The 72,089-nt window shown below is 38.5% G+C and overlaps 1 long non-coding RNA gene across 1 annotated transcript; it reads right to left on the bottom strand.

Moving 5' to 3' along the window:
* Window positions 1-43,933: 43,933 nt before the first annotated feature.
* LOC150007998 (uncharacterized) lies at window positions 43,934-63,427 on the bottom strand. The gene is made up of 4 exons (XR_016511865.1): window positions 63,319-63,427; window positions 55,862-55,906; window positions 48,746-48,850; window positions 43,934-44,046 (listed from the first exon to the last, which is right to left on the bottom strand). It is a non-coding gene; the product is annotated as an uncharacterized LOC150007998 (long non-coding RNA).
* Between the last annotated feature and the right edge of the window lie 8,662 nt (window positions 63,428-72,089).

Genomic DNA, 72,089 nt, shown 5'->3' with positions numbered 1-72,089 from the left:
CCACTGCTTACCTTTATAACTTTGCATTTTTCTCACACAGTTTCACATGATCCCAATCTATAACTAGGTCAGATATGTCAGTGACATTATTGTCATTTAGTATTTAAGAGAGCATTCACAACATTAAATGAAATGATAAAATGGAGAAATGTAATTATTGCCATATCCCTCTGAGATAATTTGCGATGTCCTCTGAGTGAGGAAACTAGAGTCATGCGGTTTGACCAGGCCAAAAAAAAGTATGCCACTCAATCTATCTTCTCATAGAAATTGTTACATGAAAAATAGTGGGTAAAGTTCTTTCCTAGGGATTATCAAACAAAATAAAACAACAACAATAAAAAACATATAAGCCATCAGGAAGCTAATGGTCTGGTCTCGAAGAGAATACTAGTGTAAATTAATCCCCTAAGCATCTTGTTCTTCCATATTTCAAGCTTCCATTTCCTTCCTGTTGCCTGTAGGGTCATGTCTGTGTTCCTCAGTATGACAGGCAGGCCCAGCAGATTTACTGCCTGTGTAGCTCCTCGGCGTGAACTTCCTCCCCGTGCTCTCCCACTGGTACTTACAGCAGTTCCAAGACACATTTGATTTTTAAATAACATCCAAAACTGAAACCCAGTTTTAGAGATCTTCCTCTCCAAACCCAGGTATTCCTCCCTAAAACATCCACCCCACCTCAGTTTATGTTTTCTAGTTTTATTGAGGTCTACTTGACAAATAAAAATTTTATAGATTTAGGTTATACGATGTCGTTTTTAAGGCATACGATGTGATGATTTAATATACATGTACACGGTGAAGGGATTCCTATAATCAAGTTAATTAATACATCCATCATCTCACATAATTAGTGTGTGTGTGTGTGTGTGTGTGTGTGTGTGTGTAGAACACTTCCATCTACTTTCCCCATCTCAGATTGCAACATTGTCCTTTTAGTTGCTGTAGTCAAAAAATGTGAAGTCATCCTTGACTACTTTTTTCCCCCTGCATCCCATATGCAGACTGCCTGAAAATCCAATTGAATGTGCTTTCCAAATAAACCTAGCTCCCAACCATTTGTCATCCCATTGACTCTACAGGTCTGAGCCACATGTCTGAGAGAAAACTATATTGTGAGGTTAGAAACAAAGAAACAAATGAACAAATTTCCCCTCTCCCCCAATCCCATGAGTGCACGGTTGGACCCTGTGCATTCAGAGCAAGAGAGGTTAAAAGTATTGAAGGGTATCTGTTGTAGTATAATGAACCCTCTCAGCCCTTCACATTTTTCTAAATTATTCAAGGCTTTTTTATTATAATCTCCTAAATTTAGTATTACAAACCTCTTTTGGGGGACACCTCTGAACGGACCCTGCAATTTTCTAGCCTCTGGCCTTCGCAGTTGTAGAGATGTTCATACATCATCCTCAACATCGTCATAATAACAACAGCCTCTACTTCCTGTGAGTGCCCGGTAAGCTGCTGGTCACAGTACTGGGTACTCAGAGACGTTGTCTCTAATTCCCACAATGACCATTACTGTTATTGATGGTCAACATTATTATTAGTTATTATTCTCTTCCACTGATGAGGATGCTAAGACTCAAGAATCTAAGCTGCCAGCCCCACACCCTCAAGCTTCTCAAGATGGAGCCGGAGTTCACTCACAAGTTGGTCTGACATCGGGGCCCACAGTCTTTCCACTAGATTTTGCTGCTCCCAGGCATTGAGAAGGGAGTTTGAAATGGATACTTTTAGATCCCTGATTATATGAATTTAGGTAGTTCCTGGTGCTTCCTGGTGAATTGTTCCGTGGACATTTGGTGAAAATAGAAATAACTTTTCATAATGAGCTTGGCTGGGCAGAACCTTGGGCTTTAGTAGGCTATAGATACCCTCGTTTCGGGGGTAATGTAACTGATGGTTTTCTGAAGGGTAATTGGTCACTCATCTAAATTTAAGGAAGTCTGAAACTTGGTGAAAAGATCAACTTGGTTGATCCTAGTGACCGCCCAGTGATGACTCTGTTCACCAGCCATAACACAATAACTCACACTGGATGACTTACAGAGCTCAGTGGCTCTATTTCCTCATATTTTGGAGGCTCAAAATCCAAGATGAAGGGTTGATTTCAAGTGAGACTCTCTTCCTGGCCCTCAGACAGCTGTCTTCACATAGCCTGTGTTCTGTGAGCACATGGAAAGAGATCTCTGGTATGTCTCCTCTTTTCATATAAGGACACCAGTCCCAGGGGTCAGAACCTTGCTCTTATGACCTCATTTAACCTTATTTACCTCTGTAAAATCCCCATGGGCTCCAAATACAGTCACATTGGGGGTTAAGGCTTCAATCTATGGATTTTGGGGAGACATCATTCAGTCTATAACATTCATCATCATTTTTTATTTGACTTTTATTAAACTGAAGAACTACACACCTAAACCATGCATGCATTTAGTATTCATTAAGAAGAATTATTTAGATGCCTACTGTTTGCTAATTTTTGCATACTTGCTGCCTAGTATACAGAATTAGCATTTTCAGGCATCAGGTGTAAACAAATCATGTAATGAATAAACCTGAAGTATTTAATTTTGAATGATATGGTACACCTTTTAACTCAAGTAAATTTTGTCTTACTCCTCTGTATTAACAAAAAAATTAAACTACTTTAAAATTTCAGTTAGGTTTTAGTGAAAATCATTTATTAAATATTGTATACTCTGTTTAAATCTAACTGAGTAACTAAACATTAAAGTAGAGGGTCTAATTTGAATTATATGTTCTTCTCAACAAGGATAATTGCTATTGACTGCCTAAAGCACCATTGTCTAAGTCATGAATAATCATAAAACATTACATTTGGCACAAGAAGAATGGAAAGAAACCCATCAAAAAAAAAAGCAAACACAAAATACCAACAAATGCCCCTCCCTTTTCCTCTGCCTAAAATAATAAAGCCATCTGAAAGACAATGACTTTATTACCTGAGAAAATGTGCTGCATAATAATCTTAAGGAGCCTCATTTGTTATAGATAATATTTCACTTTAGGTTTGACATTTTATTCTGGAATGAAGCTCCCTTGTTAGTGTGTATCGTAAAAATCCGAGGGCCCTTTAGTACCTTGCTCTCCTCTGTCATTAGCTGAGTCCTTAATTCAGAGCTAGTAATACAAGTTTTGTTTTAGTAGAATATTTATCCAGAATTGGCCAATTGTCATAAGTTTAACACTGTGAAGAGGAATTAAGGTTTAAAGTCAATAAGCCTCTTGCCAGAGGGGCACCTATAACAACTTCATAGTTTGCATTCACTGAAGTATCCTATAGTTTGGTCTTTAGAACCTTGAGAGTGTAGTTTCTAATCTTGGGTAATATTAGAGCAACATAAAACACGTGTCATTCCAGTACCTTGGTTATTAGTTGAAAAACACATAGATTAACTTGAAAGTCAATTTCCTTTAAATTACAGTGTTAGTTTTGTAAATAAATATCAATAAATACATATGCATATTAACAAATAATGCTGATATTCTGCTTCTATAGTAGTGCATAAACCTTAAGGAAGGATTTCTTAGACTCAGCTTTAGTAACATTTGGGGTGGTTAATTTTTTGCTGTGTGGAGCTGTCCGGTAGGCTGTATGATGTTTGGCAGCATCTCTGGCCTCTATCCACTAGATGCCACTAGATGCCAGTAGCAGTCCCCGAATTATGACAGTCAAAAATATGTCCAGACACTGCTGAGTGTCCCCTGAGGTGGGGGGGGGGGGGGAGCAAAATTTCTGCGCATACATGCCCCTTCCCCAGCTGGTGCCCACTTCCTTCTGGTTGAGAACAATGCTCTTTGAAGTTCTTTGCAAGATGGTAAAAAACTCAGAACAAAGCCCAAAACTGGTGAGATTCGTTTTGTCCCACTAAGTTTCCCAGCAGCTATTTGAAGTAACTGTAAGGGGTATCTTGATATTAAAGAGTGACTTTCCCTGGCCCCTTTGATGGTTCCCTTCCAGGACTCTCTGAAGTCCCTAGGAGACAGTTGGGACAGTTTTCCATGACCAATGCTAATGAGGACTCTGATTGACCAAGTTAACAGCAATCAAACACATGATTCAAAGAACAAAGAATTCTTGGGAAGTGTGCTGTAATGGCATTGTTTCTGAACATAAAGACCCTTCATTCCCAGGTAAGAAGTATATTGCCCACCTCTATATTCCACAGTCATTTTCTGATCCCCACAGCAGCTTAATTAAGTCACACATGGATTATTTGGTAAAGTATCTCACCCACTGGGCTATGTGCTCTTAATGAATGTAGTAGGTATTTTTTACTCTTTTGTTCTCCATATGCCCAGCATATGGAGATCACTAAATAATTATTGGTTAAATATGTATATGCTATACTTGATAATTTATTTAACAAACACTATTAGGTAGTTTGGCATGTCAGAAGTTATTCTAGACCCCGGGAATAGAAAGATGAATTAATATTGATGTTTCCTTTGAAAATTCAAGGCAAAACAAAGAAGAAGGGCCTAAAAGCAAGTATCTAAAATAGAACAGGTAAAGATAAAAGTGCTAAGGAGCAAAATAAGGCAAAGCGAAGAGTGGTCACTAGTAAATCCTATTTTTCAAAGTTAAGAAAGCAATGCCCAACTTAAGAGTCAAACTCTATTCTGCGAACCATACCCTTAATATTTTTTGTCAGCAGAAGGAAATCCTGTATAAAATTAATCATTAAAATCAATTTCAGTTAGAATCATTAAATAAGGATAAGCAGAAACTGATCATTCTTTTTCCTAACTACTACAAAAATCAGGAGTAGAATCACTAAGCAGAGTAAGACAGTCTGAGTTTGAGCTCAGGGAAATCACATAGGCTCCATATTTTTAATGAACAGCTCCTACTCTTTCTAAAGGATGGGTTCTATTGCTGCCAAAACAAGTTACCAAAAACTTAGTGATTTAAAAATGATAATCTAGTATCTTAGAGTTGTACAGGCCAGAAGTCTGACATGGGTGTCCCTGAGCTAAATCAAGAAGACCACGGGGCTACGTTCCTTCTGGAGGCCTCTCAGCTTCTAGCTGCTGCTCCTGTCCCTCGACTTCTGTCTCCTTCTTCCACGTTAAAGCCAGAAGCATCACATTTCTATAATCCTGCTTTGGTTGTTGCATCTCTTTTTCTGATAGAGCCAGGAGACATTCTCTAATTTTGAGGACTAATGTGATTAGAGGGGACCCATCTGAATAACGCAGGATAACATCTCGATTAAGGCTGTATCCTTAATCACATCTGCCAAGTCTGGTTTGCTATGTGTGGTAGCATTCACATGTTATAGGGATTAGGAAATGAATGTCTTTGAGGGGGGTGCATTATTTTCCCTACCATGTGAGAAAAATAAAATTGTCTTAGGTAACCTTAACAATAACTTCAGACCTGAGCAGAGAGTAGCAGAGAACCGCTTTTTTGTCTCATGCTATTCCCAGGTGACTATGTGCAGATCTGCTTGATGGGAACTCACTATTTAGAGCTCATCATTTTCAATGAGTATTGAAAAATACAAAATGTGTTCATCACCCCAATGTATTATAGAATTGTACCCCTGAAACCGAAATGATTTTATTAACCAATGTCACCCCCACTAAATCCAATTAACCAAAAGGAAAAATGGGTTTAAAGACAGATCATAGATTTTCCCAGTCCTTGAGTTTGAGGGAGCACCATTGAAGATCCATAACAATAGCTTCTTAGTGGTCTGGTATGTATAAGATGAAAGATAAAGACAGTATAGGCGATCTTTAGAGATCACTGTAGAACTAGAAATCTGACGTGATTATTACCTCTGTGAAAAGAGATATTGAACACAATCAGAGTTCCAGGTCCCATATTATCAGAAGCAATTCTCATATAATAAATACACAAAATATTTTTCAAGTTAAGAAAAAGATGTCATGTAGGAGTGGTCCTTTAAGTTTTTCTTTTCTTTTCCAGTTCTCAGCTTTTTGTGCATTTAAACTGTGGATAGCAACAGCTCTTTGGGTGGTGGGGTGTTGAAAATGTGCTTGCTTACAAAACACTCTTTGGATTTGGGGTTAGCTCTTTTTTGTTGTGACGAGAAGAAGGGAGAAAAGGTGAATGATATATTGCTTTTTCTATTTATGAAACGGCTTGAACACATAAAAGCTTCCTTCCTAGAAAATAAACAAACAAATAAATAGAGTCCTCCACAGTTAGCAATTTCATAACCAGCAAATCCTGAAACATTTATGTTGTTCTTATCCTGCTTTCTAGTTTGACAACTTTGTGGGCATTACTATGCTTTGAAAAATATTGTTTGGATGTTTTTCTCGCTATGTTTTCTTTTTGGAAAAACTTACTTGGTGGAAAGAAGACTGAAGAAAAACTATCAAATCAATGATTCCAAAGTCTTAGAATTTCAGAGTTCAATGGAATCATACAGGTCATTTCGTTCAACCCCTTATGAAGCATGGATCCACACACAGCTGGACCTTCATCTCTTCCTCACCTTGCCCGTTTCTAGAGTCTTCCTTTCTGATGATTCTCACCTGGATGCATTCTAATTTCTTACTGTTCTGAGCAACACCCTGCCTGGGTGGAGCTTGAAGTTCCTGCTGAGAGCTGGACTGGGAGGAGTGGAACAAGTCTATGTTACATTCTTTATCCTGGACGCCATAGACAGCCACTCTCTCATCTATATTACAGTCACATAACAGCGTCTACAGCCAGTGAGCTTGCAGCCATTTGACTCTCAGATGCTGTCCGGTCATGTCCCTTCTCTACCACACCTGTGCAGGTAGTTGGCATTTATCTGTTTGGATTTTATCTGTGAAGATGTGAAGATTATGACCCTGTCATTCAATGTCTCCCATCTCTCCCAATGGCATGACATTCATCAGTGTGGAAAGTCATGCCTCCTGAGCCATCTTCCCAGGGATCATCCATGCAGCTGCTGCCGGCGTCCTCAACCATGTGACTTCAAACTTGTTGGTGACTGAGCGCCTCCGCATAAATTCCCCCCCTGTGCCTGCGATAACTTCTGAGCTCTGGCCAAGGGCTTGTTGAAATTAAGAAACACATGTAATTTTTAGCAATATAGATTATGGATTTGTTTTATCTTTATTTTGGTATCTGTAGTCCGAAGAAAAGAGAGTTTAAAATGCACTCATGTGGATAAAATGATCAACTGTTGAAAGGGCAGATCCAGATTTTTTTATAGGAAAAGCTAGGAACACACAGTCTGGGTTACGATTCCCATAAGGTCTCCAGCTTAGTGGAAACCCCCTACCTGTGCAGTGATGCTTTGAATTTCTTTAATTTGTAGTTATTGCTTAATTAGAAGTAAGTTTTAGATTAATGTATGTGGAAAGTTAGCATATTGGCATGATTTGATACTAAAGGAAAATAGCAAATACCAGGTCTGTTCCCAAGCAGATCTGATTCAGAACAGTGAGGTGAGGATGAGAGTGGATTATTCTCAATTTGATTCTGTAAATAGTTTGTGACAATTCATTTATCTGCACAACTGAATTGAGTGATTTGGGACTAAAATTAGAACCAACATAGCATGTGGCTCATAGTTCCCGAGGCAGCTTCTTCTCACTCCTTCCAAAATCCTTTTGAAGAATCCGAAAGGCTAAAAATTCTCCAAGAACATGGCACACCAGGACTGACCCTGCACCGGTTGCAAGAATTTTGGAGCAAATTCCGCCCACCCCAAAACTTATGGAGAGGAGTAAACATAGTCAGAAGCCTCCTCAGGTTTTACTGCTTGTCCCCATGAGAAGAGGGGCTGTGGCTTCACCTCTCCCTCTCTGCCCGTTCCTTGGCTATGTGTTTTGGATCTGAAGCTCCAACCTGAGAATTAGCTGTCTCTGAGCTGCATGAAGACCACCTTTTGCGGGGCCTGAACACTACCTGCACCCACATTCCATTAGAAATGCCCTTTTAAGTCATTTAGTTAGACATAAAAGGGAAATAGAAGAAGAAGGTGGGCAGTGGTATGTGGATGCAGGGCACTGAGCAGCAGAGCAGATAGAGAAAACCCTGAAAAGACATCGCTCAACAACACTGTCCCCGTGTGTCTCATCAGGACTTAGTCTCTGCCCCCTTAAATGAATTCTGACTCAGTTTCCATGCATCTCTCCCAAATTATGGTTTATTTAAGCTGTACAGGACTTAGTTTTGAGTATAAAAAACAACAGTCATATGAAATATGTTTTTTTTTTCAAGCAACACATTTCTTCCCAAACACTATATGCACTTGACCCCCACCCTTATTGTGCAAATATGAAACACAGATCTAGACACTAAGCCCTGACCTTATCAATCTGTTGTCCTTGGTGTAGATCTGAGACCAGGAGGATTCTATCAATGTCCTCTGGTTTATACTATTATTCACTACTAATTTGTTCTGGACAGTAAGTAGGAAGAACAGGATGGATGAGATGCTCTGTCCAGTGACAAACAGAAGGCCTGTATACACATCCCCCTGTTTTAGAAAAAGGAAAGCGAAGTATACAACATGGAGTAATTGGTACATCATCCTTAAAAATATCTCTGGAAATGACTTTGCAAGTATATGCTTAATGTAAGAAGTGGCTTTGTATGTTTCATAAAAAAAAAAAAACTCATGAGTCCCATAAAGTAGGGAGGATCTGGATGAGTTCAGGAAGAATAGCAATCATAAACCTGGAATCAGTGTTGAGAGCAGTAAAAAAATAGAACTGACACTGGGAAGTGGAAATACTAACATGAGCCGTAATTTCGAGATGCTTTGGGATGCTGAAGAAAAAAGATAAACAGAAACAAAATAGTGAAAGAAGATATCAGATATGGAATATAGAAAAAAAGAGCTAACTTAGATATAACCAATGCACTTGAAGGAAGGACAAGATAAAACATAACTAAAACAATAATAAACTCTTAGCAATGGTAACTTCCTTGGACTGAAGACCTATGTCTTCAGATCCAATAAACTCAGGTAGAATGAATAAAAGTAGACTCACCTGTAGACACATAAGGATAATTATTAAATGTGAAGTCAAAATGGGCTAAAAGCATCAAACCACTGGAAAAGGAAGGTCACCTCTACTAAGATTTCTCTTCTGCAATTTCAATGCCAGAGAGCAACGAAGGAATTGTTACAGAGATTTTGGGAGGGAGAAAAGACATCCAAGAGTTGTGTACCAAAGCAATCAGTTTCCCATATATGTTCACACCAGAGGAACTTCTTAGATATGCGATTAGAGAATTGGGGTGACAGCATACATGTCACATAACCATTGTGAGGATTATACAAGGTCTTAAATGTGAGAACACTTGACCACTACTAAGAGCTGTATAAATGTAGGTTTCTACTGCTTCAGCGATGATCAGAGACGTTTATGAGGTTGACTAGGAAGCAGGCACATGAGGGATCTGCAACATAACAGGTTCTCTCCTTAATCTTTGATGAGCCTGAGAGAGAGAGACAGGCTACAACCAGAGTCATCTCATCCTGAGCAAGTGACATTCGCTGGTGGAGGGACCAACTTTCTGAACCTTCAATTTCCATTTTGTTACATAAGCTATTGGGGCTAAATTTTCCTTCTCACTCTACTACTCTATGCCATTTAGAATTTTAAAGAGATAAGCAGGGCATTATGCTCACAGGGGCTATAATTTAATATGCTTGGTTTTCTATGCCTACTTTAGAAATGCAAAACTCACTTTAGGCAGACATGTTGGATAGGTGAGTAGTGGATTTCAAATAAACAGCATTTTGATCTCGTATGTCTAGTCGTAAAGACCAGGGAATGGGCTTACTTAAAATTGCAAACAATTAAACCAATAGGTTCTGGATGCATAGACAACACTTTGGAACGTATATTTAAGGTCAGATGAAGGTTTGAAATGTTCCAACCCACAATATTCAGGGTGGGTGAGAGGAGATATGGCTGGAACGGGGTTAAAGAGGAGCACTATCAAGTTTGTTAATGGAATCTCTATGTGGACTGTGTAGGAACTTAAAACTCATTAATAATAAAAGCCCTGCTTTAAAAACTGACTTTGTAGTTGAAAGATATGCACTTGTATCATTACCAATTAATGTGTTAGGTAACATAGCTTGGAAAGCAACAAGGAGGAGTATCTAAATGATATTCACACATCTTAATTAGTGTCATTAATAGTCCTTTTGCCATCTTTCATGAAAGCAATGACATTACATTACAAGCATCTTGTTAAAAGCCAAACCAGGAAGTTAGATTTCAAGCCAAGTCCTTAACAGTGGTTTTAAGTTACGGTGCCTACATGACTGGAATGTTTCTCTGGGGTCTCTTCTCAGCTGTAGGACTTTTGCAAGCAATCAGCAACAGAGCCAGACCTGAAGGTAATGGGGACTCCTGGGCCACATTACAGAAGCTCTGTGAAATCAGGATGTAAAAGTGTAAGGAGAAATACACAAACCAAATTTTGTCTTATCGGGCCCTCCCCCACAACTGACCAGTGATTTTAATGCTGTCGGCAAAGAAGTATAAATGTTTCATCTATGAATTCAGTACCTGCTACTGAAAAACTGGAACAAATTTGACAACTATATTCTGAAAATTACTGAAAAAGAAGGCCCAGTAAATAGCTTTATTACTGAAAAGTGTTAGTGCAGTAACTCACTGTGGGGTACTACCAAACTGGTAGAATTTAAGATCCATCCCATAATGGGTGTATCTTAATTCTTTTGCTTTCTCTGGACACTATACTGTACCCCTAAATTCTGCTGTTCAGTTTTCTTCTGACTCTAAAAGCAGTACATCTTTTAAATGGTGTTGGAAGGCGAACTGGCAAAGTAAAAAATAGATTTAAGAAGAAAAAAAAAGAAAAAATTGATGAGCTTACATTCAGCTTATATATATATGATATATATTTCTTCTTTTCTATATGAATAGACTTATTAATATATTTGTAAGTTAAATTATACATAAATTATAATTTTGTCATTTTGTGTCATTAAAATATGCAAAAGCATAATTAATATAAAATGGCCTACTTTATAGCTAAGCCAATGACTTATTTGACCCATAACTTACTATTAGACATTTGAGTTATTTCCAATTTTCACTATTGGAAATAACCCTGTGTTAAATATGTTTGTTCATAATATTTATTTACATCTCTATTTTATTAAAATAGATTCCTGGAAGCATCATTATTAAGCCAAAGGGTGTTATGAGTCTAAAAAGATTAAACCAATTTGTACTCCTATCAACTGTGTATAAAGGGGTCCAACTGGCTAGCTGTTTCATTTTTATTTTTAATATGACTCTTTAGTAACAGTGAAGAGGAATGGCTGCAGATTTATTAGTTCTTTGTGTTTTCTCTTCTAAGAAAGATCTGTTTATATCTTTTTTCGGATACTGACATGTTAATAGTAATTACCTCTTGAAATCAGTTCAGTCTATATGCATTAATAGGATTTAAATTTAGGATTTTATAATGACAATAAAAAGATTGAGATTTCATCCTACACTGTCAAATAAAAACTATATTCTTAAGTATGATTCTATAGACAATTAACCACGAATCATATGAGCGTGGCGGGATCCATTTAAAATCAGAACAATGCTGCTAGTGCTTTGTCGTTTAACCATTTCAGGTCCATTTATTTGTGGGCTACATTAACACAGGTTTTAGAGTTCAGCTGATTACATCTCTAGAATTAATACATTTAAAAATCATACTTAGAACAAAAATGAAGTGATTGTAACTAAGGACCTCTTACAATACCAACTGTGATAGCGCCATTTCTTATCGACAATTTTTATGACATTAACATTTATCTCCCCACCCCCCCCACATCTAATTGGTTTGTAGCCAGTCATTCCATTTTATTTTTCAAGTAGAACATCTATATTTGTTTTTAGGTAATTTTCTTTCTATTCCAATTTAAGCATTCTAGATAACTAAAATTTTTATAAAAATATTTTTCAATGTTAATCAAAGTATAAAATCAAATTATGAGGCCTTTGATTCTTTCTGCAGCAGAAGAACGGTTTCATTGCTGAAGCTGAATACAATATTAAAAAGCTTCATTGATATTTATTTCTTTGATGTGGCCTATTAACCTGGTTCACAACTGAGACAAAAATAATTGTAACTAATAACACTTGCACATCTTTCTTACCTTATGCATGTAAAATGCAGAGTTAAATTTTAGGGTAGTATTATAGCCATAGTTCTATTCCACCATGTGGAAATTTTCAGAAACGATGGAAGAATTTGCTCTTGGAGAGACCTCCCTCCAACAAAATGCAGACCCGGTAGAGAAAGAAACTCCGAGGCCAGTTTAACTGTGTGTCCTTACGTGTATAGAGTTGAATTTTTTTTCTAAAAGCATTTTGAAGTTTATTGAAAATATGCTTGAAAGGCCCTCAAGCTTTAACTGATCTGTTATTTTCATTTTTATTTGCCTGCTTTAAAATATGCCTCTGTTCTCACTGCCTTTTCTGAGGCGCAGACCGAGCCCCTATTTGAGTTTTGGTCCTAAGGTTTACATAACTTGGCAGCAGGAGTTGCTTCTTCCTCTTCTTCTGTCGTGTACAGTTGAAAGCCTGACTGACCATATATGACATAGGCATCTTATTTTTAAAAATTTATCTACTTTCATTATGTAGCAGAAATGAATCAATTTAGGAAAATACCCAGAAGAAATCTAAACATTCTCGTTTTATTAAAATTTCAATAACTGATCTTCAGAACATTCTGATTTGGCCACGTCCCTCAGATCTGTTAAGCAGAGCAGAAAATTTCAGGGAGAGATGCCCTTTACGGGACCATGAATTGCACGCAGTCTGCCTGTATGCCACACGGAAGGAATTCCAGGTAGTTGCGCCATATATGAACATTTGGAAATGTGGATTGAGTAGTCAAATGTCTGCATAAGTGGATTAATTTATAGTTAACCATATTTACATGTTTAAAATTAAGACACTAGGTTTCCATGTATGTGTGTATGTGCGTGTATGCGTTGCTATCTTCCACTTCCATGTTATATGGGAACCATTTACCCAGCTCTTCACCAGCATGGTTGCCATCAATAATCAGCTTTTTCTCTTCACTAGCATTGATTTTTGGATCACCTAACAAAGTGTTCTGAGGTCTTGCTCTTCAAAGTGGGGTCCATTGCAGGCCCTGAGTTGGCATGACACATCCCAGGCTCTGAATCAGGGTCTCCGTTGTTAACAAGATTCTCAGACATGAACGCAAACATTCAAGTTTGGGAAGCACTGCTGTAGACCTCATCAACCGCCCTTCTAAGTACAGTTTTTAAAATAGAACATTCCCTTCATCTGGGTATGTGCTGACAGTAGTTCTTCCTTAGGTGACAAATGCCTTCCCTTGAACATTAGGAAAAATTTCCCACTTTGTGCTATAAGAACATTTTCATGATCCACACCAAAGGACTTATTTTCCTTTTTAAAATGCAGTTTAATTGATTTATTAAAACATCTAGCCCTAGAGACTAGAAGAGCAAGCCTCCAAGAATAATGTCTAAATCTGTATTAAATTTTAAAAACAGTTTTAAACCCATTTAATCAGATGATCTTCATAAGCATCCAAAACGAGCATTGCTTGGAGAGAGTTGGAGGGAACAGGTTTTCCAAAGACTACTCAGTTCTTGAAAAATCAAGTCACGGGTATGGGTATGGAATGCGGGGTAATACCCGATAGTAAAGAAGACTTAGTGAAAATTTGAAGTAGGAAGAATTAATTTTTGAGGGTGGGTAAGAGCCTTACCTTATGTTAAGGTATGTATAATTCTTGCTGAACACGTTCAAATGTAAATACTTGGCAAAGCGTTTTCTCTCTCGTTCTGTGTTGGAATGTTCAGTCGCGGTACATCCATGAAGGTTCCGATAGCATGAGAAAGACCTTTCCTTCTTTCCCAGTAGAGTAGCTGGAGACATATATACCACATATACGAACCTATGTGACATAGATGTCTATTCAGCTAACACACATACGCGCGTGCGTGCGCGAGAGAAGCAACGACCTTATAATGGGAAATAATGCTTCTAAGAAGTCCAGAAGCCTCAAGAGCCTGGCTTAACATTAATGTCAACGTGACAGCAAAGGTTTCAAGCTTTACAATGTGACTCCAGGATGCCTTTTTGTTTCTGTCGTTTTTTCTCAATCTTGCTCGCTAAATAATGTAGCAAGCCTAATAAATTCAAATAAAACTTCTGAGTGATTTGGCAGCAGTTTTACAGTCTAGAATAATTTACTGATCTCAGAGACTTCATGTGAGTCCATAATGTTTCGGCTAGAAATAATAAAATGCATTCAATTGATTAAGCTGTTTGTCGACATCTCTGAATTAGCATATTGTATAATTGCAAATATTTTATAATCACTAAGTGAGGCTGATAAAAGGGATCATCAGTGCTAGTGATGGCTGGACGGATAACCTTGATCAGAGGAGAATCTCGGTGAAAGGGGAGTTATCTGTGGGCAGAAATCAGACAGCCTGGGGCCCTCCATGCCCAGCTTCCTAGCGCTTGTTTCTGAGCCTGCTGCCGGGATGCCAGAAGCCCTAGGCAATGGGACCTCACTGTGGTGTCGCTCAGTCCCGACAAAATGCTCCAGTGGGACCCTGGACCACTCGAGTGTGCACCTTTTTCCTTACGTTCCTACTAAGAGGAACACGTGATCTTTAGAATTCAATTTATAAGAGCAAAGTGTGGAAGACAGATTGGAACCCCATGACCAATAGTTTTCTAATGAAGTCTATTGTGCTTTTCTTTGTTTTTAAATAATAAATTCCTCGTGGTTTTCTAGGTGTTTTTTAAGACTTCAATTTAATATTGTTGCTAATACTTTTACTTTCCCAAAAGTCACACATTAAAACCTCAACTATTAATCAACTCAATAAATGAAAAATATATTACTCACATTTCACCCCAGTCAGTTTTCAGAGGCAACTATTTTAAAGTTTTTATTCATAGTCTTTGAACTTCATAACCCTAAATATGTTTTAGCCTTACATGTATTTTTTGTTTTATAAGCTCTGGGAAACAAGTAAGGGTCTCCCTTTCAAACTCCCTTCTTAACTTTTGTAAATGAAAAATATCAGTTTTAGTTCTTCTTTGCTTATTTCTAAATTTTAAAATAATATAATTTCTCTCCTGATTCCTCATCTGTAAACTTAATGGTGTCTCTTGATTCTCTATCATGTGAGACAAAGGAAATTAATGCCTATAGTGTCAAATTTTGTAGTCACCTTTAATCTGGACATGTAAGCAAGTCTTCTGTGACTTGCCTATGGATTTATTAAAATCATTATAATTAACAAAATTTTAATAAATCTACAATTTATGTAGATCCATGTTGGGTTGCTTACAGGAAATTAAAATCTTAGGTCACTACGCTTAACCTTTTGAATGAAAGTATTCCAAGTATCAAGGTACTTAACATTATGACATTTCTTAGTTTTCTACATATTTTGATCATTCTTTTTTATCGACAGCTATTTGTTTGCCTAGAGTTTCTAATCATCTTTCATTTTTTCCAGTTTATAGAAGAAAGATATGGCTTTTTGGCCAAACAACAAAGATATTTCAGACTTGATTTTGTTGGAAGCAATTCTTACCATTTTTCTTCATGTATCAATCCTTACTTTCTGTTCTCACTTGACCTGATTATTTCTAGGCCTTCTGATAGTCTGTGATTTCATTCTATTATAAGCTCAGTTTTACTCTTCCTTTTTTGTAAAACAACTTTATTGAGATGTAATTCACATGCCATAATATTCACCCATTTAAAATGTACAATTCAGTAGTTTTTAGTTTATTCAGAAATATGTAGCATCACCAAAATTTAATGTTAGAATCGTATCATCACCCCCCAAAGCAGCTTTGTAATGTACCCATTAGCAGACACTCCCGTAACCTATTCTCTCTCGCCCTAGGCAATCTCTGATCTATCTTACATCCCTGGTAAGGCTGAGAATCCTGAGGGTTTCATACAAATGCAATCATATAATGCGTGATATTTTGTGACTGGTTTCTGTCACTTAGCCTGTGCTTTTAAGGTTCATCCGTGTTGTAATTTATATCAGTACTTCATCCCGTTTTATGATTAAATAATATTTCTTTGTATGGATATTCACATATTGCTTAGTGCTCTTCATCAGCTGATGGACATTTCATTTTTTCCACTTTCTGGCTATTATGAATAATGCTGTTTTGAATATTCACATGGAAGTTTTTGTGTGAACATATCTTTTCACCTTGGGGGTCATATGTACCTCGTAGAGTCGGATGGTAACTGTGTTTGACATTTTGAGGAACTGCCAAGCTGTTTTCAAAAATGACTGCACCATTTTTACATTTCCATCAGCAATGCGTACACTTGTTATTGTCTGTCTTTTGTATTTCAGTCATTCCAGTAAGTGTGAACTAGTATAACTTGTGGCTTTGGTTTTTATTTTCCTAATGATTAGGGTATCGATCATCTTTTCATGTTCTTATTTATTATTTGTGCATTTGCTTTGAAAAAAAAATTCTCTTCCGATCCTTTACCCACAATTTTTGTTTTTTTTAAATTACCAAGTTGTAAGAGTTTCTCATAAATTTTGATATAAGTCTCTTGTCAGCTGTATGATTTTCCATCACTTCCCTCCACTCTTTGGCTGTCTTTTCACTTCCTTGGTAGTGTCATGGAAAACACAGACGTTTTACATTTTGATGAAGCCCAATTCGTCTATTTCTTTCTTTTTTCTTTTTTTTTGTCACTTGTGCTTTTGGTATTATATCTAAGAAGCTATTTTCTAACCCAAGATCACAGTTGGTTTATTCGTTTTCTTCTAAGAGCTTTAGAGTTTTAGCTTTTACTTTTAGTTCTAAGACCCATTTAGAGGCAATTTTTCTGTATAGTGTGAAGCAAAAGTTCAGCTTCACTTTCTGCATGTTGATATCCAGTTGTACCAGTATGATTTGCTGGAAAGATTATTTTTCCCCTATTGAATTATCTTGGCATACTTGCTGAAAATCAAGTAACCATAAATGTTTATATCTGGACCCCCAGTTTTATTTCTTGATTTATATATCTGTTTTTATTCTTGTCACACAGTATCTTGAGTCCTGCAGTTTTCTAGTAAGTTTTGAGATTGGAAGTTATGAGTCCCTCAACTTTGTTCTCTCCTTTCCAAAATTGTTTCGGAAATTCTGGTTTCCTCCCATTTCCATGTGCATTTCAGAATTAGCTTGCCAATTCTGGGGGGGGAAAGGCAGCTGGTATTTTTATATAAATTGTGTTAAAACTGTAGATTAATTTGGTATTAAGTCTTATACTCCATAACTATAAGATGTCTTATATTTAGATATTTTTTTAAATTTCTTTTTTTAAGCTGCATAGATTTCTTTTTTAATTAATTGGAGACACATTGGTTTCAACTGTGCATTTCTATGATATACCATCTGTATATTGCATTGTATGTTCATTTTCTATTCCTTTCAGCAATGTTTTATATTTTTAAAACTATAAGTATGGCAGTTTCTCATTAAATTTATTCTTAAGTATTTTATTTTTTTGATGTTATTGTAAATATTATTTTATTTTATTTTTGAATTGTTTATTACCAATTTATATAAGTAAAATTAATTTTTGTATATTGATCTTGTATTCTGTAACCTTTTCATACTTGTTTATTATATCTAGTATGTTTTTGAATTATTCCTTAGGATAGTCTACGTATGTGGACATGTCACTTTACATAGAGATCGTTTTACATCTTCTTTTCCAATCTATATGTCTTTCATTTCTTTTTCATGCCTAATTGTTCCGGCTAGAACTTTTATTAAAATGTTGGGTAGAAAGAATGAGAGCAGATTTCCTTGTCTTATTCTTGATCTTATGGGGTACTCATTCCATCTTTTGTCATTAAGGATGGTATTAGCTGTGGGGAAGTTTTTTAAATGGCCTTTTTCAGATTGAGTGAATTCCCTTCAGTTTTATCTTTTCTTTGGGTGTTGAATTTTGTCACATAACTTTCCTATGTCTTTCAAGATGCTCATGTACATTTTTTGCCCTTTAGTTTGTTAATATGGTATATTAATTACATAGTTGTTTTCCAGATGCTCACCCAACTTTGCAACTTGTTTAGATATATCCCACTTGGTGACAGTGTATAATCTTTTGTACACGTTGCTGGATTTGGTTTGGCAGTACTGTCATGAGGATGTTTGCATCTCTATTTATAAGGGACATTGCTCTGTAGTTTTCTTGTGATGTCTTTCTGTTTTTAGCATCAGGGTCATATTGTCTCATAGAATGAGTTGAGCAATAGTCCCTCCATTTCTATATTTAGGAAGAGCTTGTGAAGAATTGGGATTAAGTCTTCTTAATATGTTCATTAGAATTAGCCAGTGAGGCCATCTGGAAATGGGCTTTGTGGAAAGTTTTAAAATTATTAGGTTAATCTCTTTACTTGTTATATGTTACTTATTATTCTAGACATGAGAACTATAAGATTATACAAGTCCATCCAAAATCAATTTCTTTTCACCACAAACATTCCAAGAAATGTTTCCCTTCGACAGCTTTCCAGTTACATTCGTTTCATTGATCTGGAGCCTCAGATTTCTACCACGTTCACCAAACACGTCCTAAGCAGTAGGAGGTATTAGGCCCCCCTCACTACTCATTCACTGCTGCGTACAATCCTGAAGGAACCTGAAGAGCAACACCTTGCAATGGGTTCTGATATCACGCTTAATTGGATAGCCAATGCCTGCTATTGCCAGGCAGCCATATTTTAGAACCACACACACCTGGGTCAGCTATTTCTTCCTGTAACTCCTCAGTCTTTTGCTTATTATTCAAAATGTTGTAAAAAAAAAAAAAAAAGCCTGACTTTATGGTAGAAGAAACATCACTTAAAAGTTTTGGTCTGGTGAATGTGGGTAAGAAGAAAACCTAAGTTTAAATACTCATTAAAACGTAACTAGGGATGTATTCTAAAGATTGGGAATAGTCTACTGTGGATTGTAGTCCAGATTAAAATATAATTCTCTTGATGGAAATTTTCAGCAGAAAAACAGATGATGATCATGATATAAATGCTAAGGACAATGGCAGGAGGGAAGTGCTCACGAGTTTCATTGTCTGAATATTTAGACAGACATTGCATACTAAATCTTCACTTTCAGGAGTATGAGAGCCATGCCAAACTTTTCTGTAGCAAAATATGCAAGCTGGAATTGTGATTACGTGACCCGAATTTATTTCTGGATACATGTTTGACAGACAGAACAGGCAGAACACATGTGTTCATCCATTCTGAACTCATTAACAAAGCAGGGACATTAGTAAAATATGTCTTTTGCTGGTTTCTGCAGTGGAAGAGGGGACAATTAAGCTGTAAGACACTCCAGGGTGGGTATTATGACCTAATAATGACATGCCCTGGTAGTTTTCACTGAGTGTCATTAACTGCAAAGGCATATCACTGCTTGTCCATAATATGCACCCTGGAGAGTCTTATTGGGAGGATATAAATGCTAATTCCTAAGGAAACTCATTCAGCAAGAGAAGGAACCATTGCTTTATGATGGGAAATATGTCAAAATCACTACTTTGAGTTCAGTTTTTTTTTTTTTTTTTTTTTTTAGGCAAACAGGGTCCAACTCTGTATACATTTATCCAGCAAAAAGTAGGGCAGTAAGATCCAAAAGAGCAGGCAGGGGTCAGGAATCAGAGATGGGGACTGCATTCCAGCTGTGCCAATTTCCACTGGTCTGTCCGCATGCCTGTTGCTTCGACAGTCTTATTCTCCGTTTCCCTTCTCTTCACTCGGCTGATGATTCTACCAGCTCATTTTATAGTGTATTTGGGAAATCAAGTAGGATAAAAGACCTTAAAAGTCTTTATAATACACTATGAGCTGCTCAACAAATATACAGTATGGGGCAAAAGGGTTACAGTTGTTTGTGTGAAAAATAACACAATAATTAAAAACTAATAATACAAGCATAAGCTGTTCTGTGTGCTCACAACTGGAAACCTACTTTTGCCCCACTCTGTATAGTAGGCCATAATAAATGGCACACAACTTACAAGAATTTAAGACCACGCTATCAGGCAGATGAAGGTTTTATGTCCATGGAAGAATTTGATGTGTGTAAAGATTTGGCCCTGAGTTTTCTGTTCAAGTTTGCCTTTGCAATTGGAGCTCACTCCCTGGGGTTAGTGCTAGCCTTCCTATTGACATTAAACCTTCCTTCCCAGCAAGGCACAATAAACAGTTCAAGACCACACAGGCATTTTATGTGCAGGAGGACAGTGCAGAATTGCTATTTCCCTTGAAATGTCTCACTTGAGACCAACGGTGAGTATTTTGGTCAAACTAAATCTCTAGTTCAACTCTGAAGCTCAGTTTTTGCTTTTCTTACTTATAGAAATGTTTGTTCTACTATGAAGGCATTACCTCATTTTGATAACACTGGAAATGCAATTCTGTCCATTTTAAAGGATTTTAATGAACATTTGTCCACATGGGTAGAGGGTATGGAACAATACACATGCACTTTGTAAGGTCTCTCCATTTCCTTGCCTGTGTGTGCTGACGCATGGCATGAAGGAAACAATTATGATGTTTATTTTGATCTATTAGCCTTGTTAATATCACTGATAGTAACCAAATCAGCCGCACTAAGTTTTACAGGAGATAAACAATAATACCTAATGCTTATGTGCACATGATGTGAGCACAATGAATGTAAGATTATTATATATCTGAATCTGTGATAAGTCGTCGGCAGCCGTCCATCTCGAGAGACGATGGTGTAGCTTCCCAAGAGTCTATCTGCACCGCCAAGAATGGCTGTGCAGTCCGACTCGGGAGTGACACGGTATCTGTCTCCTCCCGTGTTGAATCGACATCTTGCGATGACGCTGGAGTGTCCTCTCCAGTGAAGCTGAAGCTACAGAGCCTGGGCGGGGTGATATGGAGGGTCTGCTGTTGCCCATGCAGCAGACCCCCCCTCTCTTTGCAGCTGAAGGGTCCAAGGGAAAGACGGAGTCAATACAGCTTGGCTTCAGGTGCGCTGCAGGAGTTGCCGGTGTTGACTACAGCGTCAAACCGCCTTAGGGACTCCGGCTCCGGATTTTCTGTCGGGGTTTACTCCCTTAGCCTTTCCCCTGAAGAGGTATGCCGCAAGGCAGCGGAGGTTTTTTGGAGTCAGAGTTTTCCTTCTCTGATGTGCCCTGACTGGAAGATCGAACCAGCGACACTTAGCTCGCAGGCCGACGCTCAATCCACTGAGCCAAACCAGCCAGGGCTACTGTGATAAGTACATGCACAGAAATAAAACTGAATGAGTTATCCATCGTTTGCAATTGAGACTTCTCTGAAATACATGAAACAAATGTTATGCTAATGGATAAGAATTTTCCTTGGTAGAGATGATGTTTTTCTCAACTTTGGAATAATGAAGCAACTTTATTTAGATTTTGTTTTCCCATGGATCAGTCGTCTTTTCCTCTCCTATAAACAAACCGTATAATCTTATTGTACTTCTGCCCAGCATATTTTGCAAATTCACTAAATGGAGTAACATTATGAGGCAGTGGGAACAGACCAATGCAAATTTATCACCACCACTAAAAACAAACCAAAACAAGGAGGGCTTCAAGAAAGAGGCAGTCATGTCTCAGGATGGAGTTGGTTAAACCACAGCTATCCTGGTGGATCAGAGAAAAACTGAGAGATGACAATGGATGTGTGCAATGGAAGAAGCAACAGGGAAGGTTCCAACAGAGAATGTACTGTACAGTGGAAATATCCAAGTCCCTGTCATAGAGTGCTGCATGGGTGAGATCCCTAGGACAGGGACTGGGGACTGGGTGCTGCTTGAACCTGTAGGCAGGTGACCAGCACCAGGTAAGCCTGATAGAGGGGACACTGACAAGCATCAGAAGAGCCTTCTAGACCCAGGTGGATTGTGACACTGAAAAGTCTTCAAAGACAGAAACACAAAACATAACTTCAACTACCGAGACTGGGAGAGACAATGACAAAGCTCACCTTTTGACCTAATCATCGTTTTTATTTTTCTGTGATGCCCAGAGAGGGGGACATGAGATCAGCAAGGTGACAGACAGGTAGAGTAGGGCTTACAGATGGCTTGAGAGTATCTGGTGCATTGAAATGACCCTAACATTTAATGATTGGTTTTTCTAGGTCTTATCAAAATACTCCTAACAAAATAATCAACTCTATCAAAAATAATCAGGTGCCCTGACATATGATCAAAGCAGAAGCTCTGTTATAGCTGGAATAGAGGTTTATGCCAAAACTAGCAGCAATGTTGATGTAATCTGAAACCTCAAAGTGTTTGCTGGATTAATTTAACTCCTTCTTGCCTAGGTAAAGAAGGTCCCCCACCCAGGGGCAGAGCTGAGGTTCCCCGTGGGCTGCAAACCAATGGCTTCAGTTATAAACAATGTGTGACTATGGTTGGGGGCACATAGCCTAATAGCCAGTCAGAACCGAGGGGAAGGTGCAGTCAGGAGAGGCCTTGAAAAGTAGCAAGAGCTTATCCCCAAAAGGAAACTTTAAGAAAAAAAAATAGAAAAATAGGCAGACCGTTCAACTTCTACATTCTTATCTCTACAGAGTACAATTCTTAAGTTTTGAGGCAGTATACACGGGCAAAAAGAAAATAGCATTTGTTTCTACCACAATTCTTTGTCTTCTAAAATAACACTATACTAAGAAAAGAAAGGCATTTACTTCATGAAAAGAAGTTAATGCTCACAGTATGTAGAAAGCTCATATGAATTGGTAAAATCATACAAGACCTCTAAAAATAATAATTGATTAACAGCACAAATATATGCTGAGTGCTAGCTATGCACCAGGAATGGAGCTAAGCTCTGCTATAGAGTGGAAAGGAAGACTCACATGATCCATGACCTTCTGAATTTATAAATTTAGACAGTACATTATGTAAACATACATTTTACATAAAAATAAACACAATAATTAAACAAAATATAAACTTTTATATTTTCTGGTATTAAAATATGAAAAAAATATTATATTAAAAGATATAGTTTTTTGAGCCAAAACTTTGTAGTAAGAATAGTATACTCATATATTATTGGTAGCAATAAAAATTGGTATAAGTTTTTGAAAAACAATCTGACAATGTACATCAAAAAGCCATAACAATTTTATATCTTCGGCTTAAGTCACTCCTAGCAAGTTATCCAAAGGTAATAAAATCAAGGGGAAATGTTATATTGCTTCATTATTTAGAGCAGTTGGAGATTAGAAACAACCAAAATTTCTAACCATAGATTGAAGAATGGTTAACAGAATTATGGCACCTGTTGGACAGAAAACTATACAACTATGAAAATGAAAACTGAAAATTTTGTGACCAAATGGAAAGAGATTGTAACTAGAAAGCAAAAATATATGTAATATTGACTCTTAAAGAAAATACACTCATGGAACAAACTGACGGTTGTCAGAGAGGAGAGAGTGGGAGGATCTGGAAAAAAGAAACTGAAGAGACTAGCCAGAGAACATCTCTGCATAGCCCATGGTCACAGACAAAAATGTGGTGAAGGCCAAGGGAGGGAAGGACTGGGTGGAGGTGGACAAAGAGCAGGGAAATGGGGGACATCCATAATAATGTCAACAATGAAATTTTAAAAAGGTACATCCATATCTATAAGTAAAATAGAAAAGATTATATGAAATTAAAATAATTGCATTAGAAAAATAGAATAACATAGTTTTATTTCTTCTATTATGTTTTCAATAAATGAAAATGGATAGAAATACAACAAGTTATGTGAAAGAGTACGCCAAGTCAGATAAAGGAAGCGTGGGTTCGTGTGCGTGGTACAGGCACAATCTTAGTTTGGCTCAGTCGTAGGATAGGAACAGACAGAATAGGGAAATTTACATGTAATATTATACTGGATTCAAATTACCGAGAGCCCTTCAATTCTGGCTTAGGAATTTTGATGTCATTACATAAAAATAATCAAAAGTATAATTTTGTGAAAACAAGTAACAGGATGGCATCTGTAAACAGAAAACTTAATTGGGCCAGCGCTGCAGAATGAACTGAAGAAGAGAGAAGCTGGGGGCCAGGACCCGAGAGAAAAGGCCGCTGCAATAGGTTAGATGCCTGAGATCAGAAGGGGGAAATGGGAGATGAAGGACTGAGAGAAATATAAAATGACACATAAAGGAATTGACAAGCTAGGTCAAGGCTGGACTTAGGCTTTTGAAACTAGTGACAGGGAAGACAGCAGAGGCATGAACAGATGGGGCTACAGGGAGCAAATGCAGAGCCACCAGGTTCTAACACATAATGTTAGATATGTAACTAAAATATATTTTCAAATGTGATGTAGCCAGTTAACTGTGACACTTAAAACTAAAAAGAGATGCCCTTGTTGCAAAGAAAAGTCAGAGCCAAATCGTTGGGAGATGTCCCTGAATCACTCCAGAAACCTTCAAATCGTGGTGTCTATTTTTCCAGAAAGGCACAATATAGATACCTGTATTTTATGGGACCGGCTCCGTGGTGCTCCCGACTGTCTCTTTGAATATGACATCTCATGATTTCCAGCAACTCTTCTTTTCTCTCCTATACTAATCATGGCCGGTTCTTCCATGTTTTGACTCATACCTCAGTTTAACCTCAGATAAATGCTGCCCTTGTGAGCTCTAACCCCAGAAGGCTTGAAGGGGATCTCCTAAACCGAGTGAATCAGATTCTTTGAGGAAGAGGCTTGGTGTTGACCAAGACATAGCTCACCTCTCACTTCACAGATAAGGGCATCAAGGCTAAGTGGCCACTGGCCAAACTCAGGTTCCCAGACTCCTAGTTCATTGCTCTTTCCATTCAATTACGAACACCAAGGGTATCTCTGTCACTGGAAGTCAAAATCAACAAAACGCACTGCGGGGGGTGAGAGGGGTGTTTCCCTTTTTTTTTTTCCCTTTAATAATAACAAACATTACAGCACAGTTACTCATAAAATGTTAATTACTCTCTCCTCCCAACACCATCCTGAGTTTCAAACTATGAGCTTGAAGAATTACATATTTCAACAATAAAAAGCTATTCTTTTTTCAAGATACCTTCAATTTTTTATTTCTTATAAATATTCAATTGAATATTTCCACTTGCGGTATGAGTTTGCTAATTTACTGGAAGTTGATTCTATTCCCCGGAAATGTCACTTGGGTGGCCCCGCTGGGCTATAATGGAGTGTCTCAGTACTGATTTTTGAACCCATAGTTCTGCATAGTATTTCACAGCTGTTTGCTTCCTCTAGGGCATTTAAGAATAACTGCAGCTTTAAGAGCAATCGGAAAAGAGAAAAGACTCCTCTTTGAAAATAAAAGCTGACCTGAAGGTAGGATTCGTATTTTTAAAACATAAAGAAGTTAACTTTGATGAGATGATTACCTATAATTTATATTTTATTGGTTACCCAGCATGGAATAAGTCTTTCATTAAGGAAAGCTACGGTGTGTTGGTAGATTAAAAACCCAATGTAGGCATTGTATTTCCCTGGTCAGTTACACAAGAACTCAGCCAACAGCACATTTGTGAGGCTGTCTGTTAAAGACCTGCTTGCATTCAGTCCCCTCTTCTCTGCGAACCCTCAAACGGGAATTGGAAAAGCACAAGTGGTGTTATTAATGACGAAGAAAATAGAGTCTCATCTTCACAGACACATGGCCAATCAGCTGACAGTGAACTTGTGAACACAGGAAAGACATGACACACCCCTCTAGAGGGAGGTTGAAGAGCCGGATAGACAGTTAGGAGACAAGCTCTCAGGAGGTCTGCAATGAGTTTGGAAGAACAGGCTTTACCTCCTCCAGCAGGTAAACCCACCTCAAGAATGACGGAGAGTTCCCTGAAACCCCTCACTATGAAGAAGGCAAAGTTTCGTTTGTGCATTATCAGAGTTCTTCATAATCCACCTAAGAAATTAATAAAGTATTTTCAGGCACATGTAAGCATTGCCCTGGAGCCCAGGGATTATTGGTCAAAGATGAATTCACATCTACTGGCAATTCCTTTGCTTAGGCCCTGCACGTCTGCCCCTGGGATGTCCAGTCAGAAGTCCAAGGGTAGCGGGTCATGCAGCGCGAGCCACCCCAGAGTCCCAGTGATGTGCAAAGTGAGTTGAATCTAAGAGCAAATGGAGGGGGGCACCAGCTACCCATTAGGGGGACAGCGACCTTCTGGTTGCTCTCATCTTACACCAGAATTTCCGAACCCCAGGGAAGGTTCGTGCAAGACCCCGGTGAGGTGCCGGGAACACAAGCGAATCTAGAGACAGTGAGCTGGCTCTGGTTCACTGTCATGACACGCTGGGACTGCCAGGGAGTTCTGACGGGGCCATTGCAGGAGAGGACAGTGCCACACATTTGCACTTAAAAAACCTCTACAGGAGCTTTTCACATGGCGGCCCCAACCCTCTCCCTCACCTCTATACATCCTTTTGTCCACAAAAATAAGGCTTAGTTTGGGTGAAATGTATCCTTCAAAGCTCTTTGTCCCTCTTGATTGTAGAGTACTTAAGGTGTTTTGCCTTGTTGCTTAGAATATTAATATATTAAAACAGGAAAATTCCTTTTTATAACCTATTGAGAAAAGTACTTTTTTCCTCATAAATCAGTCCATTAATTCTAACTGCTATTGTATCAAAGAGGAATTAAGACTGTGGCTCTCGGCCCTCACTTCTCCTAGAATTACTTGGGATCAGAAAGTTTTGGGGTGAGCCTCAGATACAGGACGTTTGTCAGAAATACTCCAGGTTTGTTTAAACTGCAAGCAGGGCCGAGATCCTCAGCCCAATAATGTGGGCTTTCGGCGTTCTCATTTAGTGTCAAGTGATTTCCTTTTATGATGGCATACCATTTAGTAAAAATGTTCACGCCGCTGTATTAAATTCAGGAAACCAGAATGTGGAGGGGAGGCCCGTATTTCACATAGATGATTCCTTGCCATTGTTGCTCCGCTGTGTAATCCACAGCCCCAATCAGCCATTTTGGCCTTCACGGTACGGCCTATGCCCTGTTCCGTCTCACAGTTGCTATGGTAGCAGTAATTTGCCACCTTATTTTAAGGGATACAACGGGGACACAAAAAATAAGGTTCCCCTGAAGATGGGCAGGTGGCTGGCATCCGCGAGAGGGAGAAGTTCTGTTTCCCTTTCTGTCTTTCTGAAACTGTGTTTGCTCCATGTCCCAGTTGTTTTGCCGAACAGTACCTGTTTGTTATTTATTGCTTTCTGGGAGATAAACACATACCAGGAGAGATCAGAGAGGTTCGCCTTACAGAGCAGAATGAATGGCTTTAGCTGCAGCTTCATTCAAACACCGCCGAAGGAGAGCGGGCCTCTTCTTTCCCACTGTAGGATATGGCTCCATTGCAGAAACAGATGCACAAGGTCTTTTTTGGAGCCAAAGACAAGTTTAATCATTGTTAGTAATTATTGTTCCTTTATCATTCAGTAACCTGTGATCCAATATCTTCCTGAGGACTGCTCCTGTCGAATGATAATGCTGTCCGCTTCAGGTCTCGGTGCTGAGCGCAAGGGCACTTGGCCACGGTGAGGAGCAGGCAGCATGAGCCAAATACAAATAGAAAAAAGAGCTTCAGCTCGAGCTTCTGGCGGAGGGACCAGATGTGCCCCGAAGGTCAGGGAAGCCTCCGGAGCTGCACGGAAACCGGATTGTCGCGGCGAAGTGAGGCGTGTAGGACGGCGGGATGGCGGTCGCTGTGAACCTCCCCAGCGCAATGACGTGACCGCCACTGCCCTCAGCGAGACCCCCTGCAAGCAGAGGTTGAACACCAACTCTGGCTGGACAGCCTTACTCCTTGCAACCAATTTGTACAAACAGACACGGTTTGCCGTATTTAGCCGATGGGGACGCAGAGGCTCGGAGTGGGAAGTGGGCTGAGGGTTGCCCCCGAGCCAAGCTGCCCAGGCAGGACTGAAGCTCAGCTCTGTCGGAGTGGGGAGCCCACGCTCTTCATCTCTGCCTGGCGCGCTCCAGCGCGTTTATCTTGAATACCTTAAGATTCTATTGCAAGTTTTTTGGAGGGATAAACATGTGACAAATTATTATACTTGAGATGTGCTGTAACATTCATGGCAGTGTTTTAACTGAAGAAATTTCCATCTTGTTTTGGAACAAACTCACGGACACTGAGTTTAAAATGATTGTCTTCCTTATGAAGGACATTCCATCTTGTGCTGGGCGGTCAAGGTTCCCTGCAGCCAGATCCGAAGGACACAGTGCTAATGAGTTCTTTTAAGAAAGTGTTGGAAATTTTTAAATTCCTTTTGAGCTCTGCATATGTCAAAGAATTCAGCATACATAATTGGAATTAGAAGCTGGGTTGGTACAAAGTAAATGGCATTTACAATTGCTGGATTATATACCTGCCATTTCACTGAGGCGAATTCAAAAGCGATCGTGGGAAATCCTCTTTCTTTTTTGGTCTTGCTCATTCTTATTGTCGAGTTTCCTAGGGATGCCCTTTAAAAGCCCTTCACATTTTGTTTATTCTGCACTGAGCCCTCGTTACTACTACTACCACTCAGCGTCTCTCTGTATGACACTCTTTCTGCATGTCTTTCTCTTGGTCTGTCTGTCTGTCTCTCTGCAGGTCTGTTTCTGAATCCTATACCCTTCACATCATAGTTGTTGTTTATTTTTATTCTGTCTCATTCTACTCTTATCCTTTTCATATACTTGAAATCTCTTTCCTATTATTCTTTGGATTTTCGGACTATTTCATCTTTACACACTTTTTTCTTGTTTTCTCAACCATGATGCTATACTCTGCTCCTCTCCCCCCATGGCTTACAGTTCCATTTTTAAGGTGAACTTCCTGCCGGAACAGAGTAGGGTTATTTGGAGACTCCTAGACTGTAACCCTATGAGGGCAGGGACTGTCATGGTCACCACTGAGTCTGAAGTGTGTGTATGGTGCCTGCCCGCGACTCACACCTCAGTACAGTGATTGGTTGAGGAGGTGCTCGTGAAATAATGCACACACTCAGAGTATTAAATAATATTGTTTTCATGATTACTCATCATAACAAAGTTCTTTAGGAAACTAAAGAGGTAGATTCTAAGATGGTTTTTGAGCCATGGGAGTATCGTTAGAAGACATATTTAGTCTTTAGCCAAACTCTTTTAAAAAGAATGCCATTTGCTTTTTATGTGTAAGTTTTGGCTAAGTAGTTTTTGAGTAGCAAACTGTTTCAAGCAGCCTGTTTAAAAACATTTGTGTAATCTTGATGTGAAAAATACTTTCTTTTAAATGTTAAAGTCTGAATTGATTAAGATATACAGTAAAATAAAGAAAAATAGTATGTAACATATTCATATATCTACCAACCAGATTTAACAAATATCACCATACTTTCTTCAAACTGGTGTTTTTTTTTAAAAATAAAGTGTTTTATGTAGCTAAAGCTCCATCTAATCCTTTTGCTCTGTTCTCAGTGGGAGCTTACATTCTGAAGCTGTAAAGTACATTCTCTTTGATATTCTGAACTTTTTCATATGCCATATTTAGGATATAAGGCCCTGGCTGGTTTGGCTCAGTGGATTGAGCGTCGGCCTGCGAACCAAGTGTCGCTGGTTCGATCTTCCAGTCAGGGCACATCAGAGAAGGAAAACTCTGACTCCAAAAAACCTCCGCTGCCTTGCGGCATACCTCTTCAGGGGAAAGGCTAAGGGAGTAAACCCCGACAGAAAATCTGGAGCCGGAGTCCCTAAGGCAGTCTGACGTTGTAGTCAACACCGGCAACTCCTGCGGCGCACCTGAAGCCAAGCTGTATTGACTCCGTCTTTCCCTTGAACCCTTCAGCTGCGAAGAGAGGGGGGGTCTGCTGCATGGGCAACAGCAGACCCTCCATATCACCCTGCCCAGGCTCTGTAGCTTCAGCTTCACTGGAGAGGACACTCCAGCGTCATCACAAGATGTCAATTTAACACGGGAGGAGACAGATACCGTGTCTCTCCCGAGTTGGACTGCACAGCCATTCTCGGCGGTGCAGATAGACTCTTAAGAAGCTACACCATCGTCTCTCGAGACGGACGGCTGCCGACAATGACGATTCAGGATATAGTACTGTTCTGTCTGAAAATTTCACAAAAATAGTGTCATACTTTACATTTTCTTTACATCTTACCTTTTTACTTAATATTTTAGGCATTTAGCCATGTTGACATGTAGATATGGTTCACTTATTTTATTTGTGTATAATATTTCATTTTATGAATAAACCAAAGTTGATTCATTCAATTTTGAGATTTTCACAACTACAATGTTGTCATGAAAATCTTTCACAGCTTGCTTATTTGTTTATTTGTTTGTTTATATACTTATTCAATTATGCTTACATCCAGCTTTTCTAAGATAGAATTCCTTGGTCCTAAAATATGCATATAATTAGCTTTGCAAGGTCCATCTTGCTTCACTTGTATTCTTTTTTTCCTGTACTTTCTAAATTACCTTCTATTCCCCTTATGCTAGGAGTTATGATGAAATTTTTAATCTGCCAACTTGAATTTTAAAAGCTTAATTTAAACAATTAAAAGTCATCAGATACTTTTAATTCCAAATATTCTTCTCCCGTCTTAAATGTTAATATCTGGTATTTTAGTCCTAGCCTACTTTTTAACTCCCAAAGGTAATTATTACCATTATTGTTTTCATGACTCAATATTTGTTTACATTTACCAACACATATCCTAATTTTCTAAGTTCAGTATATTTTTTTTCTGGAATGCTAGTATTTTATGCCTCATTTTTTACATTTGGTAAAGAACTTTAGGCAATAAAGTGTCACAGTTTTTGTCTGAAAAAAAATTTAACTTCACATAATAATTATGCTAAGTTTAGAATCCAATTTCCCTCAAAGCTTTGAGCATGATTCCATTTTTAAAGTCTATGCTGTATCTGTTGGCACATCTACAGTTTATTCTGGTCCCTAATCCGTTAGATGTAAATTGTCTTATCTCTGGTTACTTGTAACATTTTTCCTTTCACTTTTTTGAGGTTTAATTTTGTTTATTCTATTCAGGACTCCATATGATTTTTCAACCTGACGATTTATATCTTTTGTTAATTCTGGAAAATTTTCAGCACTGTGTCTTTGAATATTATCCCTCCTAAATTTTTATTATTATAACATTATCAAACTCATTAGCTAGATTATAAACTTATAATTCTATTTTTCATATGCTTAACCCCCCCATTTTCCATATTCTTTTTTAAGTATATTTTGTTGACTATGTTGTTATAATAGTTCCAATTTTTTCCCCTTTGCTCCCCTCCACCCAGCACCCCCCTCCCCCAGCAATCTCCCCTAAGTCCATGCCCATGGGTCGTACATACAAGCTCTCCCGCTTCACCCTTTCATATATTCTTCTTCTTTTTTAAATAAATGATTAATTATTTTAACAATAAAAAATAACAATCCCTCCCTCTCAGACTTAAGATTCTTTATAATCTTATAAAGGACAATGGGTGAAGGTCTCAAGCTCCTCTAGCTCCTTCAAGCTGGACATGGTCGTCGTCCTACCTACCTTTGGGTCCAGAAATCCTTAATAAGAGTGGGGGTGTGGAGATATTTTGTGCTCTGCATTTTAGGTAATTACCTCAAGTTAATTTTCTGGATTAGTAATTTTTTCTTCAGTTGTATCTGATCTGTTGTTCATCTACTGAAATGCCAATTCTTTATATTTTGCTGGTGGGAGTTTAAATTGACATGACAATATATCATATTTACAATATGTATTTTAAAATTTTGTGGCAATACATATTTAAAAATATATGTGCAATATATATTTTAAGTGTTAGGGTTTTTATCTTTATGAATAATTTACTCATTATCACAGCAGTATTTATTTCAGTGTTTTTAATTGTGTAAAATAGAAAATGTCTATTAGTAAGGGGATGGGTAATAAGTTATCCACTATCCCTGACATAAAATACTATTTAGACCATAATGTTACTGAACATAATATTATAGAAAATATTTATTATATTTTAAATAAAGTAAAACATTAAAAGGAATATATATAATACAAACACAGTATTGTGAAAGACAAACATTATATCAGCAAATAAAAATGCTCTTAGAATATAAATAATCATGCTAACATTGACCATTTCTTGAAGGGATTTAGAATAATTTTTGTTGTCTTTTTCACATAATTATTCATTACAATTTTACACAATACTTATAACTTCTTTATAATAATAAAAGAATAAATTTGTTTTAATAGTATTTATCTTTTGGTAACACACAATAATTTAAGCAAAGAGAAAATCAAGCTCATTGAAGTTTTAATAAGCTCATGTAGCAATTAAGACATTGTGTAGTACAATTTCAGTGCAGGTAGAGGTATTAATTTGGAAGGATGAACATAAGATTTATTGTGAGAAAAGATAAGTCTCTGTTTGATTATGTGAAGGAAGAAGACAAACCAAAAGATTCCCAGGTTTTGTGAATGGGGAACAAGGGTACTGGAAACTGAGAACAATAGAATTATATTTGGGGGCATGTAGAGCTAAGAAACAAACCCACCCTATACCTTACCCTTAAGGGTCTACCCTCCTATGAAAACCTGCTTCAAACACTCAACTGGCCTTCCTCTCTGTCGTTCTTTGATGGAGAAAAAAGAAAAAACGAACAAAGCAACCATTCATTCACTCAGAAAAAAATAAAATAAATAAATGCATTGAACTAACTCTATGACACATACTGTTAGGTTCTAGGGATATTATCTTGGAACAAACATTCTAAGATTACCAATAAAGTCATAATAATTCATCCATGAAATAATCGACTGTTCTGTTTGGTCCAATCTTCTTCCTTCATTTCTGTCAAATCGTTATCAAACCTGACTTTTGGGGGAAATCTTCCTTTGTCACCAACAATGCCTTAGTAGGTTCCATTTCGAATGTTGAGCATGGTCAGCTGGTGGCGGCTGTCAGGAACTTAATGTGAAAATGGTATCTTGGCTCAGCGGGAAACGATGCCATGCTTGATCAGTGATGCCTGGCTGGACCTCTGGAGGGAAGGGCATCCGCAACTGCTCTATCTGTGCTGCATGTCATCCCGACGTCTCCAGCCAACTGTGGCCCCAGATTACTTTTATTAATGATTACACTTTTCAAAGTCCCACGGAAAAATAGCTCCTCCTCCCAGAGTACCGTAGTCAAGATAATACAGACATAATATCATACGAGCAGACTGAGAAATAGTGCATTGGTACTTTATTTTTGGAAGAATTTAAGAACCCAAACCTCTTAGGAACTGCAGTGCTTAATATCAGGCCCTTTGTTCCGTGAGACTGAAAAGGTAGTGGATAAAAACCCATGTGTCATATCAGTGTTCTTCCGATCGGTCAGGGTGTCTTTCGTCGGGTCATGGAGAATGGAGGCTTTGATACAGGGGTCTTGGCTGTGACTCCGGATTACTCATCCACTTGTCTCAGCCTCCTGGGTTCAGCATGATTTCAGGCAGGACTGCTGTCACTGTTAGAGGTCCCCTGGCCTCATCCCCTTCCCATGAGGAGGCTGCTATTGATTATAGTTCCCTGAAGCCTAGAGCTCTTAAATGAAATGGCCGATGTATGTGCCTATAAGTGCATGTGTGTGAGTGCTTGTGTGTGTGCAGATGGGAAGTATTCTGAAACTTCTCCAGGAAAGTTTCATGACATAGGACTATTAGTTTGATCTGATAGCGAAGTAACACCACATGCAACCGTTTAGAGAGAGGGGGCAACTGAACCTCTCTCGGAATAAAAAGTTAAAAATAACTACATAAATAAAAGCTTTAGACACACTTTCACATTTAAGTACAAACAGCAATGGAAGAAAAGTAAGTGCTCTCAGAAGAAGAACACAGGTTTGCAATGACCTTCTGCAGCAGGAACCTTCTTACAGGCACGGGGCTAGTCCCGCATTCTAATCCTATGCTGCCAAATAAATGGGACCAAAATAAATAAAACACTTCAAAGAGCGAGGCTAGACAGTGCAACCAGTTTTACTTTTTAATTGACCAACTTAAAAATGATTTTCCTACTCTTCTTCTGAAAGAAGTAGTTTCTGATCTCGATGCAAAGAGTCAACAATACCTCAGTTTTCTTTTTTAGAGTTTGAAGAACTCGTGAAACCTTCCCTCGTTACGTTCCTAAGAGCACCTTCTATATCTCTCTTTGCCTCCACGTGGTTCACAAAAACCTCTTGAATGTTGCAGAAGGGCTAGTTCATTTATTGCAAAATGTATGTTTATTTTTATTTCCATAAACTCCAGTTCATTTTAGTACTGATTAGAACCAAAGTCACTGTCCTCAATTTCTCGTGTTGACACTACAGGTATCAGAGGTTCTCAGGAAAAAAACATTTATTTCTCCTCCTCCGTCTTCCTCTATTATATTATATATTATTGTGAAAACATTACAAGTTGTGAATTGATCCTCAACTCTTTCTCACAAGAATGTTTATTGAGAACTTACTAAGTACCAAACCCTGGCTGGTTTGGCTCAGTGGATTGAGCGTCGGCCTGCGAGCTAAGTGTCGCTGGTTCGATCTTCCAGTCAGGGCACATCAGAGAAGGAAAACTCTGACTCCAAAAAAACCTCCGCTGCCTTGCGGCATACCTCTTCAGGGGAAAGGCTAAGGGAGTAAACCCCGACAGAAAATCCGGAGCCGGAGTCCCTAAGGCGGTTTGACGTTGTAGTCAACACCGGCAACTCCTGCGGCGCACCTGAAGCCAAGCTGTATTGACTCCGTCTTTCCCTTGGACCCTTCAGCTGCGAAGAGAGGGGGGGTCTGCTGCATGGGCAACAGCAGACCCTCCATATCACCCTGCCCAGGCTCTGTAGCTTCAGCTTCACTGGAGAGGACACTCCAGCGTCATCGCAAGATGTCGATTCAACACGGGAGGAGACAGATACCGTGTCACTCCCGAGTTGGACTGCACAGCCATTCTCGGCGGTGCAGATAGACTCTTAAGAAGCTACACCATCGTCTCTCGAGACGGACGGCTGCCGATGACGATGACTAAGTACCAAGCACTGCACTTAATGAGGCTTGTGTCATGGAATCCTCAGCCACACTTTGAGGAAGCTGCTATCTTATTTCAATTGAACATTTGTTGTAGCTTCAGCATTGGGAGATTGTCTTTCGGAGGCCACCTAGCCACTCATGTAACCATTGTCCTCTGCTTCCTATTTGTAGGTGATTGCTTTAAAAGTTATAAGTTTTGAAAAGTTATGAGCTCATTTTCCCCCTGGTTTCCTCATGAGTCTCTCTGGCTTTGTGGCAGCCAGCGGAGGGCACTAAAGGAATGCACAGGGGTTCGTCTGAAATCCTCCCACACCTCATCTGCGGGCCTGCACCTGCGTGGTGTGTGCACCCCCACATTAAACAGCAGCAGATCTGCTCTGGGTGAGAGCTGACGAGCAGAGTGCGGAGCTAGGAGCTGAATTCTAAGCTGACCAATAAAAGCACACCACGGGGTGTGTTTGGGCACTTGGCCTTCTTGTGGCTGTATGAAGTTGTAGTTGAGAGACCAGATTCATCAGAATTTTATATCTACCACTTTCTACTAACATATTTGGAAAATAAGTTTTTCTCAATCTTGTGTATTAGTTTTCAAAACTCAAAATGAATATGCGTGGTGATGTTAGGAAGCTCTGTAGTCAGTACCAAAGTGGGTGGGTTGGGACATGAATATTTCAAATCCTCAGGCACAGCCTCCTGCTGGAGGGCTGCCCCTCTCACCCTGCAGCCCTTGAAGTGCATCCCAGAACCCTCTCCCCACCTCTGTTTCTGACCATCCCAACCCCCGGCTTAGCAGTTCTACCCAATCGACTCTGTCCCAGCCTTGCTTCCAGATGCTGCCTGTGCTTCTGGCCAGAACCTCACCACTGGCTTTCTGATCAATCTAGGTAACCCACAGACCCCCAGCTCCCACTCCTATAACTTTAGGTCTTCTTGGTCCTCAGCTGAATGCAGTGACCCCCTAATCAGAGGGATTTCCGAGGGAGAGGCCTAGACTCCCAGGCTCAATGTCTGAGAGAATAAGAAGAGACTTAAGTTAGAGAAAGAAAAAAAACCTTAAGTTTCCAGATGCTGATTACAGTTATGCCCTAATGTTTTTGTTTGAGAATCCTCTGGACTCACTTTTCCATGACACTTCTGAGACTCTCTGCAGCTCTTACTCTGGAAATATAGGAGTACTAAAAATACTTGAGTCATCCTGGAAAGATGTTTCCAAATGTCTGTTTCCAGCCCCATGCAAATCCATGGAAAAGGAGCACACCTAAATAACGGCGTGGGAGAGGAAGAGGAAGGGAGAACCCAACCTGAGCAAAGCAACCTCGGCTTGTGCTCTCTGGACCTTCACACCATCACGTGTCCCCACTCTGGGAACTAACGATCTGGAGCCATATCCTACCAGGTAAGAGCAACTTCTATGGAGCTGGTGCTTCCCAGCAGGGTAGGGCCGCAGGATGCCCGAAGTCCAAGCCTCTTACAAAGGTTGTAACTTGCAGGGACCACCAAAATCACAAAAATTCTTTAATTCACCTGAGTCCTCTTAATTTCAAGCCAAGAAAAGCACACCTTGGTTCACATGTATTAAGTAAAAAAATAGAGAGAGGCTTAAAAGGAGGTAGAACTGGGACAGGCTACTCAGTGACATTTTAATTGCTTAAAATTTTTTTTCTAATTTACATTCAATATTATTTTGTTTAAGTTTCAGGTGTGTAGCATTGTGGTTAGATGATCATATACTTTACAAAATGTTCTGCCTGATATGTCCAGTACCCACCTGGCACCATGCCTAGTTATTACAATATCATCGACTATATTTCCTGCGCTGTACTTTACATCCCTGGGACTATTTCTGTCACTACCGATCTGTACTTCCAAGTCCCTTCACCATTTTCACCCAGTATCCCAGCCCCCCATCGCCTCTGGCACCCATCGGTTTATTCTCTGTATGTGTGAGTCTGTTTTGTTTGTTTATATTGTTCTTTAGATTCTACATATAACTGAAGTCATATGGTGTTTGTCTTTCTCTAACTGACTGATTTCACTTAGTGTCATATCCTCTAGGTCCATCCATGCTCCTGTAAGTGGTAAGATCTTGTTCTTTTTAAATGGCTGAGTAATATTCCATTGTATATTTGAGTATGTACCATCGCGTTTTTACCACACAAACCCCTTATTATGGGCGCTTGGGTTACTTTCATACATAGCTTGGCTATTGTAAATAACACCGCAATTCATACAGGATTGCATATATGAGTATTCTTTCAAATTAGTATTTCTAGTTTCTTTGAATATACACCCAGAGCTGGAGTCATTGGGTCATAAATTTGTTCCACTTTTTAACTTTTTGAGGAAACTCCAAATTGTTTTCCACAGTGGCTGCACCAGTCTGCATTTCCACCAGCAGTGCCCGAGGATTCCCTTTTCTTCACATCCTCACCAACACTTGTTTGTTGATTTATTGATGATGGCCATTCTGACAAATGTGAGATTTAATTTTCATTTCTCTAATGATTAGTGCTGTTGAGCATCTTCTCATACGTCTATTGGCCATCTGTATGTCCTCTTTGTAGACGTATCTATACAGGTCCTTTGCCCATTTTTTAATTGAATTGTTTGTGTGTTTTTGGTTTTGAGTTGTATGAGTTCTTTATAAATCGTAGCCATTAATCCTTTATCAGATATACCATTGGTGAATATGTTCTTTCATTCAGTGGGGTGTCTTGATTTTATTGGTTTTCTTTGCTGTGCAAAAACCTTTTAGCTTGATGTAGTCTCGTTTATTTGTTTATTTTTTGTTTCCTTGGCTTGAAAAACTGTATTAGAAAACATATTACTAAGATAAATGTCTCAGACTTTACTACCTATGTTTTCTTCTAGGAGTTTTATGGGTTTGAGTCTTACATTTAAATCTTTAATTCATTTTGAGTTTGTTCTTGTATATTAACTGCTTTTTAATTGTAAACAGAAAAAGAGTCCAAATGAGGTCTCGCTCATGGGTGTGTGTCTGCTGTGTGTGGCCCCTATAACCTCTTTGAGAATTGGATGTACATTCCAATGGCAGTCTAACTTAAGAACAAATCCAATTCTAAAAGCTTCTTGAAAAGTTTTTATCAAAATAATTTTACATTGATCTTAATTTCCAACACTAATGTATAAATCTGGATTATTTCATAATGTAGTGGAAGGACTGTCAAACTCAAGTAATGTAAACATTTTTAATGGGGTGTCCTAGCTGAGACTGGTACTAATAGTTGTTTTTGTTCATTTATCCATCCACCCATTCATTGATTCCATTTATTGAGTGAAACTGACATAGTATCTATTCAAGGGGTTTGTGGAGTAAAACAAGAGAAAAGACATGCCATGAAAAGCAGGGTGTGGGTAAGAAAACTGGCACAGAGAGGTTAAGTAAGTTACCCAAGGACACACAGCTAATAAGGCAGTCTAGTATGATTCAAACCCAAATAAGTAAGTCCTAGAATCTATGTTTTTAACCATTATGAATCTGTGCTGCTTTTAATTCATATAATTCATGTGCCATTATGTGTTTTTTATCTCTTGTTAATTTGCTTTCACACCATCTAAAACATTTTGGAGTCTTCTTGTTAAATCATGTCCACAGAATTCATCCACCAATACAGACCCAGTAACCAAAACTGACAGATTAATTATCTCCCTACAGATGGCATGATTTTTAAACAGCTGATACAGTCAAGAACATGTGGGTCTCTAACTGAGTGGAGAAGTCCAAATAAAGCTGGAGGAGCACATGGGGAATTGTGAATGATTCAACAAGGCTCAGAGACTTCAGTGTTCAAGCTTGGACATATGAGTTCTATGTCACCATCTGAGGAACTGAGGTAGAGTAAGACTTCCCTGCAGAGGGCACAGCTTGATCAAATGTAAATTATTGCTTGAATCCCAGGTCTTCTCTCATGAATATAGGAATAAACCACCTAGAGAAGACTGAGGGACCAATAGAAACCTATGTCTGAGGACAGTGAGGAGAATACTAATGCAGAATATTACACTGACTTTATTAATGAATATGTCATGTGAGCCAGGATCTACATTTTGCTGAAGTCAAGATAGATTATGTCCTTTATTTCTCCTCAATCCAGCCAGCCCTGCCAGTCTGTCATAGAAGATTAGATCAGTCTAGACCAGCGCATAACAATGCCTGTGACCTGTTCTTCTACAGATGTTTTCAAATGGATTCTTGGATGACTAATTATGCAGTCTTCTTAGTCTAGAAATTATTAGCTCATAATTATTTGGGTTTCCTTTCCCTTGTTTAAATAAAGCATAGATTATAGTCGCTCCTTCTAAGTGTAGGACATCTCTCTAGGAATTCTTAAAAATGGTAGCTACAGGTTTTAAGATGACTTTCACCAATCCTTAGAGCCCCTGGATGGCAAGTTGTCAGGGACGGTTAATAGAATAGACTGTGCTTATCTTAGTAATATGCTATCTGTTTTTATCTAAACTAACATGGTTTCTTGCCCTTCAATCTACAAACTACCGTTTGTGTTCAATAATGTCTTGCTCATAACCATCGGAGCTCTCTATTAAGATCACCATTATGATCAACGATACCTATCATTTCTTGAGGAATTTCATGATTCCAAACAGTTACTATGCAAACATCGAAGAATGAATTCTTGTATTCAGTCATAGTCTAGGGGACAAATAAAGGAGGAGGAGAGGCAGCAGTAAATTAAATAGCAAGTGTAGCATTAAAGGTGACTTGACTTTTCTCAGAGAAATAGAAGCAGGCAGGAGAATAATTTTGACACACGAAGAACTGTAAGACCGGGTGATGAGCAAGACAGAAGGACTTCTTATTCATATTATCTGAGCAATGATGTAGCTATAACCAGAAACTGTTCATCACTGATGTCACACTGAGTATAACGGCATAAAACTGAAAACCAGGCTGGCTAACAGCAAAATTACAAAGAAGGTCATTTTTGTCTTTAACACTAAAACACCACCCATATTTGCAGCTCCCCCAGATTCACATTTCTCATATCTACCCCTTTCCCCATCTTTTTCCTCCCCAAGTGACTCCTCTCCTGACCCTTAGAAACTCCATTTATTTATTTTAATGCTCCAGCCCCTTAAGTGTGAATGAGTAATGACTGTATACTTTCACCCAGACATATCTGCAAGTTTTTAAGCTTATGCAAAATCTTAAATCAAAGGAATAATCTGAGCTAACATTTTTCATTGTTAGTATCATACGGTCTCTATTGTCAACTCATTTAATCCTCTCAACAACCCGATAAGGTGAATGCCATTGATGACCTTATATTATAAATGAGAATATCCAGGCAGAAGTAACTTCCCTAAACTAGTCTCATAGCTGGTCCACAGTTGGCTTCTCAAAATTCCTGTGATTGAAACACTATTATATTGCCTTATATCTAAAAAGTTTCTACCAAAAAAGAAAAGTTTTGTATTGGCTGTATTTCTCCTCCCAGTCTTTTAAAATTTTTACCTTATAATTTTTTCATGCTTTAATTTTATTCCACATAGGACTTTGCTACTATAATTTTTCTAAATATGGTTGTGTTATGTTAAAAAATATTCCTACTCTTTATTTTCTCATTTTTATCCTACTTATACACACACAATCATGTTTTGGGGCTACCACTTTTGGCATGGGCCACTATTGCTCTAAAGTATGGAAAAAATATAGATTTGCTCAGGACCTTCAAATAAGTTCTTTTTTTGTTTAATGTGATGGAGTAAAGCATCATTTTTCTTTTCCACTGATGTGCTGATATGATAAAACAGAGATCGCGATCACGATTATCCATAAATGGTTATGAATCAGATTTGTAAGTTTAAAATGCCTTGCCTATTTGTCATAGTCCTATTTTCATCTTGACAAATGGTGTACGGCATTTATATGAGAATAATCAGGTAAAAACTCATTTGATCTTTTCAGTCCACATTTACATTTATGCTTCTGATAAAGGGTAGCATAATCTTAATTTGCATATATGTCATTTGTTTCAATAGGTATAGGATTAGACCTAGTTAGAAGATTTCTGTGAATAAGTATTTGTACTTTATTAGGAGTTTACAAATGCAGTTTATATAGAAAAATAGCATAAATGCTTAATTCTGTCCTAGAATTAAGAATGAAGAGTTGGTGCTCCATTTATTTATCATTGGTACGTAATTATAGGTCTTTCTTTTTCTTCTTCTTCTTTCTTTCTTTCTCACATAGGTTTTTGTGTTGTTTTGGTGTTTCAAGCAATTGAATTTATTATTTTCATTGATGCTCAAACTGTTATGACTTTGGCAAATGGGAAACCTCAAATTTATTTTTTATGTAACTCATTACTACTTGAAAGCTTTCTTGCTTTGGGGTATAATAAAAGGTCCCAGGCAATGAGCAGGTGAAGAACCAATGGGAAAAATGGTCAAAAACTCCTGTGTTGGCTGACAGGTTTCTAAATGCATCACTGTGGTTCACAGAGAAGGCTGGAGAAGGTAGAAAGGAGATGCTGTATCAGCTACTGCAGCCTTAAAACAAAGTTGGGGGACTTCTGGCCAAGATGGAGGCATAGACAGACACGTTGTATCTCCCCCCACAACTAACAAGGAATACAACTATCTCAAAACTAGAAACAACTGGAAGTTCCAGAAAGTCAAACTGCATGAAAGTCCAGCAAACAAAGATATAAAGAAGAAATACTCATCCAGACAGGTAGGAGGGCAGAGCCGGGGCAGAGAGGACGCAGTGTGGTGGCAACAGCAGGGTTGGCGGCAGCAGCAGCAGCAGCAGCAGCAGCAGCAGCAGCAGCAGGCTAGCGGAAAGTGCAGTCATACGTTTTAAAAAGTCAGGAGGGACACCTGGGGAGTGTTCCCAGCTCCTGACCAGACCATGCAGCTCACAGTCCCAGCATTGGGGAAAATCAAGCCTCATTGCTTCTGACTGTGCAGACCAGTGGGGGTTGGGGTGGAGGAAGAAACTGCCGGTCTCTCAGCAGAGTCCACTTGTTTAAAGGGCCCCCATGGTCCTAGAATGTCTGCAGACCCACCCACTCTTGGAACAATGGCCAGGGCAACAGCTAGAGGGGTGCCAGTCACATACGGAAGTGGGAGAAGTGCCTGGAAAAGGTGTGAGAGCTGGGCAAGTGGCATTGTTCCCTCTGAGACCCCCCCCCAAATAGCACCACAATGTGGTGAAACAGGTCGCCCTGTACTGAAGGATACATAAGGCTCCGCCCCTTACAATGTAACAAGAGCGACAGCTCTACCTAAGGCACAGAGGCAAACACACACAGGAGCCTGTCAAGATGAGGAAACAGAGAAGTATGGCCAAGAAGGGGGAACGGATCAAGGTTCCAGTGGGAGAACTAAGCAATGAGGAGATAGCCAACCTAGCAGATGAAGAATTCCAAACACTGGTGATAAAGATGCTCACAGGCTTGACAGATATGCTTGAGTATGGCAAATGCATAAGAGAAGAAGTGAAGGCTAGGCTAAGTGAAACAAGGGAAAACTCACACAAAACCAACGGTGAAGAGAAGAAAACCAGTGTTCAAATAAATGATTTGGAACATAAGGACAAAAACACACACACACACACACACACACACACACACACACAAAAAAAAAAAAAAAACCCAAAACAGTCAACCAGTACAGAATGAGGGAACGAGAATTGAAAAAAAATAAGGAGAGGCTTGGGAACCTCTGGGACAACTTTAAACATGCCAACATCCAAATAATGGGGGTTCCAGAAGGAGAAGAGGAAGAGCAAGAAATTGAAAACTATGTGAAAAAATAATGGAGGAAAACTTCCCAAATTTGGGGGAGAAAATAGACATACAAGTCCAGGAAGCACAGAGTCCTGGGCGACTGGACCCAGAGGCCACCACACCAATACACACCATGATTAAAATGCCAAAGGTGAAAGGTAAAGAGAGAATCCTAAAAGCAACAAGAGAGAAGCAGAGAGTTGCCTATAAAGGGGTGCCTATAAGACTGCCAGCTGATTTCTCAAAAGACACTTTGCAGGCAAGAAGGGACTGGCAAGAAGTATTCAAGGTGATGAAAAGCAAGGACCTACAACCAAGATTACTCTATCCAGCAAAGCTATCACTTAGAATGGAAGGGCAGATAAAGTGCTTCCCAGACAAGGTAAAGCTACAGGAGTTCATCATCACCAATCCCTTATTATATGAAATGTCAAAGGGACTTACTTAAGAAAAAGAAGATCAGAACTATGAACACTAAAATGATTACAAACTCACAACTATCAACAACTGAATCTAAAAATTAAAAACAAAATCTAACTAAGCAACCAGAATAGGAACAGAATCATAGGTATGGGGATCATTTGGAGGGTTATCAGCTGAGGATGGGGAGGGGGAGAAATGGGGAAATGGTGCAGGGATTAAGAAGCATAATTGATTGGTGCAAAATAGACAGGGGGAAGAATAATATAGGAAAGGGTGAAGCCAAAGAACTTATATGCACGACCCATGGACGTGAACTAAGGGGGGTGGGATTACTGGAGGGAAGGGGGTTACTGGGCAGAGGGGAGCAAAGGGGGAAAATTGAAACTATTGTAACAACATAATCCATAAAATATACTTAAAAACAAAAAACAAAACAAAAAACAAAGTTGGTGCATCTTTGGACTTTAAGTGTTCCTATGTAGCTTATTTTATTTTTGTTTAATCAAATAAACAAGAGTTTTTTTTTTCCTATGGGAAAAAAACAAGGTCCCAGGATCCTCTTGTATGTTACCTGCCCAAACCCAATGTGATCAGCCATTCCTCCAAGGAGGCCAGGTTCTTTGAGGGGAGAAGTAGTATTTAGAATCCAAAATCCAGGTCTGGTTAAAAACTACTGGGTTGTCATTTTTTCCCTAAGCTCTTCAATGGACAGAGCTAGGAAATAAGTGTTCTTGAAAAGAAAATAAATGAGTTTATTTTAATATTTATATCCCAAAATTAATATTACAAAATTACTTTTTTATAATTGTATCTTTTTTCTTATACTAAAAATTTGTATTACTAACCACATTAATTGAATTTCTTATTTGGATTATCCTATAGTATACATGCTTCAATTAAAATAATATTACCATTAGCAATTTCACTTCCAAAAATACCTAAAATTTTCCTGCATCTCTATTAGTACTTAAAAATATATACCACTAAGGATATATAGACTACTATGCTTTAAAGTGACTTGGAATAAGTATTTTCTGTGTGGCTATGACATTAGCTTGATATAATCTTTGGCTCATTTATTTCAGGTTTTTATCAATTTTAAGAAACAGCTTTTTTCTTTTGGATTTATTTTTTAAGTAGGCTGAACAATGTAACAGAGTATTTCTGCTCTTGGCTGAGTTAGGAAAACAGGGACTTGATTTACCTTCCTCCTGAAACAACTAGGAAATAGTCAAAATTTAATACATGGTGCTTTTACATATGTGCTATTTATTGTAGGCTAATTATACCTCCATAAAGATATTTTTAAGCCAAAAATCATCAGTTATTTTCATAAAGTTATCTTTCATCCAAGTCCTCTCTACTCTGTTTCCTGCCTCCTCCTAAAGGTAGTCATTTGTATTAGGTTTCTTTCGTGTGTGTGTGTGTGTGTATTTTTATGTGCCTTTTCACACATATAAATAACTGTGTGTATTTCCACCTACCTTATCCCTCAAATACGGTCCTTAATATACATTTGTGCATTTTTTCTTTCTTCCCTTATCAGTATATCTGTAGAGATTATGCCACATTGGTACACAGGGATTTTCATGGTTCGTTCATTTTACATTGGTGTATAAAGATTCTCATCGTTCATAGAATTTCTTTGCAGGTTTGTACCAGGGCTTATTGGATCAATGCCCTTTTGGGGGGGCATTTGTGTTTTTTCCTCTCTTTCACTGTTTCAAATAATACTACAATGAGTAACCTTGTCCACAAATCATTTTGTATTTTTGACAGTTTATATTTGATATAGACCCCTAGAGGATAGACTGACTGATGGTAAAGTTAAGAGGAAAATGCTTAACTAAATATTCTAAATATTGGTATTGGCAAACATAATATTCTTGATTTTAACTCTTTTGGGGTAATGTCAAAAGAGTGTAATGTAATTGTTATTTTGATGCAGCCGAGTGTTGCATTTAGGTTTATGTCACCAGACAAATGTATCAGTCTAGGCTGTCTTACTAATACATATCAACATAGTTTTATAGTTCATGTGTTGTAGGATTTAGAAATAGACCTCAAGGGTCCTGAACCCTGGGCAGGTACTTCACCTTTGAAATCTAGCTCTGATTAACCTCAGGAACATGCTGGGGTTGTCACCCCCTAATTGTGCCTAGTAAAAAGCAAACCCTTAGCCATAATCCCTTGAAGAGTTTCCACTTGACAGCAGAGTGTGAAGCTCCAAGAGACAGTGTTTAGGTGAACTTCCTAAAGAACCAGACAGGATCCTTACCTTTTTGGGATCCTTGTGGGAACTTAAAGAGGAAAGAAGCTTGCCCCAGAACCCAAGAGTATGCCTCTGGATGCCTTGCTCTCTGTACCTGTTGGTGCCCAAGTGCATTTTCATCTCCTTTTTCTATACTAAAGAAAATTGTGTCCATGTCTGTGCGTGGCTTTCTGCTGGCATTGTGTAGTGGTCAAGAGTTTAGCATCTTAGGTAGATTGGCTCTACCACTCTCTGGTTGTACGATCTTGGGCATGACTTAACTCACGTAGAATTTTCTCTTTTATAAAATGAGAGTAATCGTAGTACCTAGCACACAGGGTTGTTGCACAAATTAAGTAAAATATACAAAAAATGCTTAGAGTAAATAATGCCAGGCACATGGTAAACATTCAATAAATCCATACTATTATTTTCATAATGACCAGAACCTCGGGACAACTGCTCATTGATTACATATTATATACATTTAAAGATCATTTTTCAGGGTTTTTGAAATTTAGGGCATTTTGTAAGCTTGTGAAGAGGCATCATCAGAAATGTAAGAGCCCTGTTACACACAAAATAAATATAAACATTGAATTATGAAGGATACACAGTGAGTCTGATATTAGATATTATTTCTCCTTCCCTTGGGGGCCGCATCATCCTGAGTAAGTAGGGCCCTTCATTACCTGTGGCAATGTGAAGACTCTTCATGGTTTTTGGTAAAAAGAGTAAATAGCTGCTTAGAGTCTCTTCTGAAAACATAATTCTGCACTGTGTAGCACCAAGGCACTTCCTGTTCAACCCCATTAAACATCCGTAGGCAGCAGTAGCATAGTGGGTTGCTGCTAAATACTTAATGTCCCTGTAGGTAACCCATTATTCTCAGAGAGGACTGCCCCTGGGAGAGTGAGAAGATTATGGTTAGTTTGATCAGAAGTGTATGTGTGAGTGTATGTGAGTATGTATGTGCATATAGAATACTGATTAGGGGCCACAGACTACATAGGTAGATAGATTGATAGATAGACAGACAGATAGATAAGCAATTCCATTTAAAGAGCCTCTTTCTAGGTCCTGTTAAATTCTAATTAAAGATCGTTCTATTGTTTTCACTTAAGCATTCCACTCGGGTGGAGTCAGCAAGAACTCTCCTGTAAGATGGAAATTTTAATACATGTGCGATGCATTTTAATCAGTTCACTTTTAAATACCTGCGAAGTATGTAAATGAAGGTTGGATAGAAGAGGTAAGTGCATACAGACTGTGAATACTAACACAATGCTCTTTCTACTACATGCCAAGAATCTTAATTTTATTTTAGGTGTCTTAGAGGCATCACTTCTTTTGGAGGAATTGAAGCCCCAGTTTATAGTGGAAGTCAACAGGAAAGTAATTTCTCTTTAGAATGATGGCAGGCACACAGTAACACTGGAAAAGTGCAAAATGTCATAGTTTCTGTAATAACCATCACCTTGGGACAACTACCCATTGAATATGCATGATATTAATTAAAAGAATATTTTCAGTGTTTTTGAATTTGCAGAAGTGTTAATTTACAGTAATTTATATTGTATACAACTTTATAGGATTTATATAATGACAAAGTAGAAAATAAAATTGGAGTGGGTATCATAAAACCTTGGTTGAGCTCCAACTCTACCACTATGTATGAGGTTGAAATACATGACACTTCCTTTTCTCCTCTGCACTTGAAAAATTTAGAAGAGATTATCTCTATGGTTGTTTTCACCTGAAATTCTGATATTTGTAAATTGGAGTCAATCCACATCTGGAAACCAAGACTCCTACATGGTTCATTCAAACTCTCTTGTTGTAACTATAGAACTTACCCTCATTCTTATGAATAGCCCCAGGAAAAATAATCCTTCATGATACAGATATGTATAACCTACCTCTGGAAACTCTTTTCCAGTGAATCGTCATGTGTCATGTTGCATTTTGTATACTGTTCAATGACTCCTCTACAGAGGGCCCCAAAAGAGCTGAAACTCAGTTGGAGTAGGAGCTGTACCCAGTCTGTCCTCTACTCCCAAGTCATAGCCCTGATGCAGTTTGGCATCACCACAAAAGAAGGAATTCCTCCTTCCTCCATATAAGCTAATAGAGATCCCATTTTTTCCCCCCAAACCAACTCCAACTCAGGGAACCATTAGGTTCTATATGCTAGGTGCTTCTGGATTCCACAGAAGTGTGCAACTTGAATTAATAAATTTAGCACTTCTTATCGTCGGCAGCCGTCCGTCTTGAGAGACGATGGTGTAGCTTCTTAAGAGTCTATCTGCACTGCCGAGAATGGCTGTGCAGTCCGACTCAGGAGTGACACGGTATCTGTCTCCTCCCGTGTTGAATCGACATCTTGTGATGACGCTGGAGTGTCCTCTCCAGTGAAGCTGAAGCTACAGAGCCTGGGCAGGGTGATATGGAGGGTCTGCTGTTGCCCATGCAGCAGACCCCCCCTCTCTTCGCAGCTGAAGGATCCAAGGGAAAGACGGAGTCAATACAGCTTGGCTTCAGGTGCGCCGCAGGAGTTGCCGGTGTTGACTACAACGTCAAACCGCCTTAGGGACTCCGGCTCCGGATTTTCTGTCGGGGTTTACTCCCTTAGCCTTTCCCCTGAAGAGGTATGCCGCAAGGCAGCGGAGGTTTTTTGGAATCAGAGTTTTCCTTCTCTGATGTGCCCTGACTGGAAGATCGAACCAGCGACACTTAGCTCGCAGGCCGACGCTCAATCCACTGAGCCAAACCAGCCAGGGTAGCACTTCTTATAAAGTGTACAAAATTACATGAAATATTCAGAAGGATTCTCAACCCACACAAAAAAATTTAATTATACCCACATCAATGGGGTTTTCTTTTCCACAGTCTCTTAGACCCCCTTTCCTACTTGGCTCCCATAGCATGGCCAACCAAAGACTATAATCTGCACCTAACCCCCTCCCTTTGTCCTTCAGCCATAGAATTAGCAGAGTCCAGCATCCCCATGGAGGAAGCCAGGGTTTGGGGATGCAGAAGGAGATGTATAGAAAATCTGAGCTACAGGAACATTTTAGTTACTAGAGAGCAGTTTTGTGTAGTGGAATAGGAATGATGCTTTTAACTCCAGCATAGCCTGGATGATGTAAACTCAACACTTCTTTGTACACCCAATTACCTTTACATCACTGAAGTGATTTCCCAGGTACTCTGACATCACGAAAGAGCTCACTGTAAATACAGGAATTGGGTCCTCTGGTCCCCCAAAAGGTAGAGTTCTCCACTGTAAATATATAAATGAGACTTTTGTGATTATACTTCAGTGAATTATGAATTTAATTAGTATCTCTCAGTTGACTTGGATCTAAGTAACCCTGAGGCTCTTAACAAGCTTATGTCTTTGGACCTGAAAAGCTGAAGATTAGACCCTGAACCATGGTGAATTCACCAAGATAATGTCATGTTAGAGGTATTTTGACAGTCAGCTCCTTTTAGTAATACTTTTATCTTCACAGAACCCCAAAATATGGGGAATCGGGACCACTAAGGCAGGAGTTTTATTGTTATTGTTGTTGTCTTGAATAGCTTTAAGAACCATCCCAAGCCACTGTATTTTCCAGGATTGTTGAAGACTTTAAATGGTTTAGGGGGCTAGAGTATGATTATTATTAAAGTAATGAAATAACAATACCTCTTTACCAATTCTCTGACAATGCCCTTTATATTAACAAAATGTGCATTATTCAGTCTCAGTCTAATTAATATCATGCTTAATTGGTATTTCACTTCATGCTAGGTTCCAGCACTCTTTTCAAAAGCAGCAAGCTTAAGAATTTTTACTAATTTAATTGAGAGCAGTCTTAAATTAATTGTATAATTAATCTTGTCAAATTAAGTAACATTTCATATACTACCTTATTAAAGAAACTTGAATATTTTAAATTACCATGCTATTAGGCATTAATAAAGAAGTTCTTCTTCTGCATTGTTCTGCTTTATAACACCAAGGAGGTAATTGCAATATAAATTGCAATATAAAAGCTAATTTCTATAGTATATTAATAATTAGATACACATTATTCCCCATTATATCTTTTTTTAATTCAATGGATGATCTTTTTTTAAAGAAAAATTATCCCCCAAATGCCAGGATTTAACTGTTGTATTAATGATTGACTTCAAAACTAGGCCAGGGAACACTTTTAGATATGGTCTTGTTAAACCTAAAACACACTGGTTGCAAACAGCCATAGTGTCTGCTGCTGAAAATGTGAACCTCTTGAGCAACCGATTGCTCTGATGTTTGCAAATACAAAGGACACCTATTTCTTAGATGTAAGTAAAGAGCTCTGAGCTTTGATGAGTCCTTGTGGGATTAGGAAACACAGTTTCCTCATATTGGAAACCAGAGATCTTTTCTCCAGAGACAATCAGGTGTGACCACAAGGATGGTGTGTAGGCATGGAGATTCTAAAATGGTGATGAGCAGTGGGGTGGGCAGGAAGGAAGGAATGCATAATCGCTTAGCATCAATATTTTATGAAAAGATAGAGCTTACTTTCAAGGTCAAAAACCATAGCTTCTTAAATACTGTGAGCACACGCATTTTCATAAATATTGGTTCTGAATTTTAAGTTTCTGACGCAATTGCCAATAATAACCTTAGTGAGCTATGCTCCAAGGCATACCCTTTATACCTGGAATCTATGCTCAGTAACTCAGCTTTCAAATTGCAAAATAAAGCTAGCTTATGTACATTTCCAGGCATATTTTGATTGAATCTTATTTACTGGTGATGCTTAAATATTAACATTGATCACAAGAGTTCACAGGGTTAACTTTGAGTGTTCTAAGCCTGACAAACTCCACAGCTCTTAGTAGGCATTCAAAACTACTTTGGTAAAGTTAATAAATATAACCAGATACCTAAACCAGATAAATAAAAATATTCCCCAAAATCTTGCTAATGGCAGTACTGTGGTTAAGCCTAATGAAAATCTTTTTTTTTTTTTTTTCCCTGATACTTAGATACCTTTACTTGGTAGTGACTGATATCTGAAAACAGCCAGTTGCCTTAAGGTTTCTTTTTCTTTAGAGAAAAATGAACTAAATCTGTCAAGTTCCTTTTTTAAGAACAACAGTTTTGAAGCACTAGAAAAAGTATATATCATGCAACTTAAAACAAATCTGTGATGTGAAAAATGGACGTTTAATGGGCTAAATTCATTGGATTCCTACTGATGGCAGCTGTTGCTCATCCTATGATTCTGACTGTGGTTGACATTAGTTCTGTTCATCAAATGTTCTTGGCCTTTCTTCTTCAGAGAAAATAGCAGGATTTGATAATGCCTTCCTTTTGTGTTTAGGTGTGGTCATTTGACTTCCCTTAGTACATGAAATGCGGGAGGAAGTGACTCAGGTCCTGGAGGGAGTATTTAAAATTCAACAATGTGACTCATCACCCTCTCTTTCCCCAGCAAATGTGGAAGCGCAGAGGTGGAGCCTCCAGCAGGCCAGGTTTCTGAGTGAAGAGGAGTTGGGACAGAATTCAGGGAACTATTGGAGGGCATGTAGCATAACCGTGTAGCAGGAGCAAGAAATCCACATTTGTTCTTTTAAGCTACTGAGATTGAGGTTGCTCATTATAAAACCCTAGTTCAGCGTGTCTTGACCATGTGACTAAAATCACTGAACTATGGAACTGTGAACCACAAATAAGTAGGATGTTGGGGAGGAAGGTGAGCTCACATGTGTCAGTTAAATAATGGGAAGGTAAAAGGTATTTTTTAAAGTTAGAAAGATGTTTCTGCTCTATTCATAAGTTTGAAACAAATCTCTAATATTTCTGTAAATCCTTAGGATAGATTAGGTTTATCTATTTAAAAAACTTTGGGATGAGAACATGTGTAGAATGGAATTTTTTAAATAAACTTAGTTCTCAATAATAATGGAGGTGTTCTATCATAAAGGTATTATGGCATAAATAAATTTGTTTCATTTAATAATAATTTTAATAATGTTTTCAAAAGTTAGATTTATTTACTGTAGAAATTTTGGTAACACAAAGAAGAAGGTAATATTTAATCTAATTTATCAGACTAAGAATCAATGTTAATATTTAACATATGTAATTTTTCCTTTTCTTCCATGTTAAAAGAAATGATAAGTGTGCATGTTTAGATCTGGGATAGGAAATATTTTCTTAAATTTTAAAAAGTGAAAGGCCTTATTTTCCCCCTTTTCCCGTTCCCTGCAAGTAAGCCACCTTTAAGATAACCCCATTTATAGTTCTTGTTTTTCCTATGCTTAAATACATACACACTTGTATCTACATAACCTATATCTCTATGTCATTACATATAGAGAGACTCACACAAAATTACTTTTTAACAGAAAGTGATTCATTCAGAATGCAATGCTCTTCAGACCATATAAAGTTATTAGGCAAAATCATGCCAGTATCTAAAGGGCTGTGTCACTTGTTTTAATGGCTACATAATACTACATGTTTATACACTGCCTCCAAAATATATACTTTACATAAAAATATGTTTCATTTGTTTTTTACTAAGTGAGATTATGCTTACCATACTGCTGTTTGGATTTTTTTTTTCACTTAATAATTTAGACTTGCCCTCACTTCACTAGCTCTTTCAAAAATGTGTATGGCCCACATTAAGACCTTAGGCCATTCTGAGACCTCTTTCCACCACTTCCCCACCGATAGATTAGCTGACACTATTTCCACAGGTGCTTCCTAATTTTAAAATAAATGATCACAAACAAGCCTGCTGACTTTGATCAACTCTGCCTCCAGGCAAAGTCGAGATGGTCATATTTCATACTGCTATTGATATGAATTCAAGATGTTTCTGGTAACAATAGTTTGTTGCTTCTTATGGCTCAGTAATATTCCACTGCACTAATGGACCACAATTTGTGTATTCACTCATCTATCAAAAGGCTTTTTTCTTTTTCAGTTTTGGAAGTTATAAATGAAGCTACCATAGCATTCACATATAGGTGTTTGCATGAACATTATTTTTGTGTGTTTTAAGTAAATGCCCAGGAATAGGATTCCTTACTCATATAGTAAACTTAAATTTAGCTTTATGAAAAGTTGCTGAATTTTTTCCCATTTCAGAGTGCCATTTTATGTTCCCACCAGCAATGTATGAAAGTTCTAGTTGTCCATATCATTGTCAGCACTTGGTATTGTCATTAATTTTTTTAAGCATCTTCATAAATGAGCAATAGTATTTTTTCATGACTTTGCATTTCTCTAATATCAGATGATGCTGACCATATTTTTATAGGCCTAATAATGGGCTCTGACACCCACAGCTTATATTTTCCTTCTGTCTTTTTGGTATAATGTGTTCCAGCCTTTGCCCATTTTTTAATGAGTTTTGGGAGTTCTTTACATATTCTGGATACAAATTCTTTGGAAGACACATGACTTGCAAATATTTTTTCCCAGTTTGTAGATTGTTTACACACAACAAAATGTTTAATTTTGAAGTCCAACTTATCAGTTAGATTATGGCTTGTGTTTTTGTTTTATGTCTAAAAACTCCTTGTCTAACACTCTATGACAAAGATTTTCTTTAGTTTCCTTCTAAACATTTCATAGTAATTAGACATCACATGCTCATCTCTGACCCATTTTATGTTAAATTTTGCATAAAGTATGAAGTTTAAGTGGAGGTTCATTCTTTTGCATACTAATTTACATACCAATTTTGATTTCCAATTTAATTTGTTGAAAAGACTGTCCTTCTCCATCGAATAAAATTTGCACTTTTGTCAAAAATCAGTTGCTGTGGGTCTAAATCTAGACGATACATTCTGTTCCATTGATCTATGGGTCTCTCTCTCTCTCTCTTTGACAATATCCCACTGTCTTATTTACTTAGCTTTATAGTTAGTCTTAAAGAATAATCTGAATCCTCCAACTTTATTTTCCTCTTTCAGATTGCTTTGGCTATTCTAGTTCCTTCACTTTACATATACATTTTAGCATCAACATTTTTATATTACAAAATAATTCTGCTGGGAATTACATCATATCCGTAGATCAGTGTGGGAAGAATGAACATCTTCGCTCTGTTGAGTCTTCCAGTCCATGAAAAAAGAATGTCTATTTTTTAATTTAGGTGTTTTCTGATTGCTTTTGTAAAGGTTTTAGCATACAGATTCTGTGCAAATGTTCTTAGATTTATACAACAAAGTCTTTTTGTTTGAGAACTATGGTAAATGCATTTAAAAATATTGGTTTCCAATTGTGCATTGCAATAGAAAATAGAAATACCTTTTTTTGTGTGTGTGTTGGACTTACAGCCTGTGTCCTTAATAAACTTATTTCTATGAGTTTCTTTGCAGAATTTTTGTGTAGAAAGTCATGTTGTCTTATAATAGGGACATTTTATTTATTGCTCTTCAGTCTGGATGCCATTCATTCCCAGTTCCTTCCTTATTGCACTGGCTTGGATTTAACTATAACGTTTACCAAAAGATTTGAGAGGGCACATCCTTACCTTACTCCTGATTTTAAAAGAAAAATATTATCTTCCCCTAGAAAGTATAAGGTTAGTTGTGGGTTTCAGTAAACACCCATGATCAGGTTGAAGAATTTCCCTCCTCTTCTTGGGTTGCTGAACTTTTAAAAAACTCATGAATGGACATTGAATTTTGTCAAATGTTTTTTTCCACATCAGTTGATTTGCTGATGAGGTTTTGCTTCTTTAGATTGTTAATATGGTGAATAACAATGATTTATTTTTTAAATATGAAACCATTTTTTTATTAATTAAATGTTTTATTTATTTATATTTAGAGAGAGGGGAAGGGAGGAAGAAAGAGAGGGAGAGAAAGCTTGACATGAGCGAGAAACATCTATTGGTTGCATCTCATACATGCCTGGATCAGGGACTGAATCTGCAACCCAGACATGTACAATGACCACGAATCAAACTAGCAACCTTTAGGTTTGAGGGGATGATGCCCAGCACTGAGCCACACTGGTCAGAGCTAAAATATTGAAACATTCTTGCATCCCTGTGATGAATCCCAATTATATTTGATAGATATAATGTTGAACTCAGGTAAACTTTTGTTAATGATGTTTGAGAATATTGGTCTGTAATGTTATCCTCTTATAATATCTTTGCCTGATCTGTTATCAGGATAATGCTGTCTTCATAAAATGAATTATTAAACATTTCTTCTTCTTTTAGTTTCTTTAAAAAATTATGCACGATTGGTTTTATTTCTTTGTTCAGTGCTTGATTGAGTTGGAAGTTTTTTCAAGTATGAGCTCAATTTCTTTAATAGCCATAACGCTATTCAGGTTATCTTTTGGTTTAGGTGTGTTTTGGTAGTTAGTAATTTCTAAGGAATTGGTCCATTTCACTTGTGCACAGATATGTTTGTAGTATTTTCTAATTGTTACTTTAAGGGCTGCCATACCTAGTGGTATCCTCTCTTTCATTCCTGATATTGGTAATTTGGGTCTTCTCTTTTTATGCTCTGTCAGGCAGGATTGCTAGATTTTGTCAATTTCATTGGGCTTTCCAAAGAACCATTTTTTCCCATTGATTTTTCCTGTTGGTTTTGTTTTCATGTCATTAATTTCTACTCTAATCTTTAATATTTATTTTCTCCCACTTACTTTGGGTTTATTTGCTCTTTTGTTTTTTTTACTTTCTCTTTTTTTTTTTTTTTACTTTCTCTGTTGTATATTTTTGTTTTGTTTTTCATAAAGTTAAATTTATTCAATTTAAAGAATTGTGGTTTCATTTTGTTATTTTTGTTATTGCTTTTGCATTGAATTAAGGCCTTCCTGTGTTCTGGGTGTTAAAAATCCTTTTATAAAATGAAAAAGCTAAAAAATCTATGAAAGTTGTGGTGTACTTAAATGTCTATATCTAATTACTTAATTCTTTTTACAAATACATACAAATGTAAAGATTATATTTATCATCTCCTTTGAAGATACCCTGGCAATTCCAAATAGGAAGATTTTCATGACTGTGAAAGTCAAGGCAAACCACCATCTGACCTGCCCTTCTAACAGCCCATAGAGTGACTGGGATGTCCCGCTTTTCTTAAAATCTACCAGAAAGGTTCATCAATTCATTGGTATGGAAATTGCAATATTTCCTGTGTTGGTGTCCTAAAAAAATGCGGGATCTAAGGGCCGACTGCTTTGCAACAGCTTTTCTGGTAAGCATAAAACCCAGCAGTGCTTGTCTGACCCAGGAGCTCTGTGTGGACCTGGGACCTGGCAACTCACCAGTCACTCAGCGGCATTTGTTGATTTCAATGCATTCGACTGGAACTGCAAATAAAAATAGAAGGGAAAAGACAATCAGTAAGGTTTGGGGTCACAGTTGGTGACATTCCTGATGCTGTAGCAGCCCATTTGGGCCCCCTCCCATTTCATTGAAGCTTTGCTATACGACATGGTTGAATGTGATGTTTACGAGTGAAGTTCCTCCAGCCTCAGTACCTAAATATTTACACTTTTTCTGAGCAAATGCTTTGTTTATACAATACATTCTATGAACTCAGTATCTGACCGTATTTTCCTGTTAGTTTCAGAATCACATAATTCAGAGCCCAGTGGAAGCCTCACTGTGCTGCATGTACGAGATCCCACGCCTGGCTTTTTCCTTACTAACCCAGCCGTGGGATTCACCGTATTTTCTCTTCAGTGGATTGAGCGTCGGCCTGCGAGCTAAGTGTCGCTGGTTCGATCTTCCAGTCAGGGCACATCAGAGAAGGAAAACTCTGACTCCAAAAAACCTCCGCTGCCTTGCGGCATACCTCTTCAGGGGAAAGGCTAAGGGAGTAAAGCCCGACAGAAAATCCGGAGCCGGAGTCCCTAAGGTGGTTTGACGTTGTAGTCAATACCGGCAACTCCTGCGGCGCACCTGAACCCAAGCTGTATCGACTCCGTCTTTCCCTTGGACCCTTCAGCTGCGAAGAGAGGGGGGGTCTGCTGCATGGGCAACAGCAGACCCTCCATATCACCCTGCCCAGGCTCTGTAGCTTCAGCTTCACTGGAGAGGACACTCCCGCGTCATCGCAAGATGTCGATTCAACAGGGGAGGAGACAGATACTGTGTCACTCCCGAGTCGGACTGCACAGCCATTCTCGGCGGTGCAGATAGACTCTTAAGAAGCTACACCGTCGTCTCTCGAGACGGACAGCTGCCGACACGACGATTCTTTTCTCACTCTTATTTTCTTATTTAACTTCCAGTAATTATTTTTCTTAGATCACTTCCATTGATATTTGGATAAAGAAGTTTAGGATAAAAAGAAGAGAGTAAGAAAGGGACAAGACACATCCATAAGCCTGTGAGAGAGACTTTAAATAAGAACATATTTTGAGTAATTAGAGTTTCCCAAGCTGGAAAGCAGTGTATTGTGAGTTAATGGATCATCTACCGCAACAACAGAGGCTATGTGGCCATTTTCATATGGATTTTAAATGAGGTTCAAACTTTGGGTATAAAACATGTGTCCATTTGTCCATTAACTGAGGCTAAGACTTGCTTTTAAGGAGCTTAAAAAGTACGTTAGAGCCCTGGCTGCTGTGGCTCAGTGGATTGAGCGTCGGCCTGTGAACCAAGTGTTGCTGGTTTGATTCCCAGTCAGGGCACATGACTAGGTTGCACGCCAGGTCCCCAGTTGGGGGTGCGTGAGAGGCAACCGCACATTGATGGTTCTCTCTCTCTCTTTCTCCTTTCCTCTCTCTCTAAAAACAGATAAATAAAACAAAAATAAAAATAAAAATAAAATAAAATAAAGTAACCTTGTTAAAAAAAATTTAAAAAAATGAACCCCAATGATTTCCTATAGTGAGAAATACTATACATAAGTGTTATTTAATCATGTAGAATTAGGTTTATCTAATCCCAGTGAGGGGGACCTTCACACACTTCTGTGTATCATAATTATAATTCCATAATAAGCACTGAAAGACCCCATATACCTTTTGAGTCACAAAACCAAGAAACAACCCCCTAAATCCAATGTCTAGTATAGTCCTGAATACCTTTTAATCACCTACTTAATTAACATTAGTGAGACAGTAAGTTAATATTAACTTGCATGTCCTTCCTCCACTACTGTTTCAGGTGAAGTAAGGTTTATAGAATTACATGTCACAGTTAAAACCTCATCATAGTTGTGGATGATTTGGTTTTGTGTATGAAGAGCAGCTATGTGTTTCTAAATATCATACTGCTCATCAGGATCTCAGTTTTTTCTGTTCTGGGATCAATAATGAAAAGCTTTTTGGGAATGCATTTAAAATGTAATATTGGGATTCTGAAACTGATGAATACTTGTCGTGTAAAACAGACAGTAAAAGGCTATTCATGGAGTAGCATATTCTAGTTCAGTGACACATGTCACCTGTGCTGGCATTTCTCCTACCCCTCTTCTGAAAAGAAGGCAGTTCACAGGAGCTAGAAATTTCACTGTCTGTTTTTAAAGTCAATTCCAGTCATTGTGTTCATTTTACATATTTTCCTTATAAACATAGTTTCATGAGCTCCTAAGGGTTGCAGTTCAGTGAAGATTGCTCACTCATTTCTCATACTTGACATGTCACCAGCAATTAAGGCAAGATCCAATCTGTCTGTCATTAGACATCACAGAGTCAACACATGTCAAAACCCAGGGACACAAGGAAGAGCAAAAAGCTGCCAGGCTAGAAACAGATCTCAGTGAAATGTTACTGTGACAGAGCTCCTCCTGAATTTCAGCCCCCACTGCCAATAATAGTCACCATTCGGGATACTTTCTCAAAACTCAATGGCAGGATTTGTACTCTTTTGACACTGGGCTGGGCTATTATGTTGTGTTGTTATGTAGTGCATGCAGTTCTAGTGGAATGACAATAACTAACATATATTTTTGTGGTATTTTAATTGACTTTGAGAAGTGAAGGGGAGATTATCCCTACAGATTATTTTTTCCTCTAACAAATCTTTAGACTCTAATGGACCAAAAGAGAAGTTCTATTAGCACTTTTATTAGTATTAGAAACTCACAAAGAAACTATGAAATGAGTTCGTATATGCTCAGAAATTCTGGAAAATTCATGAAAGGCCACAAAAAAAATCATGGAACAAATATTTCTGATCCCCCATACTCTTGTTTGAGTTACAGATATTAGGGTGAAAGCCGGTTTTGAGTGAAATTGGAAGCTGTATTTCATAAATATTTTGCACATGACTATAGTCTTAGTTCCCCCTACATATATGATATAAAGAAGCTCAGCTGAAACAACAGAAGACTTCCAGCTTTTCGAATCAGTTTTCTCTAAAATCTTTTGGCAAAGGAATGACACCGCTATTAGCAATTTAATAATTGATAATTATATCACATGAGATTTTTCTATGGGAGACAACGTTTGACAGCAAATATAATTTGACCATATGACTAGAGCTACACGCACTATCTGGGCTAGCATAGAAAACTTTAACAAGACATAGAGGGATCACTTCCTATACAATGGTTATTAGTAGGAGGAGAACATTATAAGATGTATAAGAATGTCAGGAACTTTTTACTTTCCTTATACTTTCACAGATTGGATCAGTAAGAATAAGTTACATGTCTGAAGGAATTTAGAGTTCCTCATACAGGACCTAATTTGCTACTTACAATTCTGCGAGAGTGGTTATTATTATTGCAGTCTTACAGAGGTTAGTAAAAGAGTAATTTAAGAGACTCATGATGATACAACTGTACGGCTAGAATGAAATCTAGAGATCACCACGTAGTTCTCAAATATTTGTTTCCTTTTTTTTTTCTTTTGTTTTTTGTTGCAAGATTTTTTCTAACCACAACATTCATGTAGAACCTCATTTTGTAAAATAGATTAAAGTGCTATTTTATTTATTTTAAATTCAAATTTATAGCATTTTCTATTTATACATCAGTGTGAGAACAATGAGGCTACTTTGACAAATTCAGACTTTCAAGTTGGCTATTAATGACACTAAGCATATGACATTTACAGAATCCTCTTTTAGTTCCTTCATTGGTAAATAAATTTATTTCTTATTTTGTTTGTTTCTGTATTTTTTTAGTTACACAGTACTGAAAATAATTGCCACTCATATTAATTATTACTGTAGTGAGTGATATGTACTTTTCTTTTAAATACACTGCCTTGTGATTTCAGAGTATCCATACCAAAATCCAGAATGTGAGTAATTGAAAAGCTTTATTTCAAAGTTGAATCACTAAAAATTCCTAACTGCTACTTTAATCTTTATTATAAATATAAAAATTAGATAAAACATCTCAAACTTATATTAAAGCTTAATTTGATGTTATTATAAAACAATTACCAGTTACCTACTATCACACAAGTTACTATTAGGATCACATTATTGTACAAGTTACTATAAGGTCATACAATAAATAGATACCACTTGAGTCTCTTTCGGCAATTAAAAATACATACCAGGACAGTCAGTAAAAGATGGTCAATTGAGCACATGTCTTTACATATATTCTTTCATGGAACTCCACTAAAATTATAGGTAGATAATTTTTTTTTTAAGAATAAATACTCAAAAACTGAGTACAGAGAGTATGGGTTTAGAAACAAGAACCAAATTTGGAAAAGATACTGAAGTTTAGCAATTGACATAGCAGAAGTAAACTCATGAAACCCTATATTTTGCAGAGGAGAAATCAGGACTACCTACTCCACAGTCACAGATAGGTTCAGGCATGGGGAGACCCAGGTGAACTTGGAAGTGGGAGGAGACTCAAGGCTGAATCTAGAGGTACTGACTGGACATCTGTGTACGGAATGCTTAGATACTCAGATACCCCATCCCCCTCAACACAGCCAGTAACAAACATGCCCTAAACACTGCGGCAGATCATAAATTTATTCCCTGGAAAAGTGGATTTCAGGAGATCCTGGATTTGAGGACAATCAGTCTTGTGAAGTTGGGACTTTCATAATAGCTAGCAATGATTCTTCTTTGGAGAAACTGACTTACCTCAGAGTGGACCTACAGAGATCAACATTTATATGCCTCTATGAAAATACCATCTTGGGTTTTTTTTAATGTTTTAATTTATTTTACTTTATTTCTTAATCCTCACCTGAGGACATTTTTTTCATTGTTTTTAGACAGGGGGGGGGGACCAAAAACATCAATATGACAGAGAAACAATGATTGGTTGCCTCCCATATGTGCCCAGATGGGGGATCAAACCTACAACTCAGGTGTATGCTCTGACCAGGAATCGAACTTGCAACCTTTCAGTTATGCGACAGTGCTCCAACCAACTGAGCCACACCAGCCAGAGACCATCTTGTGTTTTTATCACTCTATAGCACAGCTCACTGATAATAAACTCTGTTTGTGTAAATAGGCTTTCCTAGTCGTTTTTTAGGGCCTTTCCTTTAATATGAATGGCAGCCAAGATCATCATGATTATAGGAAAAGCTCTAACATGAAAGACAGAGCCCAAAATCAACTAACACTATAAAGAGTCTCAAGAAACAGATAATCCAGAAACCAGAAGAAAAAAAAAAAGCTTCCAATATACTCACTGCTTTGGGGTAGAAAAAGAGAATATTATCCAGAAACCAGAAAAAAAAAAATCCTTAAAATACACTCAACAATACTGGAATGGAAAAAATAATAATAATTAATTAAATGAGAAAAAATCTGATAAAAAGAATATTCAGAGAAAATGTGTTAATAGTCATTTAACAGATATACTGGGAAATAATTCTAATAGGTATATAGAAGACTAGAAAAGTCCTAAGTAAGGGAAGGGTTTAGTCAAAGAACCCGTATAAATGACTCATGGACATGGACGACGGGGAGGGATATGATTGTGGGAGAGGGGGTGGGCTGGGTGGGGGAGAGAAATGGCGGGAAAATGGGACAACTGTAATTGGAAAATAAAAAAAAAAAAAAAACATCCAAAGTAATTGCTAACTCCAGCAGGGTAAGAAGAAGGAAGAAGAAGAAAAGGAAGGTGAGAAGGAGGTACAGCAAAAAGAGACCCAAAAGGACCAGGAGAAAGAGAGCAAGGAATGGGAGTTACACAAGAACAGAAAGTAGTGCACTACTTGGCCCAATGGGAAACAATATCTCCAAACCAAAATAAATTAAATATTTAACAATGTTTCAAACAAAAATAATAATGGACCTTTTTAGAAGAAAAGATAGGTAATTGGAGAGAGTGTTTTTTTTTCCCCCCCTCTTCTTGAAAAACAGGGCAATGGTAAAGTCTAAAATAAATAGATTATAAAATAGAAACAATATTTAAGACATGCTTCTAGGGAGTTGTATTTGGGTTTGGGAAAGCTGATGCAGAGCTTACTCAGCATTTGTTATAAGATTTTAGTGCTCTTTGTTTTCTTTCTGTCTTTCTTTTTAAACTATAGGCATGTATTGCATATAGACACATAAACAAATTCCCAGATGTGAGGGCCAGTTTGGATGCTAAAAATATTCTCTTTTCTGGGACATTGACATGTTTGTAGAAATTTTGAAACAAAATATTTGAAAAGAAAATGTTTAAGAAGTATAGAAAACAAAGTTACAGAAACCTAGGAACTTCATCTGGTATAATTAGAATCTTTGTGGTTCTTCTGTAACAACATCCTTTCTTTATCTTACGTGCCAGTCCGGTGGTTATTCAGCTGTTTACATGGTGGGATGGAAGATTCTGAAATGTTCCATGACCCACTGTTGTTGTGCTTACAAACTTACGACACACCATAAAGATTCTACATTAAAGCTACATCTTAAGGCAAATGCCCTGCTTTTAGTGGGTCGTCTGCAGAGAAGCAATTTGCACTTGACATGAATCAACAGTCCTCTGAGTATTAGCTCTGTGGACCCAAACATAAAATGAGACAGGAAGACTCCAGCTAACTATAATATAAAAGAGTATGCATTATTTGTTGTTACATTATAACTGATGAATCTGTCCACTTAGCTGGTAAGAAATCAGAACTCTGAGATAACAAGGCAAAGGATTCTGAAGCATTGCTATGGGGAAGAACCTAGTCCGTGCAATAGGAGACTGATTACAGACAGGACGAAGGCACTTGGACATTGGGAAGGAATGGGGTTACTAAATAGCAAAGAAGAAAAGAACTCAAAACAGGAGTAGAATCTGGTAGAACCCACGACAATCTTCAACTAGTTTCTAATTTCTACTAAGACTTGCTCTGAACAGCTAATTCATGACAAAATTATTATAAGTCTGGGTTTTCATACTAAATAATCAAGGTAACTACAGTATTCCCTCACTTATCATGGGTATTACACTCTAGACGCCCCCATAATAGGTGAAAATTCGTGAAGTAGGAACCTTACATTTATTTTAGTATTTATATATATTTTAAGGCTTTATAAACCCTTCCCACACACTTATAAACTGTTCCCAGTCCCTTATTAACCTTTCCCACTCCCTTATTAACCTTTTCCACACTTTTATAAACACTACTTATGTTCTTAAACATATTCTACACTCTTAAACCTACGTAACTTTAACAACACACATATACAGTACTGCAAAATCCCATGATAGAGTGAAAAATCCGCGATAAATAATTAAATATAATATTTTTTAAAATCCCGCGATACAGTGAGGCTGCGATAAGTGAACTGCGGTATAGACCACTGTATACTATTCCAAACCCAGAAATGTATGCAGCCAAGCCTGCGTGTCAAATACGACCTGCATATGCCCGGCAGAGCAGGAGCTGCTCCAGCGCTGTCCTCTGAATCATTAGCCATCACCGCGGGCTTTCTGAATTTGCAGTAAATTGTGTCATTCCCAGCAGCAAATGGAACAATTTTCTGAAGAGGGGGGAAGAAGCTGACAATTACAATGAGCTATAATTTCTCAAGAAAATGCATTTGAACATTTTATTGAGAAGACAGTCTGTTGGTAAATAACAGAAGTAATAACAGGGATTTAAAGTGAGGCTAGAAGTTATAAATTATTAAGATTTATCCTTGACGATTCAGGAAGCAGCACAAAGAGAACAGGTGCACAAGTTGCCCAAATAGTCCACGTTTTTGCAAGTGGACAACACTGATAGGCATTTCCAGGTCCCAGATGGATGTCAAGATCAAAGTGCTGGGCTCAGGGGCATGAGTCCTGCCATCCTCTTCATGCTACTCTCCAGGGTCCTGCCTCTGTGTGACCCTGGGCAAAGCATTTCATCCAGACAACAACTATAATTTAATCCCGCGCTTTTTCCATCAAATGTATTAAAATCCCACCTTAATATTTCATTATAGTTTGTACACAGAGAAGGAAAACTCTGACTCCAAAAAACCTCCGCTGCCTTGCGGCATACCTCTTTAGGGGAAAGGCTAAGGGAGTAAACCCCGACAGAAAATCCGGAGCCGGAGTCCCTAAGGCGGTTTGACGTTGTAGTCAACACCGGCAACTCCTGCGGCACACCTGAAGCCAAGCTGTATTGACTCCGTCTTTCCCTTGGACCCTTCAGCTGCGAAGAGAGGGGGGGTCTGCTGCATGGGCAACAGCAGACCCTCCATATCACCCTGCCCAGGCTCTGTAGCTTCAGCGTCATCACAAGATGTCGATTCAACACAGGAGGAGACAGATACCATGTCACTCCCGAGTCGGACTGCACAACCATTCTTGGCGGTGCAGATAGACTCTTAAGAAGCTACACCATCGTCTCTCCAGACGGACGGCTGCCGACGACGACGATAGTTTGTACAACTGGTCATTTCAATCATTTGGAACTGTCCTGTCTTTAAAAAATAATGAAGTATTTCCAACTCCTCCTAATTCTGGAATGGCAAAGCCATGAGATTAAGCCTCAAGACCCCTACCAGAGTGAGTGTTTAGCCCCCAGAGAAAGCCATTGCAGAAGTTTTGCTTTCGATAGCCCAGAGGACTAATCTTTGATCCATTACTTCTTACTGTACTTTCTTGAATACATAAGGGCCTGTCTTTTGTCCCTGTCTGACTTCAGCTTTGGGAAAACAGAGACAGTAAGAGATAATTGCATATTCCAACTACCTAAACCCTTGTTTGTCAATAAACTAAAGTAAAGATACATTGGTTAAAGTCACAGTCTACATTAGCCCTGAAGAAGATTTAGTATTATTGAACAGTTTTGAGATGCAGCAAATTTAAAAAGGAAACATAAATTGTCCAACGGCACCAACCGGGCGCTTTTTCAAATGGTTATCCTCGCTGCCCAGTTCCGTTTGCTACCACAGTTTGTCACATTGTTGCATTCCAAGGTTGTCCGGGGCCACAAAGCTCTGTCCCCTAACTAAGCCCATGGAGGACAAATGCCACGTGCAGCACGTGCACATGCTGTCTTATTGGCAGTAAATTTTAATTCTGATGCTAACGAGTTTGCCCATACTTGGAACCATATTTCATCAAATCTAGGAGATCATTAGCTAGATGTTAAAATGTGTTGGGGGGGGGGGAGCCTCTTAAAACCTCTGAAATGCAGTATGTGAAAACAATTCTGGCACGTGGCTCTTTACTCACCATGGGTCACTAGTGGTCTTCTCAAAAAAGGAAAATAAAGACCAATACATGGCCATCTACGATGCAAGTTCTTTTGGATTAAGGACTCTTGTGAATGATTTTAGCAATGGCTCAGGCAGACACACCATTTTAAGATTTTTCTACTGTGACAAATCTCATTTCAGTTTTAAAATGCCTGGTGATTACACAGTACAATTTGCATGATGACCCTTTTAGCTTTTAGGTCACTTTTATTTTGTCAATCAGTCTGACAGTGTTATTTATTTATCTATCACTTAATAACCATGCAGCAGAGAATAATTTCTCCAGCCTAGCATGGCAATTTGTACTATAATTTCACCCCTGCTGCTATAAACTTGAATTCAGCCACAGCTTTGATTACTAAAATTAAGATTTTTAGGTCAGTTTTCAGCCTCTGTGGTTCCTGTCTTTCATCATTTCATCCAACTGTGTCTTCTTCAGTTGAAGTTCATCAAATAGATGAGCAATGAAAAGATATACCAGCTATTTCTTTCAAAATGTGGTGTGTACTTGGCAGAGCAGATCACATTAGAGTATTTATGCGAACTTGGGTTTGGGGGAGCAGTCCTATGAACCCTGAAGTTAAATTCAGGGAAATGTTAAAGGGAATATTTTAAAAATCATAGTCAATTTGCTTCCTAGAAATTTTCACAATAGGAAAAAAATAGATAAAGAGAAAGAAATCAGTATTGTTAACTAGGAAAACTAACTGCATTCCAGAAACAAATAGACATTGTCTGGGGCAGGATTTCTCAATATTATTTTTGTAAACTCCTATGAAAAGAAGTATTGTCCTGTTTTCCTTTTATTTCTTTCTTTTCTTTTTTACAGGAAATAATATTTAAAATTTGCCAAATGGGTGGGCAAGTGGGTAGAGTCTTTTCAAAGTTCCTTCTAATTAATATTTGAGGGTCTATGAACTACAGTGTAAGTCTGTAGAAGAATTCACCACTAAGTTGGGAACACAATCCTGAAATATCAAAGCCTTTTCCTCTATTTTTCTAGAATCATTAGTTTTCAGTTGGTATTTTAAAAATAACTCTGAATTCTCTTTGTCTCAAATTCTTCAGTATGGTCATGCCTTTCTCCTTATTATTGGTTTTTCTCTTCTGGATGAAGTTTCTAATAGTTTCCACCATTGTGAGTTTTTAACTGGTTGGAATAACTTTATTATGAGTCAGTGTTCTTATGCCAAGAGACGGAAACTTCATCTGTAGAATAACTGAAAATAAGGGACATTTCCTTCTTAAAAGTCACGGTCAGATTTTTATGAACTCCTTTGCTGTGGGCACATAGAGAATGGAGTGAATCAAGGTTTTGGGGTGCACTTGATGCTAAACATAAAGACTTGGACAACACAACCCTGCACCGTTGCCTTTTTATAAGTTGCAGATGTTGGGTATCTTAATAGAGACATCAGAACTGAGAGACGGCCCATGCACAAGAGGGACTATCCAGCAGACTGAGTTCTGAATTAGAAACGCAGCTTCAGCACTTCTGAATGTGACTTTAGACAATCACCTCACATTTTCTAATATCTGTTTTCTTATCTGAAATATGGGAGAAATAATACCCATCTCTTAAATATATCATAAGAAGTAAATTTTTTATGCCTACAATCTCCTTGCTCTGGAACTGCACATAGTAAGCATACAATAAAGGTTGGTTCCCTTCTCCTGAAGTAAGAAAAACTGCTTAATGAATTATAAAGGCTTCATGAGAGTACAAGATACTTTTATTAATGTTGTGTTGTTTCAGGATTTAGGTTTTTACAAAAGAGTCTGATAAAGGGAAAAAGAAACCTAGCTATTGTATTACAATTCCTGGCATAATATAAGTACACAATAAAAGTCATCTTTCTCACCATTTTCAAACTTTTTGGCACTTACTAGCACAGATTATTTTTAAGGGGGGGGTGTTTTAAAGGGAATGGGACTTAACAGCAGAACTCTGCCACTATTCTGAATCCGTATAACCTTCAAATAAACAACCCCTTTCCTTTTTCACTAAACTCTTGCCTTGGGAGTCACGCTTCTTGGTGGTGGGCAATCGAACCCCACAGCCGTTCCAGAACACTGTTGGCTGGTTCTGCAACAGTCCCACTGAAGAAAACGTGAGCAGTTGAACACCTCCACTCACGTGGCAGAAACCTGAGAGACTTTCCAGACAGCAAGGTAACATGTAGCTGTGAAAGGGAGAGGAAGTGGACCAAAACAGAATTCCATTCACAGCTGCCTCTTTCCTCAAAAAGAAGGGAATCTGAGTAACTTAAGGATGAGGGTCTCCTGCCTTGCAGAGCACGGGGGGAACTGCAAAGTCTTTCAGGGTTGTCTGTGGAAGAAGGTGCAGCCGAAGGTGAGTTCTGGCTGGAGGTTGCAGAGATTGCTACCACAGAGAAGGTAAATTAAAGGGGGACAGAGTGCCCTATCCCCAGCCCATGAACCAGAGCTTCCAGAGGTGGTTTGGACAACGACAAGGGCTGCTGTGGGCTGGGAATTCGAAGAAACACATTGGACAGAGGTACCTGGAGTCTTCTGATGACTAAGCAGGAGGAGTATGAGCAGTAGGGAGAAGGGGAGTCAGTGTTGGGCTGGGACAGAAAGGATGCCAGGAAGAAACTCGGGAGTACAGGTGCTTTTTGGAGCAACTCCCGAAACCCTGGGAGCACTCATCAGCCACCGTACGGGATTATTATACATATTATTTTAACGTCAGACCCAACTGGGTTTACATACTGTTTTTGCTTTTACTAGTGGTGTGACTTTCAGTGCATTATGCAGCCTTTGGAGTGTTTCCTGATCTGTGCAATTCCACCTCCCCAGGTAATTTAGGAGTCTAAAGGAAAATAATTCACCTCCAGTACTTACCTGCTTCCCAGAATCCTCAGCAGAAAATTAATAATTAAAAATTCAATCAATGGTCGATCATGGTCATCTCAGATCTGGAGGAAGAAAGGGTGCACAGTGAGACCGTTAGGTGTCCATGAAAGTGACGGAGAGGTGGCATGGGGACTTGGGACATGGTCCCTGGGTCTGCAACCCAAGGGAAGCCAGGTGGAGCACTGAGCCAAACAAACATTCATCTGTATACTTTCCCTCCCCCTGGCCCTGCTTTCTCAGCAGCAGGTGAGGCTGCTGGGCCCTGAGAGAGGTGAGGTCTGGTCAGATTAGGAAAAACTGCCCAAGGTCACCTAGTCTGGTCTCTAATTCCACGTCCGGCTCTTGTGCCTGGGCTGTCTCTTCTCCTCAGCTTGGGTATCTCGAGGGAAAGGGAGTTTATAAACTTACTACGCAGCCATCTCCCACTGATGTCCATCTTTAATTATCAGATAGTTCTTGTTTAGAGGAGCTAAATCCACTTTCCCGTTACTTAGTTCAGCCACCCCGCAGCAGCGCAAAATAAATAACCTTCCTGCTTCCGCACATGCGCCAGGCACGCACGCGGCTCTCTCCCTGAGTGCTGGGCGATCTTGAGGAACTGGATTACAATAAAAAGGAAACCTTGGGGGACACGCTTAGTGCTGGCACTGCTTAAATTGATTTATAGGGGACATTTAATGAGAGCAGGAAGTGAAATTGCACTTGAGTCAGTTCAGAGCAGTGAATTTTTATTAAGCAGCCAGAAGGGGTGCAAGATACTTTAAGGAATAAAGAAAAGATGTAAACCCTGCCCTTGAGGAGCTTAAAATCTGATTAATTTAGCCATGCTAATGAGAGTATAAGGAAGTCTGGATGAGCAAAGAACACAGTTCAGGTACCAAAAGAAAAAAAAGAAAAAAAATCCTTCCTGAAAGTCTATATTTATTAGAGCTAAAAGATAAATTTTTAAATTAATATGATTTAATATGTCATCTTCAAGCAATTTATAGCCATAAAAAATTTGATAAAATTAACAAAAAAGAGAAAACTACTACAAGCATTGTGCACAAACAAACAAAAAAAACCCAAAAACCCTACAAATATGTATACCTCCACTACCCAGATACAACCAAAGTTAATTTTGTAGATTTAAACCAAAGGAAACTTTTTCTACAAATGTGTATATATAATTACACTGTGCATGCTATCTCATAAATTGCCTTTCTCTAAATTTATTGAGCATTTGTGTTGATAAATATTCATTTGTGATGTGTTTAATGGCTAATTACTATTTCATTAAGAGATTATCATCTTTTATTTAATAAATAGCCTATAGTTTGACATTTTGGTTGTTTTCAAAGTTTGATAGTGTAAACAACATTCTTGTGGCTGAATCTTTGCCTACTTATTTTGTTAAGACACATTTCTGGATGTGGAATTGTTGGGTCAAAGAATATGTACATTTTTAAGACACCGAATTCTAGAAATAGTATAGTCTAACAAGATCTGCCCACTTCACAGGTGACAAATTATGTGCCATTGTTTTAACTGGATTTCTTTGATTACTAAACAGTAAAAAGTCTTTGAAAATGATCATCAGTCATTTTCCTTCTTACTGAAATGCCTGTTCTATATAGGATATTAATATTTTTCCAGAGAAGGAAAACTCTGACTCCAAAAAACCTCCGCTGCCTTGCGGCATACCTCTTCAGGGGAAGGGCTAAGGGAGTAAACTCCGACAGAAAATCCGGAGCCGGAGTCCCTAAGGCGGTTTGACGTTGTAGTCAACACCGGCAACTCCTGCGGCGCACCTGAAGCCAAGCTGTATTGACTCCGTCTTTCCCTTGGACCCTTCAGCTGCGAAGAGAGGGGGGTTCTGCTGCATGGGCAACAGCAGACCCTCCATATCACCCTGCCCAGGCTCTGTAGCTTCAGCTTCACTGGAGAGGACACTCCAGCGTCATCGCAAGATGTCGATTCAACACGGGAGGAGACAGATACCGTGTCACTCCCGAGTCGGACTGCACAGCCATTCTCGGCGGTGCAGATAGACTCTTGAGAAGCTACACCATCGTCTCTCGAGATGGATGGCTGCCGATGATGATTAATATTTTTCATTCAACAAATATTTTCTGAGCGTCTCTTATGTGCCATAAAAATATTCCAGGTGCTGGGGATATATTAATGAACAAATCAAGTCAAAGTCGCTGCCCTCCTAGAGCGTACATTCTAGAGTGAATCTGTGCTGAGAGCATTAACATGGAAAAGATATTGACAACTTCATCATAGTGTGTAACTTTCTATTTGCCAGCTGATGTATGTAGTCAGAAGAGAGGAGTAACTGGGAGCAGAGTGGGATAGAATATTAGAGGTGGGTTAGACCTCTATAGTACAACTCTTCCATTTTTTAATATATGAGGAACCAGAGGAGGACCGAAGAGAGAAAAAAGACTCATCCAGGCTCATAACAGCCTAGCAACCAAAAGCGATACCTAAGACCAGGACAGTAACTAGTTCAGATAATTGAAAGTAAAATTTACTTTGCTTCATTACCTTTATTTCATTTTTTGATATTATGCTATACAAATAACAACAAATATTTACTGGGGTCTTTCTATGTATCAAGCACTGTGCTAAGCACTTTGTATGCATAAATTCCCTGATGCCTCTGTGAGACAGGTCCAAGGATCATTTGTTGAACAGATGGGCAAACCGAGGCTTGGCATACTTGAGTAAATCGAGGTCTGAATCGCCAGCCCTTGGCAAAGCTGTGCCTTAGTGCGTGAGCCTCTGGAAGCCACCACTCCCGCCATCTCTAGCATGTTCTCTGTGCTTCTGCTGACATGAGCAGTGAGCAGGGGAATGAGAGAGAGGTTTGAGGACAAGAAGCCGCAAGGAGGTCGCTTCTGAAATGCCTCAGATGGCAGCTTCTCTTTTGGCAGGGGCGGTTTTGATGTTGGAGGAGGTAAACATTCAACCCCAAGATTACTGAGAGAACAGATTGCAGCCAACATGGGAAAGGAGAGGTGCTCTTTGGGGACCTACCCGGTTCACTCTGTTCCAACTCCGCTCCCCTTCCAGCTGCCCAGTGCCCCCAACTTTTCATCCATCCTCTACTCCAACTGTCTTTCTGATTCCTCTGTCATATTAAAGTGGAGGTGACATGATGATAAAGTGCAGAGTTATTCAACCAACCTGCATGTGACATTTTCATTTTTAAACCAGTCAGGATCTCAGACTAAAGGGATTAAGCACTAATGACAATCCCAGGCATCCCCTCACTTTCATGAGAGACTTGCACTTTCTTTGTCTTTGTCTCCTCCATCCTCAGTCCCTCCTTCCTCCTCTCCTTCCTCCTTCCCTCTCTCCTTCCCTCCCTCCTCCTTCTCTCTTTCTGCAGTGCAGCATGTAACTGAGACCCAGGTCTCCATTTAGGACTAGTTCTAAACGAAATTCTTTTGCCAGAATTTTTGATGTTAATTGACATACATGTCCAAATGCTGACAATGATAAAATCGGGAGAGTGGGACAGACCCGGGACATTAAAGACCATCTGTTCCTTTCTGAAGACATGGAGGAGTGCTTACCCATCTTCCCACTTATGCCTCTTTTCAGGTCAGGACAAGGGAATGGGAGCTCCTGTTCTCTTAGCCACCCTGACCCTTAGCCTCTGTGTGCCACCTGGAATGGTAGAACTCAGAGCCATCAGTGATGTACAGGAAGAGTGGCCCATCCTAGCTGCCTGTCCACTGAAGTCTGGCATCAGAATGGTCCCCCTGGGAGAACAAAGAATCACAAAGGCCTCAGCCCAGAGGTATGGAACCTGCCATTAACGGTGACCTCCTTCTTAGTCAAAGAGACAAATGAAGGACTTGTTGGGTGACAGAAAATTGCAGTTTGGGGGATAACACACAGATTTGTCAGTTTTACCACAGTCTTATAAAAGGTTATTATTTCTTTAGTTAGACCTAATTATTGGTCTTATTTTATTCATGGTGCGTAAAGAACTTTTGGAGCTTATAAAACCTAATGCTGATAAATATTTTAGTGTATTTCCATCAGTATAAAGAAGTGTTAATTGAG

This window comes from Furipterus horrens, unplaced genomic scaffold (genome assembly GCF_987537825.1).
Source record: "Furipterus horrens unplaced genomic scaffold, mFurHor1.1.pri manual_scaffold_6, whole genome shotgun sequence".
Lineage (NCBI taxonomy): Eukaryota > Metazoa > Chordata > Mammalia > Chiroptera > Furipteridae > Furipterus > Furipterus horrens.
This window is presented reverse-complemented; position numbering and strand designations above follow the sequence as displayed.